General features: G+C 35.8%; 5 protein-coding genes, 1 long non-coding RNA gene and 1 pseudogene across 11 annotated transcripts; 3 read left to right on the top strand and 4 right to left on the bottom strand.

Moving 5' to 3' along the window:
• Nucleotides 1-3,855: 3,855 nt before the first annotated feature.
• Nucleotides 3,856-7,202, top strand: LOC130742385 (cytochrome P450 71A1-like; annotated as a pseudogene).
• An 18,034-nt stretch (nt 7,203-25,236) lies between these two features.
• On the top strand, nt 25,237-27,254 carry LOC130749167 (cytochrome P450 71A1-like). The gene is made up of 2 exons (XM_057602476.1): nt 25,237-26,181; nt 26,339-27,254. The coding sequence occupies exons 1-2, from the start codon at nt 25,287-25,289 to the stop codon at nt 26,950-26,952; spliced, it is 1,509 nt and encodes a 502-aa protein (XP_057458459.1). The 5' UTR covers nt 25,237-25,286; the 3' UTR covers nt 26,953-27,254.
• Nucleotides 27,255-32,355: 5,101 nt separating this feature from the next.
• Nucleotides 32,356-34,477, bottom strand: LOC130748105 (transcription factor bHLH18-like). The gene is made up of 4 exons (XM_057601250.1): nt 34,320-34,477; nt 33,679-34,209; nt 33,070-33,447; nt 32,356-32,935 (listed from the first exon to the last, which is right to left on the bottom strand). The coding sequence occupies exons 1-4, from the start codon at nt 34,368-34,370 to the stop codon at nt 32,846-32,848; spliced, it is 1,050 nt and encodes a 349-aa protein (XP_057457233.1). The 5' UTR covers nt 34,371-34,477; the 3' UTR covers nt 32,356-32,845.
• A 376-nt stretch (nt 34,478-34,853) lies between these two features.
• LOC130743938 (uncharacterized) lies at nt 34,854-36,220 on the bottom strand. Its single transcript, XM_057596149.1, has 2 exons — nt 36,091-36,220; nt 34,854-35,482 (listed from the first exon to the last, which is right to left on the bottom strand). Exons 1-2 carry the CDS (start codon nt 36,218-36,220, stop codon nt 34,854-34,856), a joined length of 759 nt encoding a protein of 252 aa, XP_057452132.1.
• Nucleotides 36,221-54,349: 18,129 nt separating this feature from the next.
• Nucleotides 54,350-55,786, bottom strand: LOC130749454 (uncharacterized). The gene is made up of 3 exons (XR_009022922.1): nt 55,135-55,786; nt 54,842-54,885; nt 54,350-54,757 (listed from the first exon to the last, which is right to left on the bottom strand). It is a non-coding gene; the product is annotated as an uncharacterized LOC130749454 (long non-coding RNA).
• Nucleotides 55,787-57,770: 1,984 nt separating this feature from the next.
• Nucleotides 57,771-60,918, bottom strand: LOC130749162 (uncharacterized). 6 transcript variants are annotated; one of them, XR_009022866.1, is made up of 7 exons: nt 60,335-60,918; nt 59,786-60,237; nt 59,017-59,686; nt 58,875-58,918; nt 58,620-58,751; nt 58,332-58,526; nt 57,771-58,236 (listed from the first exon to the last, which is right to left on the bottom strand). XR_009022866.1 is itself a non-coding variant. In XM_057602466.1 (7 exons), the coding sequence occupies exons 4-7, from the start codon at nt 59,615-59,617 to the stop codon at nt 58,069-58,071; spliced, it is 519 nt and encodes a 172-aa protein (XP_057458449.1). In that variant the 5' UTR covers nt 59,618-59,686; nt 59,786-60,237; nt 60,335-60,475; nt 60,632-60,890; the 3' UTR covers nt 57,771-58,068. The 6 variants fall into 6 exon arrangements, 1 of the variants encoding a protein (XP_057458449.1); XM_057602466.1 differs by lacking the exon at nt 58,875-58,918 and having other exon boundaries at nt 59,594-59,686; nt 60,335-60,475; nt 60,632-60,890; XR_009022864.1 differs by having other exon boundaries at nt 58,875-59,686.
• Nucleotides 60,919-65,541: 4,623 nt separating this feature from the next.
• LOC130743937 (protein FAR1-RELATED SEQUENCE 5-like) lies at nt 65,542-67,785 on the top strand. Its single transcript, XM_057596148.1, has one exon. The coding sequence runs from the start codon at nt 65,542-65,544 to the stop codon at nt 67,783-67,785; it is 2,244 nt and encodes a 747-aa protein (XP_057452131.1).
• Nucleotides 67,786-72,089: the final 4,304 nt, after the last annotated feature.

Below are 72,089 nucleotides of genomic sequence, written 5' to 3'. Positions count from 1 at the left end.
AATCCAATGCAGCCGCATTTCCTACCAATTACATGGTAGATAATCCCTCATATGCGGTTTCTGATTGAACATAACAATCACGGGTTGGTTGCTCCAAATTGAGAAAGCACATCTTATTACAAGATAGATAACCAAAATAAGATCATCTTACATCCATCATACTCACTAAAATATGTACACTTCATTTTTTATAATTCCTCATGATGTCACATCATCTATATAACTTTACTATTTTTTACTCCAACCCAATAGCTCTTAAAAGTTTCTATAGTGGATCTCACCATCAACATCATATTTGTATATTTTATTATTTATCTTCATTTTAATTAATTATATTTGCAACTTATATTAATTGTAAGTGTTTGTAATAAATACAAGTTCACTTTCCAAGTCTAGTGTAGAGTATCTATTCTCACATACTCATCTTTGTCATGTTGGAATTGAATATGTACTTCAATGGTAATAGATACTCATACGAGTACGTATTTAACATTAGATACTATCATTGAAAATGCTCTAAGGGTAAGGCTCCTTAAAACAGCAACTCGCATGCTAATGAAGTTGGAATATCAAGAGCCTATGTCACGCTAGAGTCGTATCAGCATGATTGCTCAATAAGGACACTCAGGACTTGTTTGGTGACCAGGACATGATGGGATAGGACAGGATAATAATCGTATCATGTTGTTATCTGTTGTTTGTTGCGCCAGCAGTATAGATAACATTATTCTGTCTCCTATCCTATCATGTCAATCATGTGTAAAAGTTATCCCGAGGGGGGAGCTAGGATAGAACAGGATAGGATATCAGTTATATATTTTCTTTCAGTATCCTAACTTCAAATTAATTTATTTTAATATTATATAATTTATAATTTATAATAATATTAATTAATAAATATAAAAATATTAATTTAATTAAAATAAAAAATAAATAAAATTATTATTCATAAATAGTAAAATAGACTACTCACAAATATTAATTTATTAATAATAATAGACTAATTTAATATTTTCATCTCCTATTATTTAAAAATTATTTATCTACTTATATAATAATTTAAATATAAAGTATTTTTGTAATAATAATATTTTAATTTGGTTAATTTTTATTGTTTATCACGTGTCACAACTAAGTGAAAACCATTGATTACAGATATTGATTTTTTAATAGGAATAGATTAATTTTCTATTTTCATCTCCTATTATTTAAAATTACTTATAAATTATTCTTAATTTCAAACGTACTTTATATTTAAATTATAAATTTATAATTTAAATATAAAGTACTTTTGAAATAATAATATTCTTAATTTAGTTAACTTTTATTGTTAATTATCACGTGTCACGACTAAATGAAAACCAATTGGTTAACTGCATAATTTTATTTAAAATATATGTTATATTCAAAACAATAAAATAAACTAATTAATAAAATTTAAATTAATTGTATTTATTTTAAAATATAGACTATTCATCAAAATGTAAAGAAATTATATTTAATAGAATGATCAATTTTTAAATGTATTTTTTTATTCAAATATAAATCTGATATTTTTTTTCTTATCATATCTTGTCCTTATCATGTGCACCTCAAACACAGGATATGATAAGAGTCTATCCTGCTCTTATCATATCTTGTTGTTATCCTGTTCACATATCATATCCTATCGTATCTTATTCTGACCACCAAACGGGCCCTCATATCACATACTTCCTATCTTTATTGTTCTACGACACCCATTTCATACAAACTAAAAAGCCATGCCAGGAAAAAGTAATGGTCCTGTTTCATTTATCCATGAGATTGAATGAGAGTACCTAAAATAAGAGAAGTCATTTTCAGAATTTCATTCCGAAGCTTAGCCTCAGTGCGTGCAACTTCAAGTTCTCCCTTATGCTCAATCAACTCTTGTTCTCAATGTTTAAGCTCCGCATGAACTTTGGTAAGCTCTGATGGGAATTTGACAGTTTCAACTGCTTGCCTGTCATTAAAAACTAGTTTTACAATGTGAAGAAAAATAAATACAATGTCAACAATTTAATTGTTCCATGAAGACTGTCTAAGGTAGATAATAAACAGTGAAAGGACTTGCATTCAGCATTTTGAACCTTCCATTGCAAATGTTCAAAACGTATATTTCACTGCCCAAAATCCAGAAGCCTCGTTCAGTATCAAATCTCAGAAGCAAATTTTACACACTAACGGGTATGGAAGTGTTAAGTTGGGAAAGAAGAACACAGGCCTTTGTTCTGGGGTGTGGAAACATGGTGTCCGTGCATGAACCAAATGAAGAGACGGGAAAATAGGCAGCCTTGTTATTTAAAAAGTCAAGGATTTATGATAGATATTCACCTAAGACCAAGTCTAAGCTTAGACTTACTTACTTTTCAGTGTTTTCATAATATTCATTTATTTAACTTAATTGTCCAATAAACATAGCTGGATTGTTGGAACCTAGAGACTTTCACAGTTTTTTAGTTTGTTGGCTCGTGAGGGGCTAGGGAGATCACCATCCATGTCGGGCCAAAAGCATGTCACAAGTTAATTGGATATCATCCAAATCATTCCACCACAAAACTTAAGGTATTGTTTGTGCGAGTTTTTTCACTTATATATTTGCTCAACATTGGCATTTCCATCCAATGTAAGACTTTCTTATTCATACCTGACACTCCAACACTTCCCCTTCAAGTGTAAGTTCACTTTCATTCATAGAGCTAGAGAGATCATCATCCACATTGGACTAAGAGCACATCACAAGTTAAATGGACATCGCACTAGTTTGAATGGAAAATTAAAAGCACTAATTGGAGCTTATTTAGTGCATTTTCTATTGTTCTAGTAGAAAAGTTCAAATAAGCTTTTTATAAGCCCATATCCTAACAGGCTCGATCAACCACTTTTTTTCACCCAAAACCTTAAGGTATTGGGTGTGAGTCCTTTCACTAATATACTACACAATGCTTCCAATTCCATCTAATGTGGACTTTCTTATTCACACTTAGCACACAAACACTCTCCCTTCCACTGTGAATCCACTTTCATATTTTCAATATGGATATGTAAATGTCAACCAGTAGGTAGGCCTCAGTATTTAGACCAAGCAAAAATCTTAAGACCTTTAAAAGATATCTAAGAAATAAGCTATTATCGGGAACATAGTATATGGATCTCATGTGAATAAAGGTTTAATTAAATTATGGGTTAAATAAAATCTGTGTTAGGTAAAATTCATTTGTACAAAATAAAAGTTGAAATTTCAAAAACTATTGATTAACTATAAAATATTTACCTGTGAAACAAGTTTTTAATGTGTTGTTTTAGATGAGTTAGTCGCACAGAATTAAGTTAGAATTAATCGAATTACAGAAACTCAAGGGATTGGTTTACTTTAACTTATCCCATCTGAAAAAGAAGATCTTCTTCTCACACATCCACTTCCACACATTTCAGATTCCTAGTGCAATGGCTAACTTACGAGGTAGATAATCCCTCACATGCACGTTTCTCATCGAACTTAATTACTTGTTTGACCATTTTTTCCCTACAATGGCCAAGAGACGTATATAGTTTTCCATTCCAGTGATTGGTAGACAAGACTCTACACACATGCACACTCTCACACTCATGTGTATACATGATTTATTATAGAGAAATAATATATATTCGCATACTAGTATACTACATATATCCAGCAATAAACAGAGAAAAAAATTAATGTGATATATTATATGATTTGATAATAAAATAGAGATAAAGAGAAAAATGGGATATATGTTTGGTGTTTATTGATTGAATCTGTAATTGTGTAAATCTAAGTATTATTTATTGTATATATATTCTAAGCTGGGGTTTGCAATTTGCATTCTCTTCCTCTTCATAGTTGGTCATAGGCGACATAATGGTGTCACCAATTTTACTTGTTCTATGCCTAACTCTTCCTCTGCTTCTACTGTTCTTCTTCCATAAAAGCAGAACTGTTAAGAATGCATCACCACTTCCACCTGGTCCTAGAGGCCTTCCCATAATCGGAAATCTTCATCAGCTGGATAATTCCGTCCTTTTTCTGCAACTACAGCATCTCTCAAAGATATATGGGCCCCTATTTTCCCTTCAACTTGGTTCAAGGACAGCTATTGTTGTTTCTTCAGCTAAAATTGCCAAGGAAATACTTAAAAACAATGATCTTGTGTTTTCTGATCGACCTAACTTACTTAGCCAACAAAAATTGTCCTATAACGGGTCAGATATTGTGTTTCCTCCATACAATGATTCTTGGAGAGAAATCAGAAAGATTTGTGTTCTCCATATCTTTAGCACCAAGCGGGTCTCAAGCTTTTCCTCCATAAGAAAGTTTGAGGTCAAGCAAATGATCAAAAAGATATCTGAGCAAGCTGCTTCATCGGTTGTTACAAACTTGAGTGAGTTACAGATGTCTCTCTCAAGCACTATAATATGTAGGATTGCCTTTGGGAGGAGGTATGAAGGAACCGACGGGAGTAGGTTCCATGAGATGCTGCATGAGTTTCAGGCCCTGCTAGCCACTCTTTTTGTTTCAGATTACATTCCATTCATGGGTTGAATTGATAAAATCACAGGAAAGCATGCACGTCTGGAACAAATTTTCAAGGAGATGGATAAGTTGTACCAAGATGTAATTGATGAACATATGGATCCCAATAGACAGCAAACAGAGCAAGAGGATATAGTTGATGTCTTACTTCGACTCAAGAAACAGAATTCGCTTTCAATTGATCTCACTTTAAATCACATCAAGGGTATCCTCATGGTATGCATGTTGTCTTGATTCTCTTCTCTTGCATTCTAATCTTAACTGAACTCCTTTTTCAAATTAAATGGTGTGCTTATCTCTCTCTTCATGCCCATTAAATAGATTAAAACTCTCTGAATATTTATGAAGAGATAGAAACAAAGCATATTTATGAAAAGAGAGATAAATGCAAAGTGTCACACATGAGAGGAGCCTAATCCAATGGAGACCCACATACACCCAATTCAAACTGTCACCGAATCCCCTGCTCTTGGGGGATGCCTTCAACACCATATCCTAATTCCTAGAGACCCACAAACACCATGTTTCTCTATCTATCTCTTTTTTTCAATCACAACATATATTATGTATATATAATTATATATCACTTCTCTCTCTTCCCAATATGAATATTTACACTTAATATGGATGTCCAAGAAGCATTTTTTTGTTTGGGAGTTTTTAGGGGAGGGGAAGGCTTTGAGGGGCCCTTTCCTTGATAAGAAGTTCCAAATTACCTAAAACCTCCTAATTTGGGGGAACTAAAATATATAACTAAGAGAGGCTTTTGGAAAGCTTTCACAAATACATTAAACTCTTCCCCCCATTTTAAAATCATCTCAAACAAGGGGAAGGTTTCTCATAAGCCTCCCTCTTCTCTTCTCTTCTCTTCACTTCCCTTCCCTTCTCTTTCCTTCCCTTCCATCCAAAACACAGCTCATAAATACACCCTTGTGAGTTTTTAAGGGAGGGGAGAACAAGGCTTTGAGGAAAAGGGGAGGAAAAAATAAGGGGAAGGAGGTAAGCCTTTCCCTTGTTTTGGGAGTTCTAATTTCGCAAACCCCCCCCGCCCCCTTCCATCCAAAACACAGCTCATAAATACACCCTTGTGAGTTTTTAAGGGAGGGGAGAACAGGGCTTTGAGGAAAAGGGGAGGAAAAAATGAGGGGAAGGAGGTAAGCCTTTCCCTTGTTTTGGGAGTTCTAATTTCGCAAACCCCCCCCCCCCCAATTTGGGGGAACTAAAATAAGCGGGTTTTAGAGGAGCCTTGGAGGGTTTTCATAAATACCCTAAAGCCTTCCCCACCTTATTAAAATCTCCCAAAGAATGGGAGGGTTTCTCATAAGCCTCTCCCTTCCCTTCCCTTCTCTTCCCTCCAAAACGCAACTCACAAACACACCTTGAATCATTAATCCTCTCATTCTTCCAAAGGGCTTTTAGAACTAGGGCAATATAGTCAATTATTTATTTATTTATTATGTAGGAAGAGAAATCCTCTTGATCAGATCCCCTCTAGACTTGAGAGTGCACAAACCCAAAGGAGTGATCTGCAATACAGCTGTTTGTCGCTAGCATACCAAACAAATCGGTCCTATCCGATGAAGGGCTCAATTTCGGTTGTTACTAACTAATTTTTGGCTTTTTGAGTTTCATATTGGGTCGTATTGATTTGATAATGTGCTACAATTGATTTGTTACAGAAATATGGTTTTAAAATACAAATACTAAACTGCTGGTTTTCACTTTTCATAACAGAACATGCTGGTGGCTGCAACGGATACCAATGCAGCCACAATAGTTTGGGCTATGACTGCCCTAATAAAAAACCCAAGAGTGATGAAGAAATTTCAAGAAGAAGTTAGGAAATTTGGAGGAGGTAAAAAAGAACTCTTAGATGAAGATGATGTTCAAAATTTTCCTTATTTGAAGGCAGTGATAAAAGAGACATTGAGATTGCACCTACCAGGCCCACTCCTTGTGCCAAGACAATCAAATAGAAATTGCATTATAGATGGATACCACATTACAGCAAAGGCATTAGTGTATGTGAATGGTTGGGCAATTCAGAGAGATCCAGAATTTTGGAAAGACCCAGAAGAGTTTTATCCTGAGAGATTCTTAGATAGTTCTATAAATTTTCTAGGCCTAGATTTTGAACTGATTCCTTTCGGAGCAGGTCGTAGAATCTGCCCAGGTTTGCCTATGGCCGTTGCATCATTGGAACTTGTCCTAGCTAATCTTATTTATTCCTTTGATTGGGAACTGCCAAATGGGTTGGTGAAGGAAGACATCGATACTGAAATGTTGCCCGGAATTACTCAACACAAGAAGAATCCTCTATGCATATCTGCCAAGTGTGTGAATACCAGATGGATTTGTAGCAAAAATGATTAAGGTTAGCTTATTCATTCTGTTTCTCTGTGTGGATTTTCATTTTCATTTTTTTTTTCTTGTTTTTAACTGTAATTACAAACATGCCTTTTTTCTTGTCTGTATTTGAAGTTTCGTATTGAAAATAGTGAACACAATAAAAATTTTTTACGATTCCTATATGGATAAGAAATGAATTAGGTTAAACTAATAAGTAACTCGTTAGAGTTTCATTGAATTTGTAATTACTAGAAGTTAAGGATACAAACACAACACAAAAGAATGATTTTATGAAAAGAAGGAATCTTGTCACAGAGAGGGGGGAGATATCATGGGGACAAAGGCTTTGTCTCAGTTTATGAGAAAGAAGTTTTGAGATCATATTCAAGTGAGAGGAATATTTGTACATATCTTTCACTTTATTTATAGTTTTCAATTTCATAACACAAAAAAATTCCTACTGAAACAATATCTTCAATTAGTAGGGCAGGTGTGTAACTATATTAGCTTGCTTAGGATATTAATGAATGTCATAAGTATTAAAAGTAAGCCAATGGTATTAGGGACTTACCATTTTTGACAGTGCTTAGCTCTGAATGGTTGCATCCAAATTCTGCAATGCCCACAAGTAACTCACCTCCATTTTTGTTTAATTCATTATTCATTCAATCATAAATTTGTACCCAAAAAAGATTTTCATTTCAATACATTCAGAACATATCACCGGTTTGTTGCTCCAAAATGAGAGGGCACATCTTATGTCAAAATTGATAAACAAAATAGCAATCTAAGTTCAAGCTCCTTACAACGGCAACTCGCATGCAAATGAAGTATGTATATCAAGAGTCTATGTCACACTAGAGTCGTATCAGCATGATTGCTCAATAAAGACACCCATATGACATACTTCCTATTTTTATTGTTCCACAACAACCATTTCATACAAACTAAAAAGCCAAGCTAGAAAAAAGTAATGGTCGTGTCTCATTTATCCATGAGAATGAGTGAGTACCTAAAATAAGAGAAGTCATTCTCAGAATTTCATTCCGAAGCTTAGCCTCAGTACGTGCAACTTCAAGTTCTCCCTTTCTCAATCAAACTCTTTTTCTCAATGCTTATGCTCCACATGAACTTTGGTAAGCTCAGATGGAAATTTCACAGTTTCAACTGCTTGCCTTTCAATATAAACTAATTTTAAAATGTTAGGAAAAATAAATACAATGTTAACAATTTAACTGTTCCATGATGACTGTATAAGGTGGATAATAAACATTGAAAGGGTTGCATTCAGCATTTTGAACCTTCCATAGAAAATGTTCTAAATGTAAATTTCACTGCCCAAAATCCAGAAGCCTCATTCAGTATCAAATCTCATGAGCAAAATTTACAAACTAACGGGTATGGAAGTGGTAAGTTGGGAAAGAAGATCACAGGCCTTTGTTCTGGGGTGTGGAAACATGGTGTCCGTTCGATTGACGCGGGACCTAGAAAGATGGTGTACAAACGCCTACAAGATTAAGGTGTCGTGGTGGCCCGCCACATATGACGTGACTCGCTGAATAGAAGTTGGCTCGCCTGGTGACATGGTCTCCCGCCAATCTCTCCCGCATCCGCCTCTCGTAGCATTTTCACGGATCAAGTTGCTTCCTGGGCGAGTCCCCTAATATGGTGAAGGGACTCAACCAGTCCACAAGACACCGAGCTCGAAGCATGAGAGCACAATGTGTCTTCAAGCCGAAGTCGCCGCCGCATCGTCCTTAGGAGAAGATCCGCCCAACACGCATGCTCCTTCTCTCGCCAGAGTCCACAAGTCCACCAGACTCCGTCCAAGTCATGAGGAGTAGGAGTGTCCTCACTCGCCGCATCGCCATCACCATCTTGCTTTAGCCTGTTTCCTAATCATCAAAGAAAAATCAACCACCAAAGATGTGCTCTTATAAATCTAAGTTAAAACCAATTTTGTCAAAGAATTTTGTGCCTTATAAGAAATTAGTTTGACTTGCTCGCCACTCTCAGCGTAAGGCCGCCACCATTTTGCGGTAGGTCGCTACCCTCATTTTTGGCGGTAGGTCGCGACCCTCTTGCGGTAGGTCGCGACCCTCTTGCGGTAGGTCGCCACCATTTTGCGGTAGGTCGCTACCCTCATTTTTGGCGGTATGTCGCGACCCTTTAGCGGTAGGTCGCCATCCTCTTGCGGTAGGTCGCGACCCTCTTGCGGTAGGTCGCCACCCTTAGCGTGAGGTCGCCACCCTTTTGGTGACTTTTGTGTGTCTAAAAACTGAGTCTTACAGGTCGCCACCCATAGCGTTTGGTCGCCACCCTTTGGCATGAGGTCACCACCCTAGCGGTAGGTCGCCACCCTTGGTGTGATCGTCCCATTTCGGGACTCAAAGTGCTTTGGGTTCCAATGGCCAGTTGGATTACCAAAGCGGTGCTCAGTAGAATGGGCAATTTGTACCCCACACATCGCCAATGAATCCGGTTGTTACGTGGGCTTTTCCGGGGCTAATTTAGTTCATCGTGAAACTTGTTTCACTTTGTAACTAAATCGCGCCATCAGGAGCTTGTCCCACCCAATAACAAACCGCTTATGGAAGAGTCTTCCAAGTTTCACAAAACTTTAATGGTGTGCCTCAATTCGCCCACTCCTTCTCTTTGATCCGATTTGCTCCTCTCTGTCTGAATCAAAACCAGTGAAGACAATATAACTTCTAATATCAACTTCAAAATAAGAAAATTAGGAAATACAACAACTGAGAAGGGAATCAAATGAAAGATGGAGGAAAAGTTTGAAGGAATTGGAAAATTTGTTGGCCAGCGATCTTAACCATAGCAACGCTTTACTCGCCAAACGTCCATGGCCAAAACAAAACGTGCCCACCAGAATTCCGCCGCCGGAGTAAAACGTGCTTGCCAGATTCCAACGCCAACGACATTCTCTCGCCGCCGAACTCCATCGCCAACAACACTTGCTCGCCGCCTACCTTCAAAACGTGCTCGCCAAAGCCAACACGTGCTCGCCAAAGCAAACGTGCTCGCCAGAATTTGCTCACCGCCTAACTTCAACGCCGCCGACACTTGCTCGCCGAACTTCAGCCGCCAAAGCAAAAGCGTGCCCGCCAGAATTCCAACGTCTCGGGATTGGCTCTGCTCCTCATGTATTGTGCTCTGGATAGATTCCTCGCCTTTGTTCTTTTCTTCGTCATTACCGATCTGCTCTCCCTTGCCTACATGCTTCCTCGATCTGAAGCTTCACCTCTGTTGACGTTCTTCATTGTCGGTCTGAACCGTGTTGCTCCGATCTGCCATCGCTGGATGCGCCTTGAAGAACTAACACACTTCTACACGCTGAATCTCGATCTGTCATTCTCTCGTGAACGCACCTTGTTCTTTCCCCTCCGCATTGCCACCGATCTACTCCTCATCAGTCTCTTTGTTGTTCTCGATCTGAAACTTCTCCTTTTATCGCTGTTTTTTTTTCCTCCCTTTTCGAAACCTGATCAGCTTTCTTGATCCGTCATTCTCCCGTCCACTATAGCCACTGAGTTTCATCGATTCCTTTCTTAGTCTCGAATTCGCTCCCACTCCGTCGATTGACAACAGCGATCAAGCTTCCACCACGCTCCGCCTGTGATGCCACAATAATCAACAGATCCGTCCACTCTAAATCGCGAATCCCCTCCTCCCAGTAGCACAGGCGGTTCCGCCTCAGAATGCGTGGCTTGTCTTCGATGCTTCTATTTCCGAACTTCCGCCGCCATTGTTGGCGAACCTTGTGGAAGAAGATGCTGCCGAGAGAACTGTAGTGACATGGATTCTTGAAGGTCAAGGTGCATTGTATTCCTTTTCCAATCCAGAGCCCAAAAAGATCATCCAAGATCCATTTCCGTAATCAAAATCCGTCCCGCGAAATCCACGAAAATCAACGAAAATCTCAAGCAAAATCAGTTGTGCAATCAATCCACGTGATCCGGGAATCAAAAGTTTATCGATCCCCACAGACGGCGCCAAATGTTTCGGGTAAGAACATTGAGAAAGGGTGTAATCCCTAGAGAGAGAAGTGATTGCACTTAAGAGAGAGATCTAGAGAGAGAATAACTGAATTTCATGTGTGTATTCATAAAATGAGCAAAAGTCCCTTACAATTGGTATCTGCTACCTATTTATAGAGGTAGTGTTGGGCCCCCATATGCTAGTGTCCTTAATGGGCCGTGTGGGCCTGGCTGAACGAGGCCCAACCCTACTGGCTTGGGGTCCCGCCACGGGGCGGTCAAAACCCTGGGCGTTGCCCCTCTAGGGGCTCGCCCAGTCCACCGTGCAAGAAGCTGCTGAAGAGACAGGGGAAAATGGGCAGACTAGTTAGTGTTGGAAAATATTATGAAGATAAGGCTGCGCCGTGGACGAACCACTGCCTTGAAAGCAAAAATTCGGACAGACCTCCGATGCAATTCATTGTCGAGTTTGCTCCCCAAGGTTAACACAGCCGCATGTAAGGCACTGTGCATTCAGAACCTAAACATGCTGGAATCTCTACAACAATGCTCAGAATACACAAAAAGAGAAGAACTCACATTTTGTATTTTCTACATCTATCCATCCTATTCTCACTTGTGTCCACATATAAACCAATGGAAATCACCTATATTGCCCCTCACTTGATCAACTATAACCAATCTTATATATAGCCATGAAATAGAATCACCCCTCTCTCTATTCCAACGGCCATCAGCCAAGCCATGATGATCATATTAAAGGTGATTAAAACTCATTGAAAAAGGAGTTTTAAGACCAATAAAACACAAATTCGTAACTGTTAAAAATTGAATTAAGCTAATCAATATATTTGATAGAGTAACGGAAAAAGAGATTAAAGATGAATTTAATTTATTGAATGTCATTATTCCAACAATCCCCCACTAATGACAAGCAAGAAAGTGACAAAATTTCTGAACAAAGAAAGTTAATTTTTGTGCTTAAGTGTTAATGTTCAAAGGATTGAATTAACACGTAGTGAAGTGAGGCAACAATTTTTGTCAAAAGAGTGAACGAATCTTGAACTAATTCGACTTGGTTGGAACCCCCCACTGCACACACATTAACTTTGAAATGTAGAGATTCCGCGATAAAAGATTAAAGTCATTTTCCGAACCTTGGGATACATGTGAGCGTTTTAGAAAGATTGCCCAAGTCTTTCATAGATGGCGGCTTTTACCATCTCACTCACATATTTATTCACATAGATTTTAAATGCGTCTCATAAGCATTTAAGCGCGTCTCACAAAGCACTTTCACACATGTCAACTGTGAATAAATGCGTCTCATAAGCATTTAAGTGCGTCTCACAAAGCACTTTCACACATGTGAATTGTGAATAAACTTCATTTTATAACTTTATTTGAAAGTAAGTCAAGTGCGTCTCATAAGCACTTCATCGTAGATACATCAAGTGCGTCTCAATAGCACCACCACAAATGGCTATGTATTACTTTCAAAAACAACATTACCTCGCGTCATAGGGATGAGAATGTAATGCATAAGAGTAATCATATGGCTTAGTTTGACCAACAAATGGGTATCCACCATATTTTCCTCTTTCTCAAGGCTTAAGCCTCATCCCCCTCGATGTAACCAAGACAATTTTCTTGGTCAATCATTTCGCAGGAAGATCAACAAAACTCTTTTATCTTCTTACATAATCAAGGAAAATCAAACAATTCTTCATCAATTTCTTAACAAGATGTATCACATGTATTTCTCACTATTGCAAGCATCGTCGTTGCCAACTCCAATTGCTTCTTGTGAATCATAGACACAAGCGTAAGCACAAACTGAATCATTCATGAAACTCAAGACATCTCAATCTAATAATCATATTATCATTCAAAATTAAGAATTTATAGACAACAACATCATAAACATAATCAACGAAGTAATATGCCTTAGCACCAATACTATCGCTTTAAAGCGTTAGCCCTAATTACCCCCACAATCCTTAGGGAGATTTAATACAATTTTGTGGGAAATATGTTAGCCAGCACTCAACATATACTTCGCCCACATATCTTCAGGCATGCTAAATTTAAGAAAGAAAACTGTTAGAAGTCCCACATTGGCTAGAGATAGAGCATAGATTGCCTTTATAAGGGTTGTGCAAACCTCAACTCTTGAGCTAGCTTTTGTGGTTGAGTATAGGCCTCCCAATTTCTAATATGGTATCAGAGCCTATCCTAGATCCATTTGTTGTGGAGACCTCCCATTATTGGGCCACCCGTTGTTAATCCCACGTTCCAGTCTGTTCAATCCTGGACGTGAGGGGGTGTGTTAGAAGTCCCACATTGGCTAGAGATAGAGCCAAGATAAGCTTTATAAGGGTAGTGCAAACCTTAACTCTTGAGCTAGCTTTTGGGTTGAGTATAGGCCTCCTAATTTCTAATAAAAACCTTTTGTTCTTTTCTCTTCTATTTTTCCCTTTTGCTATGCCTTATATGTCAAAGTGAATAATATGCAGCGAATTCATGTATGATATCATTTTTTCATCTGCTAAATAAATTCTATGAAGTCATGTTGTCTATTACTCACATACTTTTGTATTTCCGAACTTGTTCACTGACCGTTTTGCAATTGAAGTTGCACCAATTTCCTAGTGAGTTGCATTTCTTTTCCAGTGCATTCTTAATGCACACCGGACCCTTGAACTATACATGATTGTTTGATCCAACATAGCATTGATCAACGGTCTTCACCCAATGAACATTGTCGTGGGAATCTGCAACCAGAAAAAATCAATTTCCCTTGCACCACACCAGCCATAGTGAGCCATAAAATAAAGCAAGTCAAAGACTAATAATTTATGACAAAAGAGGGTTTTTTACCTTGCAGAAAATAACAACCCCAAATTTAAAGGAAAAATGAAATGAATCACTATAAAACACACCCATTGTCACAGGGTTTAAGTATCATAAACATGACGGGATAAATTTCTACATGAAACTCATGATAAAAAGATCATTATAAAACATTTTGAGGAACCGATTAGCGAAATACAAGTAATTTTTCTTTCTTCGAAATATCAGAAAACTCAACAAGATTATCGCTTTCACAATTTCTTGGGACAAATTAAAGTGATACTTATCTTTTTGGCGATTCATTTTCTCTTCCTCTTTTTTCTTGAGCAGCTCCATCAATACAAACAAGAGTAAACCAAATTTAATTTTTGCTTTCAAAATTGTTGGAAAATATTATGAAGATAAGGCTGCGCCATGGACGAACCACTGCCTTGAAAGCAAAAATTCCGGCAGACCTCCGATGCAATCCATTGCCAAGTTTGCTCCCCAAGGTCAACACAGTCGCATGTAAGGCACTGTGCATTCAGAACCTAAACATGATGGAATCTCTACAACAATGCTCAGAATACACAAAAAGAGAAGAACTCACATTTTGTATTTTCTATATCTATCCATCCTATTCTCACTTGTGTCCACATATAAACCAATGGAAATCACCTATATTGCCCCTCACTTGATCAACTATAACCAATCTTATATATAGCCATGAAATAGAATCACCCCTCTCTCTATTCCAACGGCCATCAGCCCAGCCATGATGATCATATTAAAGGTTATTAAAACTCATTGAAAAAGGAGTTTTAAGACCAATAAAACACAAATTCGTGACAGTTAAAAATTGAATTAAGCTAATCAATATTTGATAGAGTAACGGAAAAAGAGATTAAAGATGAATTTAATTTCTTGAATGTCATTATTCCAACAGTTAGTTATAAATTCAAGGACTTACCCGTTCACCAGTGATTTTAGTTATAAATTATAAATGGCTTAATTGCAACTTTGGTCCCTAACATTTACAAAAGCCATGATTTTGGTCACTCACCTAATTTAATTACATAAATCGTCCCTTACCTAACACTCTGTGAGCAACGTTAGTCATTTTGTCAATTTGCTAACGAAAGGAGGCTGAGGTGGATTAATAATCTGACGTGGACGACACTGGGGAGTGAGAGAGAGTCACATGGGGAGCACGTGACCTCCAACAGTCACCTTCTTTCCTTTTTCTCCTATAAAACAGAGGCAGCTCGCGTGTAAGGGTAAGGGTCCTTCTCCAACTACTGCAACTCGCGTGAAAGACGAAGAAGCTTCTCCAACTGCTGCAGGTCCTTGGGTTCGACAGTTATGGGGGGATTTAGCGAAGGTTCATCTGCCTGTTCTAGATCTGGAAGGCGATTCCACAAGACCAAGCCACTGAAGATTCTTTGTGATTGCGGAGTTGAAGCTCTCCTTGTAGCATCAGGGACACCATACAGTCATGGAAGGGTGTTTTATGGCTGTGGATTGTACAAGGGTCCCCATGTGACTCTCTCTCACTCCCCAGTGTTGTCCACGCCAGATTATTAATCCACCTCAGCCTCCTTCCGTTAGCAAATTGACAGAATGACTAAAGTTGCTCACGGAGTGTTAGGTGAGGGACGATTTATGTAATTAAATTAGGTGAGGGACCAAAATTGTGGCTTTTGTAAATGTCAGGGACCAAAGTTGCAATTAAGCCATTATAAATATTCACCGAAGACCAAGTCTGGGCTTAGACTTACATAGTTCTTAGTGTTCTCATAATATTCATTCTATTTGATTTAATTGTCCAATAAACATAGTTGGCTTGTTGGAACCTAGACACTTTCACAGTAATAGTAATGTTTACAAACTTAGCCTAAGAGTACATCACAAGTTAATTAGACATTATCCAAATCATTTCACCACAAAACATTAAGTTATATATTTTCTCAACACTTGCAATTCCATCCAATGTCGGACTTTCTTATTCATACTTGGCATTCCAACACTTCCCCTCCACTTTCATTCATGGAGCTAGGGAGATCACCATCGACATTGGGCTAAGAGCACATCACAAGCTAAATGGACATCATACCCGTATCGATGCAAACAAAAGAGCACTTATTGAAGCTTATTTAGGGAATTTTCTAAGCATGTATCCGAATTCCGAACGGGTTTGTGTGTCCTTTCACTAATATACTAATCAACACTAACACTTGTATATCCATCCAATGTGGAAAATTCATATTCACACTTGGCACTATAACACTCTCCTTCAAGTGTGAATCCAGTTTCATAAATTCAACATGGACATGTAATTGTTAACTAGTAGGTAGGCCTCAGTGTCTGAACCATGCAAAAAACTTAAGACTTTTGAAAAATATTCAAGAAGCAAAGCTACTATCTGAAACAACACAGTATATGGAACCTAATTGAGCAAAGGTTCTAATAAAATCAAAATATGGATACATTACCTGAAAACATAGTATATGAAAGCTCTGAACTCTGAAGTAGGTGAGAAGCAGGGGAAGGACGTTTCCACCGTGTGCGCCTCCGTCAAACGCAATGATCACGGTGAGCTGAGCCATGACACGGTTTTCCGGCGGCGGCAATGGCCTTGCCACTGCGATTTCTCAACTTTCAAGTTGACCGATTTGGAGATTATAGAGGGATTTGGCGGAAAAAATAAAGTGGACTGGAGGGTCTCAACTCTCAATCTTTATACTTTTCTTAAAAGTTAAAACCACAAATTTTATGGGTCCGCATGCTCTCCGGTAAAATTCTCTCAATTTTTCTCCAGTGGACATTTGTGGTTTTGAACCGCCAGAAAAGTTTTCCAACTGCCACAAAATGCTGTTGAAAAAAATTAATAGACTTTGTGGCAGTTGAAAACATTTTCTGTCGGTCCAAAACCGCCACAAATGTTCATTGGAGATGATCCCACCCCCAAATTCTATCCACCAAAGTAATTTAGGACTAGTTTGAATGATATTGTGTGTGTATTAATTGTTGTCCCATCGAGTCAGGTAAGGCCGTTATGGATGGTAAAATTCTTCTTATTAAATATTTAACGCAACTACATTAATTGAGATTCGAACTCGAGACATCTGATTAAACTAAAATAATCATATGTTAGTTGATTTACGCGTTTTGCGGTAATTTAATCATAGTAGATTCTTGTTTAGTTTCCTGTATTTAAAATAGTTTTTAGGAATAACTTTTAAAATCTGTTTTTTTAAGAAGAAAAGAAAAGTCTTTTTGAATTAGATGTTTTATAACATTAAAAAAGCTGTAATTTAAAAACTGAAAACGGAAATAGAAAACATTTTAGAGGTATTTTGAGATTTTAGTTTTAAAATCTAAAAATAAGAAATGTTTTTGAAAATAGTTTTTGGAACTTAATGAACGTGTCACGGTGGTTAAAAGTATATGTTTGAACTTTGTGGTCGAAAGTTTGATCCATATATACAAGACATTCCTTTTGAGAGATATTTAGCTTTTTCCACACCAATGTCGAATAAGATTGCTTCCATAGAGATTACATTTGGTTAAAAAAAGTTTTTGAAAATAAATTATGGCAAAAAAAATTAAGTTTAATAGATGTGCATTATTAGTGTAAAACTATTTTACAATGATAATCCATTATAACATGTCACGTAGGATGAACAGTTACTTTCGTTTTAAATTTTAGGCTTAAATACTATTTTGGTCCTTGAAATTGTAAAAGAAATCAAATCTCATTCTTGTAAAATTTTTGCATCAAATTGGGTCCTTAAAATTGTTTTTTTAATCTAATTAAGTCATTTTGCTCAATTTTGACCGGTCAACGGTTCAGTGACAAGTCTAGTCAACTAAGGATGGTCACGTGGACTTTTTCACATCAATTTTAGTCACTTGAAAAATATTCACCTTGTTCTTCCTTTTGAATTTATGTGATTTGAGTTATGGAGGAAGAGGAAGAAGGTGGAAGAACAGGGACTAAAATTGATTAAAATATTTTTCTAGCAACTAAAATTAATGTCAAAAAGTCCACGTGACCGTCCTTAGCTGACTAGGCTTGCCACTGGGTCGTTGACCGGTCAAAATTGAGTAAAATGACTTAATTATATTAAAAAACAATTTTAGGGACCCAATTTGATGCGAAAATTTTACAATAACCAGATTTGATTCCCTTTACAATTTCAAGGACAAAAAAGCTATTTAAGCCAAAATTTTAATGAAAACAAAAAGTATATTTTCTGATTTTACAAAATTCAATTGGATGACTTTCAAAAAAAATTTACACTTCGCACACATTTTTAATCCAACAAATTTTTAAAAAAATTAAAAACTACAAACAAACAATACATAATTCTCTTATTGACAACAAAACTCTCTTTAGTTTTTACCAAGTATTTTAACGCGTTTGCATTTATTGGTGAACCTAAAATCTCTGTTTAAACTATAATAATATCGTGACATTTGATCTACTTGTTTTGTGGTTAGGCATCAATTCTTTAAAAACTATTTTCGTAAACAGTTTTTAATTTCAGTTTTTAAAACTAGAAAATTAAACCATAATAGCTAAAAGATGTTTTACATTTCTGTTTTAGTTTTCAAATTATAATTTTTTAATGTTAAAAAACATGTCATTTAAATAGTTTGTCTTGAAAAATAGTTTTCAAAAACAGTTTTTAAATAGTTTTCAAAAACGGCAATTAAACATACCTTTATTTTCCTTTCTTCCTCATCCTCTTTCTCAAACCCCTACCTTTTGCAGTGACCGACGACGACAACACACTTCTGACGATGACAACAACAACCCCACTTCAGTTCCTCCTTGTCATCTGTTAGATCCCGCAACAAAAATGTCAATTACTCCTCTCTTCAAGCACATGGTGTGGTCCCTAAGTGGAGTTGGTGCGTTTATATATATATATATATATATATATATATATATATATATATATATAGGTTACATATTGTCATGGTATTCCTAATCCTATCTTACGTCATTGTTGCTTTAGGTCCAGATTTGCCACATGATTTACAATTAAATTTCTTGGTGGTTTTTGTGTCTATTATTGTAATTATATATACCATATGATCAAACTCCATTAAGATGGTCGGTAGAATTTTCTTTATCATTTTTCTATCAAGGATATCTTCTTTGCATACCTTGTCCTATTGATGAGATATGTTACAAGTGTGAAATATACTGTATTACTATTGTTCAACATTTTGAGTTTGACATCTCATACTTTCTTTTCATATTCCCTACACATCAATTGCAATTTGGATTATTTTTTTCTTCATTTCCAGCCGTTTGTATGATAGTTTCAATATGTCTCATGATTCTTTAGTAGGCTTTGACAATAATACTTTAGTCAAAAGTTGAATAATCCACACGTTGATAAACGGCTCATTCGAACGACATCATCTGTTACTTGTTTGAAGATTGTTCAATAAAGCTCTAAATATTGAGTTCTGAAATAGGTAGACATTGACAGCGTCCGTAATTGAAATCAAGCTTTCCAAGTGCATTTATTTTAAATTAAAAAATTAATATTTTTCTGTCTAAAAAAAATATATTATATTTCAAAGATTATATGAAAGTATAAGCTTATTTCAAAAGAATAATGATTCATAGAGATAAGAATAGTAGAAACACCCCAAATACCCATTTTTCCTGTGGATTTGGCCAAATAATACACTTAACTACTATTCCTATGTCTATGAAAATATAAGCGGCTATATATTTCATATATATATATAGGCTTAACTATGTTGGAGGTCCCTCTAAAATAGGGGTCCTTTGGTTAAGGCCCCTACAAAATTTTTTGGGTGGAATAAGCCCCTAATGTGAAAATAATATATAGTAAAAAGCCCCTACCGTCAGGTTCCGTTTAATTCTTGCTGATTGTACAAACGACACTGACGTGGATTTTCTTGTGTGCAAACGGCGCTGACGTGGATTTTCTTGTGCTGTCCCTCTCGCCGTCGCAAGCGCTCTTCCTCTAGCTCGTTTGCGTGTCGTGAAACTGGAATTGAGATTTTAGGGTTCAGTATATTTGGGAATTTTGGGTTTTTTACCTTTTTTTCAACCCTCATTTACTTACGTGGTACCCTCTTTAATTGAATTATTTACACGCAAGAAAATCTACGTCATCGCCGTTTGCACAATCAGCAAGAATTAAATGAAACTTGACGGTAGGGGCTTTTTACTATATATTATTTTCACATTAGGGGCTTATTCCACCCAAAAAATTTTGTTAGAAGGAGTAAGTTAGCATGCAACACCTTTTCATTGAGACAAAATCTGCCCTTCACTTATTCTATTAAGAAATAGTTAAGTTCTGGGTTTTTAGTAATTTTGCTTGCACATACTCAAATTTTCTCTCTCTTATTTTTTACCCTTCTTTACTTTTCTCCTTCTTCTCCTTCACCATCAAACCTCTATCTTCTCCGTGTAATTTCTTGTGTTCTTTTTATTCTTTTGTTTTGTCCCATTGAAACCCCAACTGTAACCATTTCTTTCAAGTTTCAACCATTCCATCAGACAGCCACTGGTTTCCCACCATGAATTTAGTGCTACTCAACCTCCACCTTGAAATGAATGACAATATTCTCCAAAAGCTTCCACGGGCCAGTAGTCCAACGAAACAGTACCCATTACAGACTCTATTTATACTGGGCATTCGGTTAGCTCGTTCAATATTTTCTCTCAATTATTCAATTAGGGGTGGAGGAAAGAATGCAAACTCAAGTATCTGGTACCGTTTGATTGTTTAATTGGGTTGAATTTAATCCAAATTGAGTCAATCACTTCTTACAATTTCCACGAGAGTTTTTAGTTTCCATTTTACCTACCTCCTTCATGCAAGTAAATTAAGTGTTGTGCAAGATGAAACGATTGATTGTTCTTGTCCCATTCCTTTTAGGGAAGAAAATCATCATTCTATTGTTCTCTTATTTTTCTCAAAGTAATGGCAAAGCAAGAAAGAGATAGTATATACCAATTTAAATTCATTCACTCAAAATATTTTTGAAACCTCGGCTTAACCTCTGCATCTCCATGTAAAAAGTATTTTTGATACACACATAGTCACGTTGTTCTCCAACATTATATATATAACACTAGAGCATATATATATTTTTTAAAAAAATTAATTCATTCACATTTTATCTATTTTATTTCCATGCATTCACTTTCTCTCTTTTTTTTTTCTTTTCCTACAATATCATTCATCATCATTTTCTATCTTTTATTTTTGTCTCTCTCTCTCGAAATGCAAGTGTTTTTATGACATCAACCTAACATTAATCTTTTCTAAAACTCACGCAGTCACGCTCCCTTCCACGGAGAGAAGAAGAGCAAATTCAATTTTTATTCTGTTAATTCAAATGTATTCAGGACTGTTTACAACACAATGAGCCCGACTGTATAACAATGAGTCCATGACATTGACATTTTAATTGTGAACGCTAAAAATCAAGTCAAAAAAACACTGCACGATGGCAATAGTCGGTGCGCCATGAAATCTTTGGTCCAACATAATCTTGTGGGGCATCGGTGCTTGATTTTTTCTTTTGACAAGTCATTCTGCTAAGGTGATATTTTTTCTTAATTTTGCTGTGATTTAAGAGAAATTTGAAATTAGATATCTAATTCTTAGACAACAAAAGTCAATAATGTATGCGTGATATTTTGTTGCTTTATATAATGTATTCATAATCTGCAAATATAGAAAAGCTATAACTGCTTTGCAGAGATTAGTTCTGCGGATATATTAGCTAAACATTATTCTCACATTTGTTGAGATGATTTTTTTTATATCTGTTGATTTGCAAATAAATTTAGAATTAAGTAGACGTGTGGGTAAGTTGAGAGAAAGAAATGTGACGATTTTTAAATCAATTCCTTGAAGAAGAGATTATGTTTCTCAATGCAGGTTCCTAAAACACTTTAAAAATCTCCTAACGATTTCTATTAAGAAGTTTGTGTTGATAACAAAGCTACCGAACTGAGGTAGGGGGAAAATATGGATAAATAAAGCATAAACGGCTGAAATTTGAATAAATGAAGTGCTAGAAAGGTAAATGGCTGAAATGTTGTAAATGAATTTAAAGACTGAAAAGTAAAGAAATGAAAGAAAAAGACAAAGGTAAATGTAGGAAAGTTGTATTTTTAATTGATTAATGAGTTATGTTTGTACAAACAACCACTCTTCTATTTATAGAAACAGATCCTGATAACTTACAACCGTTAACGAACACTTGCCATTACCCACATTCTCGGATATTTACAAACATTTACAATCGTGCAGTATTAACGGTTGTTTCACTTGGTCATCCTAGAAGCTTAATTTAAGCTGATCTTCCTTGCATCGACTAGTTCCTGAGCAGTTGTAACTGCCCTCCTTATTTTGCAAGGATTGATCGCTTAGTATTTTAAGCATGTGGTGACCTTCTGGAAGCTTGTAAATATCTTCATTGTGCATTAAGGTCCCCGCACCTTTCCTCAAATATTGTCCAAATTTAGACCCTTGGTCGTTTCACTGTGCATCATCGGCCAACCTTACTTACTCGGCTTACATCTTGCAACGGCTAATTTGCCACGTCAATTAGGCGAAATGCTTCAGCTGCTTTACTAGTTGTTACAGATTTTTTGGTGCAAACAATACCTCAACAACAATAATAAAGGAAAAGATATAGAAGAAAAAAAATATACAAAGAAAGAAGAGAGGAGATACGAAAAAAGATTAACAATAAGAAAACCTTCTAAAACCCTTTACAAACTCCAATACTTAAATATAATCCTAATTAACCTAGTGAGGACTCTCTTACTTCTAACTATTATAACTTTACTAATCAAATAAAAGTAAGCTCAAACATGTCCAACTCAAATAATAAAAATAAACACAGCCAAACAGTGCCAAATAAAAATAGGAACAACATCCACAACAGTCGACAAGTGTTCACGAACTGAACTAGAGATGACCAAGTTCAGAACACCTAAGAGAGAATTCTAAACTTTAGACTTAGAAATCAATGCGAGAAAAAAAAGGAACTCTTCTCAGTTTCTAAGTTTGTATTAAAATGAATCTGTTGTCATACATTTGGAACTCTTAAACTATCACATAACCCACATCATCATATGACTACAAGTGTTTTGGTGTGTGGATCATGTACTGGATTCATTCAACTGTAAAAATGCTCTTAAATACAATTGGTCATCAAAAGAATAAGCCGCATTTCCATTGAGTTCGCTCGCAATAATGAGATTTTATCATTCAATGATGAAACAATGATGAAATATTTCATTCCAGTCCCATAAGCAACAGGGTAGGCCCAACACCTTATACCGGCCTGGTCGCAGGGGCAGCCCCACTATTATTTTGCCAACTATCTTGAAGCCTACCAACATCATATCCACTTTCCACACATTGCTGATAAAGACCTAAAAGACCATAGTCACATGCACGTTTCCGATTGAACTTCATCAATAATCAATAATAGAGACAAAAGACCCACCCCCACCCCCCCCCCCCCCCCCAATTCACACGTATATATACAAATTTTATTATATTAACAAAGATTCATGTATATCTAACAGGTGTAACCACCGCTGATATGGTAAGATTGATCGGTTATAATTATATATGTAATATTTAATATGGTAGGTGTTAAGAAATCACTTATGTCTATATGTACTTAAATTTAAGTTTTTTAATTAAAAAGTGGGTGGAATAAGCTATGATTGAACTTTAAGGACTCGTTTAGTGGTCATATAAGATAAAAGTGGGATATGATAGAGAGTTGGATATGAATATGAATAAGATATGATAAGAGTAGATAAACTTTCATCCTATCATGTGTTTGAGGTGCCCAGGATAATAACATTAGAAAAATATATCAAATTTCATTTCAAAAAAAAAGAAAAATGTATTAAATTTTTCTTTGAATAAAAAATACATTTAAATTGATTCATTAAATTATCATTTTTTTTCTTGATGGAATCTTTAAATTATCATTTTAAAAAGTGATTATTCTATTAATTTAATTTTTTTTACATTTTTATAAATGAGCATATATATGTTTTAAAATAACTATCAGTAAATTAATTTTATTGATTAACTTGTTTTTTTTAAGGGAGCCTATTTTAATTAAAATTATGTAGTCAGTCAATTGTTTTTCACTTAGTTTTGACAAGTGATAAGAAATTAAAAATAGAGGTTAACTAAATTAAATAAATATTATTAAAAATATGAATTTCTCCAAAGTACTTTATGTTGAAATTATTATATAAGTAGAGAAATTATTTTAATAATTGATGATAATAGGAAAGTAGTCTACTACTGTTAATAAATTAATGTTTATAAGTGAGTAGCCTATTTTACTATTTAATGAATAATTATTTATTCTTTTTTACTTTAATTAAAAATAATTTTTTTCTATTTATTAATTAATATCATTATATATTGAAATAAATTAATTTGGGGTTCCGAAACCGAAAGAGAATATATAAGTGTTATCCTATCATGTCAGGATAAGTTCTATCTTAACTCCCACCTCATGATAACTTTTACAAATGATGGATAAGATAGAATAAGAGACATAATAATGTAATTTTATCCTGCTGACGCAACAAACAACAAGATATGATTACAATCATATCATGTCCTTCCTTATCCTGTCCACCAAACTGACCCTAAACGACTATATCATATATAAAAGGTTCTAATACCATGTCAAGCAACCACTTATCCCAAAAATTGAAGCTCTGATATAAGAGTCACATGAATAATTTTATATATTCGAACAATATAATCTCATATAGAGAAAAAATTAGGTATTTTATGTGTATGTACTTTTAGTAGTACATATATCATTGTTGTTTAAAGAAATACTAACAACACACTCTCTTTTTTATTGGCAAATGTTAGTGGTCAATTATTAGTAAATTAGTTCATTCGCTAGGATTCGAACCTTGGCCCTTCACCCTGCAAATCCTTTTATTTTCCTTGACTCACCAAGTGAGCTACCCTTTGCCCCCACTATAAATTTAATGGTAATGTATCGTCAGTGTTAATATTTCTTTACACAAACATTCAATGATAGGTTGCCAAAACAAAAAATAAATTTTTAATTTAATTAAAAAAAATCATAAATGCATTAACGTCTATGTAAAAATAGCTGTAAGGCCTTGTAACCATTAAAATCTATTACTATTGATTAGTTTTCGAAATGTAAGAACACATTTAATTGGAGAAGAGAAAAATGATGATGTACTGACGATGTAAAGTTTTTTTACACCGTCAAACAATCAGATTTCAAGCATGTGTCACGTTAATTAATAAAATTGAATAAAAAGATAGATTTTCATTTTCTCACATTCTTAAAACATATTTATTTTTCCCAAAATTAATTGTGTTGGAACATGGGCACTCCTTTGACTAACTATTATATATTCTAAGTTGATATTTGCTTTATGTAAATCGTTCTCCTCCTCTTCATAATTGGTAATAGGCGACATTACAATGGTGTCACCGTTTGTACTCGTTCTATGCCTAACTCTTCTGCTTCTATTTTTCTTCAACCACAAACACAGAACCATCAAGAAATCACCACCTCGCCCACCAGGTCCAAGAGGCTTACCCATAATTGGTAATCTTCATCAATTGGACAATTCTGTTCTTTTTCTGCAACTCCGGCAATTCTCAAAGATCTATGGCCCATTATTTTCCCTTCAATTCGGTTTAAGACCAGCTATTGTTGTTTCTTCAGCTAAAATTGCCAAGGAAGTACTCAAAACCAATGACCTTGTGTTCTCTGATCGACCCAACTTACCATCCCAACAGAAATTATGCTATAAAGGATATGATATGGTATTCCAACCATACAATGATTCTTGGAGAGAAATCAGAAAAATCTGTGTTGTCCACATCCTCAGCAACAAGCGAGTCTCAACCTTTGCCTCCACAAGAAAGTTTGAGGTCAAGCAAATGATAAAAAAGATATCAGAGCAAGCTTCTTCATCGGTTGTTACAAACTTGAGTGAACTACTCATATCTCTGTCAAGCACTATAATATGCAGGATTGCCTTTGGGAGAAGGTATGAGGATGAAGGAACAGAGAAAAGCAAGTTCCATGATATGCTGAACGAGTTTCAGGCCCTGCTGGCTACTTTCTTTGTTTCAGATTATATTCCTTTCACGGGTTGGATCGATAAACTAACCGGATTGAACGCCCGTTTGGACAAAAATTTCAAGGAGATGGATCAGTTCTACCAAGATGTCATTGATGAACACATGGATCCCAATAGACAGAAACCAGAGGAAGAGGATATAGTTGATGTGTTGCTTCGACTCAAGAAACAGGATACGCTTTCAATTGATCTCACTACGAATCACATCAAGGGGATCCTCATGGAATGTTGTTTAATTCTATCCTCACCTTTAATTTTCCTTATAGTTGAACTCCTTTTTGATGTCCAAGAAACATTTTCCTTAGGGCGTTGGGTCACATTTCTTATATCGTATTCACCTCGCTCTTTCTTAATTAACTCGCACTTGATTTTTATTACAGGACATGCTTGTAGCTGCAACAGATACCACTGCAGCTACAGTAGTTTGGGCTATGACTGCCTTAATTAAAAACCCAAGAGTTATGAAGAAACTTCAAGAAGAAGTTAGGAATTTTGGAGGAGGCATAAAAAAATTCCTAGACGAAGAAGATGTTCAAGAGTTTCCTTATCTGAAGGTAGTGATAAAAGAGACACTGAGATTGCACCTACCAGCCCCACTCCTTGTGCCAAGACAATCAAATGAAAATTGCCTTATAGATGGCTACCACATTCTAGCAAAGACAATGGTGTATGTGAATGCTTGGGCAATTCATAGAGATCCACAGATTTGGAAAGACCCAGAAGAATTTTATCCAGAGAGATTTTTAGATAGTTCTATAAATTTTCAAGGGTTAGATTTTGAACTGATTCCTTTCGGAGCGGGTCGTAGAATGTGCCCAGGTTCGGCTATGGCGCTTGCATCCGTGGAACTTATCCTTGCTAATCTTATGTATTCTTTTGATTGGGAACTGCCACATGGGTTGGTCAAAGAAGACATCGATACTGAAATATTGCCAGGAATCACTCAACACAAGAAGCATCCTCTCTGCCTTTATGCCAGATGTGTGAATACCACATAGATTTGTAAGAAAAATAATTAAGGTCAGGTTATTACTCATTGTCTTGTTTGTGTTGAACTTTTAATTTCCTAGTTTTTGTTGTTTATAGTTGAAATTGGAAATAACCACCAGATGTTCCCGATCCCCTCTTTAACAATGAGGCTAGAGGTATGATTTTTCTCATGGGGATTAAGTACATTTTGTGGCTAACCAATTATCATTTAGTGCAAGTATCTTCAACGATAGAGTTAATCAGTACAATCAACAATAAGTACACATGTCTAAGGAAGAAATTAAAAAACAAATGTACCATATTATTTCCATTCTGTTGTCTATTTTTTTAAAGTTTTGTACTGAAAATAATTAATGAATCCAATAAAAATTGCTTTTACGATTCCTATATATAAAATTTTCATAATAAAAATATATTGTAACTAATTAAAAAAAATAAGAAAGGAAAATGAAAACTATGCCTGGTTGTTGATGAGATTTAAATATTTTCATGTGTATTTACATCCCAATTTTCTCCTATTAAGTTGATATGCTAATTATTATTATTATTGAAAATAGAAGATAAATTTTATTTGAGATGTTATCAACCAATACATGAAGATTAGAGTATAAAGTTATCTTTGTGAGTGATTATACATAAAAATTTAATCAAGGGAATTAGTGTTCTAATCTTTACAAAAAACTATGATTATATGTGAAATTAGGATTCTAAAACTAATTAAATTATCTCCGAATTAGTGTAATTATTTTTACAACATCTGAAAACAAAATAATTAACATTTGGACTCTCAATAATCCTTAAATAATTACACTTTAAGGACCCCTGGGCCTTGATTGAATCACCTAAGTGTGACCACCCAAGTACACTTGACACTTGATGAAGATGGCCATTAGCCTCACTTGCCACTCATCCTTCTTAGCCCTCTCTCTATAAATCCACTCTACATTTAGTTTTGAAGACTTGCAGCCCCTCACTCTCGAACTCTCTGGCCTTATGTTCACGAGAGAAGCTTTGATCTCTCCCAAGCAACTCTTAACTTGTTCTTCATCTTTCTAATTTGTTCTTCACACAATTTCCTTCAATTCACCCAAAAATCTTTAGAATCATGCTTGTGGGTGAATAAGAAGCGATTCTGGAAAGTTTTGAGAAGATTCTGGGTTGGTTTGATTGATTTCTGGGTTCATGTCTATTCTTCATTGCCACCATGGCTTTGAAGATTCCGGCGATAACCTAGACTTTCAACATGCCTTTCTCTCTTGTCCGTCCTCGTTTGCCACGTCGAGACCACTCACGTGCTCATTGAGGAGAAGCGAACATTGTGCCACCCTCAACTTACCTCCTGCGATGACGGCCGTCGCGAGCTCCGCTGCCATCTTCATCATCTCCGACAAGCAAGTTCTGGAATTTTCCATACACACACACACACACACACACACACACACACACACACACACATATATATATATATATATATATATATTAAGGACAGCTCAATTCCTGAGAAGAAGCTACACTTGATACATTAAATCCTATCGTCTAGCTCAAAGTGAAAAATGGTAAGAAAGCAGAAGGATCGTCTAAGGAAAGAAGCCTATCGAATGAAGAATAAAGTATGTTCGTAGGCTCTGCTTTCCAGCCACCCTTTTCAGACAATCATTTGTGAAGAGCAGGTGCTGGATATTTTACAAAATCAACCATGTGTGCATTTTAGAACATTGATATAAATGGAGCGAAGTAGCTGGTTACCTCCGAAGTTTCCCTCAGGATAGCCAGAGCCCATTGCTCTTTACATTCATTATAAGAACTGTGAAATTCTAGTTCCCTTAGGACAAATGTCCTATGCGATGTCGGGACAATCGATTAGAACAACAGGTTACTTAACAGCAGAATAAACTCAAACATAAAGAAACAAGACACAAGAATTGGTAACCCAGTTCAGTGAAAAAGACTTTCACCTACGTCTGGAGGGCTTTCCCCAAAGAAAGGAAATCCATTATCTCAAGATTCAGGAACTACAAACACTCATGAACACAACAAGTTCATAGTTCTTTTCCTAATCTACCCAGTGTATTTCTACTTAGTATCTCAACCTACGTATGAGAGCCTCTCTCACTTTCTCTCAATCACTGCCACAGTGATTGGTAACAACAAATAACAAGAGTGTTTGAACAACCAAACTCAACACAGAACACAGTCTTGCCTTATAGAATCAGAGAGCAAGACTAGTTCACAATTAACAAGAACAAAGCACAACTCACAAACCTAAAACACTTGATCTTCAATCTTAGCTTCCGTCTCTTCAAGTTTTAGGTCTTTGTTCTTTATATACTTCAGCAGAGGCGACACTAGGGTTAGTTGGGCTGAAGAACATGATTGATATACACAAACTCAAACGCAATCTTCCAAGATATGATTTGCGTAACAACCAAGTAAAAGATAGAAACAAATCCTCAATCATAGATTTATCCCAAGAATAAACAACCCGCAAACAACTCCCTTCAATCAGTTACTTGAACCTCAAGTAACAGTAAAACAAATCTTTAAACAGATAACAAAGGGACCCACTTTGCACCCCAGTCAGTGGATGGATGTCCTGGCTTCACAGAATCAGATGTCACGACATCTGCTTCGACATCAGGTTGTTTTTAACAAAATGCAAGACAACAAAGAAACAACAAACTGTTTCAATAACTTTGCTAGTGTCTCGTGTAGAGTCCAACAAAGCAATTCATCACAGTCGCTTGTATTCATGGCTTAATGAGCTAAAGGAAATCATGTGTGGGAATCGATATACATGCAAAAATTACTTCATGGAGTAAGTTAATTACTTAAGAGATTTCTGTCCATCTACTATGGTAATTGAGAAGTTATTGAAAAATCCCTCAGATCAAAAACAAGGGGGAGCTAGATGGAAATCTCAGATCTGGTGTTGGTGGGCATTTGATGGTTGTTAAAGGTTATAGATATGGGTGTGGGTGTTGGTGGGGGTATTGGCTAGGGTGGTTCGGTGGGTGTTGAGTTATGTCATGGTGGAGAGATGGTGATTGGGATGAGGATGAAGAAGGATGGAAAATGATGAAGAAGGATGAAGAACTTGGGTGAATAAGAAGAAGAAGAACCTGGGTGGATGAGAAAAAAGGAGATTGATGATGGTGATTATTAGCATTAGTTTAATACTCTCTCCGTTCCAAAATTATTGTTGTTTTAGTTTTTTACATATTTTTCAAAATGGTTGATGTTTTAGGATTTCAAGACTATTTATCACATCTTCTTCCATATATACCCTCATTTAATATTATATCTCTCACCTACCACCTCAAATTCTCACCAATCATAAGTCTTATCAATTACTTAATCAATAACTATCATTCTCTCTTTTGAATAAAACTCAACTTTAAATAGAGGTGTGTTAGCCAATTTCATATCAATTAATGAGCTCTTAAACTGTGTGCATTTCCTGAAACAACAACCATTTTGGAATGGAGGGAGTATTAATTATATTATTAATTATTTTATTAATTTTTATTAATTATTTATTATTTTGTAATAATTATTTATCTGATTTGGAATTTAAATAAATTAAAGAAAAAAGAAAATACACATAGGCAAAATGGAGCATGTAAGCATTATGTGTTGATCATGCTGGCGACAGAGACTAAAACCAAACAATTTCATAAACGTTAGAGACGTCCTCCCACAATTACTCTGACGAAGAACTAAAACAAAAAATGGTGTAAATGATAGCAACCAAAAACGTAATTAAGCCTAATTTCTATATCAGGCTAGACCTAATTTATACTTATATCTAAGCAGTGAAGGAGATGATTCAATAAGAGCTAATAATTGTGTTATACCATACTCAGTGACGGATGCAGAAATTTAATGTTGTGAGGGCAATATATATATATATATATATATATATATATATATATATATATTCGTAAAAAAATTTAACACATATTATTAGAAGTGAGACATTTTTTACTAAAGGAGACACAAGTGAGGACATTTTTTATAAAGGGACCATAAAAAACCACAAACTTTTACTACTCAAGTGACAGCATTTAGCAATGTGGAATACAAGTGAGACATTTTTTTTACCAAAGGTGCCATATAAAAGACATACTTTTATACTTAATTTTTTTTTTCTAGTGATTTTTTACAAAATCAAGTGAGGGCACTTGCCCTCATAGTCACCTACCTACATCCGTACCTGACTATACTATTAACTTGGGTGGGGTGGGGGTGAGAATAGGTTGTGCCTAGGTAGGCTTTGCTTAAATAGGCCTAGCCTGTTTAAAAATTTATATGCCTGAGCCTGCCCTGTGACCTGTCAAAGGCTTTGTTTTGAGCCTGGTCTGCCCTGCCCGAAAGTCTGGCTTGGCCTGGTAGCCTATTTAAAAGCTCGTTTCACAACAAGAGTTTTACATTTTCTAAAAAACTTATATATAAAGAAGCTATCAAACTTATAAGCTGACGGGTTAAAACATACTAATTTGTTTTTTCAACAATCAAACTTATAATATTATAAGCTACTAGGTAAAGATGAAACTAAACGAGATTATATTGGTTTCTTAGAGTTATAGTGCAAATTTAAAATCACACTTCATATAATGGTATTTAAATACTTCATATAACTATTTCTAAATATATTTATAACTTTTAATCATTATATAAGTCAATTTGGTTAAATGTATAAAAATGTCAATAAGTATATAATATTAAGATATTATGAAAAATTTCTGATCATATATAAGTAATCATTTCTAATAAGTATATAAGTCAATTTGATTAAATTTATACTAATCATATTTACAATGTACTAACAAAATACTAATCATATTTACTTAAATAGGCTAGCCTATAAGGCTTACAAGACTTGTTGAATGGCATGAGATTGACCTTTTTAACTAAATAGGTTTTTTAAAAAACCTAAGCCTTGCCTATTTACCAATTTGACCTGACCTGGCCTAGACATGTGGTAGGTTAGGCCATAGGCGCCTACGAACGACCTGACCTATTCTCACCCCTAGGTGGGTAGCTCACATGGTTGAGCTAAGGATAATTGCTAGTGAAGGGTTAGAGTTCGAACCTTGAGGAGGGATAATTTGTACTAATTTACTTACAACATTTTCCTATTAAAAAAAGAGTTTAATGGATATGCACTGTCAGTGTAAAACTGTTTTACACTGACAACCAATCACAGCGTGCCACGTACGTGGAATAATAACTTTCACCTTAAATTTTAATTAAAAGAAGAATATATTTGCTGATGTGGCGGAATTTAATTGGGTGACTGTAAATTTTTTTTAAACAAACTTTACACTAACTGTGCACACATTAAATTCAAAAAAAAATTATACTATTAACTTATTTTATTCATAATGGTGATAGAAAATTGAAGAGTAAAAATTAATATAAAAGACAACGGATATATTAGGAATGAGATAGAAAATTTTAAAGTGAGAACATGATTTGTTTTCTTTAATGCATGTCCAAAGACCTTAAGTGACAAATACCCCAAGGAAGTGGTGAATTCTACCATACCCTCATTGTATGGTACATGACTGACGCGACTTGACGTGTACCAATAGGAAACTGACATCTAATAGTGTATTTGAATTTTTTATTCATTTTAAAACATATATGGTAAAAAGAAGATACACTGACTTAAATGTTATTGGTCCACGTCACATCTTGTATCATGCCCCAACTAAGTGTTGAGGTATCCTAGCAAGCACCCAAGGAAGTTAGTCTTATAGTTGCCGGCGATAAAATATTAAAAAACCAAAAACAAGAGAGTATTTTACTATACTCTGTTTATTACTCGATGTGGCTACTTTCTTTTATTGAATTCATAATGTAATGCATTAAAGTGAGGGCTGTCTAATGACAAGACGATTAACTGAATGAATGCAACATGAATTGCAGGAGTTCCACTCGAAGCTTTCTAGCCAGTTCCTTCACGCTCATCCTGAACTCCTCATCCATCTGCATTTGCAACAGGTTCAACAAAATTATACATGTATATAGTTACAAACTTGGAAGATATATAGGAGCAAAGTGACAATAGGCTAATAAAATAAGACATCGATACTTCTTAGCAGAAGTAGTAAATTGTATACCTCAGCTATGATGGTTATGTCCAATTTGGAGGTCCCGAAAAGCAAGGCACTGCTATTGATCACAGATAGATGAAGATTATCTATCTCTTTGAGTATGTTCATCAACACCCCCTCCTGTTTATCACAGTGAATTCGGATCAACACTTTGTTCTCTGACACCCTTGCCTCAACTTCAGGCTGTGAGACATTATTATTTGCGGTGCCTGAATTTGAGGATGTGTTTGAGACATCATCGTCCACCACAGAGGACTCAGATTTCTCAACATACACCACAGACTCTGCGCTTTTCCTTTTGATTTGCTCTTCCTGAAGCTTCACCTGCTCTTGGAGCTGTTTCATATACTGTATAGCGTCCCCCAGCACAGAAGCCTTATCAATCTGCATAATATACATACCCTTCAATAATCAGTACAAAAAGGAAATGTATCCACTTAATTAACTAATAAGCAGAGAAAAAACTCTGTTCCGGAGGGTTAGCTCAAGTTGTAAGAGTTAGGGCGATGAAGGGTAAAGCCCTGAGGAACTAACTTACTAACATTACTAACAACTAACATTTGCCTATAAAAAGAAGAAGAAAAAAAAGCAGAGAAAGAATTCTGAATTTGAAACCTTTTTGAGGCCCGGAATCAGAACTGAAAGAGCTATGAACTGCTGGCTAATCTTTTCTCTCCTCTTTCTCTCAGCCATTATGTGATCGTGAGCTTGGTGAGGAGATCTGACCCTCTCCCTCTCATGTACTTTGCGTTTTGGTTCCTTCTTTTGACAATTCAAGGACCTCTTTGAGGGAAAATTAGACCTGTTCTCATGCTGATTCACATTCACATTCACAGCATTGTCTTTTGACTTCAAGGTCGAATCAAAGTTCAAAATTGGTGCTTCGTTCTCATTGTTAAATGAAAGAATATAGAAGGGAGAAGCACCATTCTGCAGTGGGAAGTTCGCGGTGTCAGCCGTCTTAAGTGCCTTGGAAGGCTTCTCGAAGCTGTTTTCATCATCCCCTGAGGAGAAAGAGTGGTTGCTATCGTTAGAGAAAGATGTTTGCAAGTTCAGCTCTTGTAGTGGAGTAGGGTCTTCAGATAGGAAACTCTCATCTAACCAGATTGTGTCGGGTTCATTGAGGAAATCGCAATCCTCTAGTTCCTGGGAAAACAGAGGAAAAAGGGAACTCAGTTACTAGAGTTAGTTTTGCTTTGTTCACAAATTAAAATATGCATGCAGTTGAAAACAAACATGAAACGTGTTGAATTTACCAAGTCACACAACCAACTAGTCCATGATTCTTCCTCTGATGGTGACATCATTCAGCTAGCAAGCTGCAATATCTATTTCAGTGACTAGTGAGAATGCTTAGGACCAATGAACTTGAAACAAAAGAAAGTTCAGGCAATTGGTTTAGACACTTTTTTTATTTGATTTTATCACAAAAAAGTCAATGGCCAAGATCTGATACAGAGTGTAGGATCATTAAATTTTGATATCATTGGGATTCTTGATTCATAGCAGTAGCATTAAGAAAACTTAACTACTTATTAAAAAACATTAGAAGAGATCATCAACAGCGCTGCAACCATAAAATATAACCAGGCTCGGATCTTCAGGAACCTTTGCAGGAAATTTGTTATTTAGAAAAAAATGATTTCAAGGGCTACGAAAGTTTATTATTTTAGTCGTAAGTCTGTGACCCGTATCTTTCCTCATACAGTTGTTTTTTTTTAAATGGAAATTGTATTAAAAAGAGAGATCAAGTAGGCACCAAGGCTCGTACATCATCCTGAACCAAGGATTCAACCTTTGTGGGGAACTTCCTCAATCCACACGGTTTGACCAAATGCCTCCGAATGGCGACCAAGGTAATCCGCCACCTTATTTCCAGAACGTTTAACAAAAGATACATCAAAATAAGCAAAACCAGGGGCTAAAAGCCTACAATCTGTCAAAATCAAAAATAAATAAGAGCATCCTACTTCCTTCTTATGCCAAGCTTGATAGAGGCTTAAGCAATCAGTTTCCATGCATACTCGCCAGAAGCCTAAGTCCATAGCCAACCCAATAGACCATTTGAAGGCGCTTGCTTCAGCCAAGAGAGGGGAAAAATCTGCCATTAGAGGAGCTGTAGCAGCTGCCATAATCTCGCCCTCAGTGTTTCGACCCACACACGCATACCCACTCGCTGCATTGTTCCGCCAAGATGCATCAAAATTCATTTTGATGATGTCCGTTCCAGGTGGTGACCAAGTCGACGTCATGGGTGGTCTAGTAGCCGGAGGCACCAGCAAGGATGCTTCGCGCGCTAGCAGCAACTCGAGGCGCGGAGCCGCTCTATGAAAGATGAGAGCATTCCGAGCCTCCCAGAATATGTAGCATAAAGTGCAGAATTGTGCCAAGGTCTGGGAATCTACAACCTTTGAAAAACCTGCATGAAATCATGGAAATCAACCTCAGCATCCAAACGCAAACCCAGTGGGGATGTGAACCACCATTGTCGAACCCGAGAACATAACAACAGCACATGTCCCGTCGTCTCCGGCGCTTCTCCGCGGAAAGGGCAAACTTCATCCACGTTCATGTCGCGAGCCCGCAAGAAACTCCGCATAGGAAGGATCTTCAGCCAGCCGCACCACACAACTTCCAAACATCGTGGAAGGGTCGGGGCTTTCCATAGCACCTTCCAGAACGATGTTGGAAGCTCATGAGAAGAAGAAGTAGAAGAAGAAGAAGAAGAAGAAGAAGAAGAAGAAGAAGACGCCTGGCCAGCTATCACCTTGCTCCTTGCTACCGCATGACCTAATTTTGTGTTGTATTTGTCGTTGACTGTATGAGGCCATTAAATGGTGTCCGCTGTAGGAGCCGTAGAGAGGAAGCTTTAAAATCCCAACCGCAGTAGTAGGCCAAAACAGGAAGTCTATCATGTCACGGTTCCATCGTTGTTGTCCAGGCATAAATAAATCAGAAACCCGTTTGCTTCCATGCTCTTGGGAAACATCATCTTTGTATATCAACGGGCATCCAGGAGGAAGCCACCTCTCTGTATCCGCTTCCAAAAGCCTGCGAGTTTGTTCAAGCTAGACCACGCATAGCTTGGTCTTCCACCCTTTTTCGCTTCCCACAATGATGAATGAGAAAAATACACTGCCTTGTACACTTGGGACATTAGGAGACCAGGATTGCGATGAATACGCCACCAATTTTTACCCACTAAAGCTAAGTTGAAAGCTTTAAAGTCTCTGAAGCCTAGGCCTCCATCCAGCTTGGACCTACAAAGCTTGTCCCATCTCATCTAATGAAGGCCTCGCTTAGAAGCATCCCCACTCCAGAAAAAGCGGCTTATCATGCCATCAATCTCTTTGTACAGACCATCAAGCAGGATAAAGCAAGACATGACATATGAGGGGATAGCCTGAGCCGCGGCTTTAATAAGCACCTTACGCCCAGCTCGCGATAAGGAACGTTCCTTTTATCCCTTGAGCTTTTTCCAAACCCGTTATTTAACAAAACATAAAATTTGGTTTTTCGACTTGCCAATGATCGTTGGGAGGCCCAAGTATTTCTTATAAATCTCAACCGCCTTTACACCAATAAACTGTTTAAGTTCATCAAATCTATTTGCAGGCACATTTCGTCTACAAGCGAGCATGGGTTTCTCAAGATTCACCACTAGACCAGAAGCTTGTTCATAGGTCACAAGGATATTTTTAATACATTCCGCCTGTTGTTGCTCAGCACGTGCAAAGATGATACTGTCATCTACAAACAAAAGATGTGAGATCACAGGGGCAGTGCGCGCAATTTTTATGCCGCTAAGAGATGAGTTTGCAACCTCTTTCTCTATTAAAGCGGAGAAAACCTACCCACATAATATAAATAAGTATGGGGATAGAGGGTCTCCATGTCTCAAGCCCCTTCCTGACCCAAAGGCGGGTTGGAGGTTACCATTCAACATGATTTGAAACTCTACCGTCGACACACACCCCATAATAAAAGACACCCAAGAAGATGGGAAACCCATCTTCGTCATTACACTTGCCAAAAAAGGTCATTCAATTCTGTCATAAGCTTTAGACATGTCAAGATTTAGAGCCATCACGCCATTACGGCCACAAATCTTGCTTTTCATATAGCGAAAGCATTCAAACGCTATCAGTGCGTTGTTAGTGATCAAACGACCTGGGACAAACGCACTTTGAGCCATACTAATGATGTCAGGAAGAACCAATTTTAGCCTATTGGCAATTGTTTTTGTAATGATCTTAAAAAGAACATTACATAAACTTATCGGACGAAACTGGTTCGCATGCACAGGTTTTTTAACTTTTGGAATTAAAACTAACAAAGTTTCATTGATATTACTTGGTGACACCTGACCATGCAGCACCTGCAAGCAGAAGTGAGCTACGTCATCACCAATTATTGGCCAATTTTTTTGGTAAAACAGAGCGGGCATCCCGTCCAACCCAGGGGCTTTTGTCGGATGCATTTGGAAGAGAGCGTCTTCCACCTCCTCCCTAGAAAAAGGGGCTGTCAGAGTTGCAATATGAGCCTCATTTAACCTGCTTGACACCAAGTCGGTCACCACACCAACATTCATTAGATTTGTTGAGGTAAAAAGCTCCTCAAAATAATTCGATAGCACTGTACCAATATCCATATCCTCTACCCAACTCCTCCTGTCATCATCCACCAATTTCTCTATCATATTTATTTTTTTCCTTTGAGATGCTTTTTGGTGGAAGAAATGTGTGTTCCTATCACCATGTTTTAGCCAGTTGGCTCTAGATCTTTGTGCCCACATGACCTCTTCTTTCCTCAATAAGTCCTCCAGAACCTGTTCTGTCTCTTTTGTCCTGTGCACATCCTCATCTATCTGACATTCCCTCTCCAATTTCTACAAAAGCACCTGGGCCTCTGAGATTGTTTTCGGTATGTCTCCAAACTTGTGTCCCCCCCAGCTGTCAAGGGCCTGTCCCATCTCTCCAATTTTTCCTATCAAGTCATGGCCAACCCCCTCCTAGACGTCAGATACCAAAGCTTCACACTCTGGCATATCTTGGAGCCACATTTCTTCGAATTGGTAACGATGCTCCCTTCTTGTCTCATGCCTCCTGTTGAAACTACAATAAACCCTGATCGGGTTGTGGTTCGACTTAAATTTGGGTAGATGAGTAACATGTGTAATTGGCCACAGGTGATGCCAATTGTCATTGACCAAAGCATAGTCCAAACGCTCTTGAATGGTATGAGAATCGTGTCTCTTGTTCGACCAAGTGAATCTGTATCCCGAAAAGCCCACCTCGATTAGGCCATTATCAACACAAGGTCTTGTCGCCTCCTCTAAACAGATCATGTTTACTGGTTCACCTCCCAAATTGTCAAAAGGGCTGAGAAGGTCGTTAAAATCTCCCACACACATCCAAGTTATATTCACCTCGGGTTTTAGACGCGCTATTAAAGCCCACATTTCTTTTTTTCCTAGCTTCCTCTGGAAAACCATAAATAGCTAATACCTGCATTTGTTCCTCAGCCACAGAGGGGTTAATAAACAATAAAATGTGATTAAGGGAGAAGTTTAATACCTGAATATCAAAATCTTCGCCCCACGCCAAGCAAAAGCCACATGCTCTGGAATGACCCTCCCTTGAGCAATCCACAGGGAAGTGGTGCACCTCCGCTCTGTCCCATCCAATAAAGCCTGCAAGTCTGCCACCTAGCGATCTTGTTATCTCCCCTGTTCGTAGACTGACTCAAAGGTTGAAGACACGAACCCAGAAAGTAGCCCTTATCAATGGAACCTGTGAGGGAATGGAGCTCATGTCAAACACTGCCATGATCACAACGAAGCGGTTGACATACCACATCCCTCCTTGAATAGCAAAGTTCCTCTCCCTCTTATTGGCGAAGCAATAGAGGAAGAGATTTGGAGAGACCTCTCTGATTTCCACATGATTATGTGATCCCCAAAGCCTGTTGAGCACACTTCTGAACACATGGGTTTGGAGCGCCGCCGGGCATACCAGACGCCCCACCGCCCATACCCCAGCCTCCAGTGTCGGGTTAGCCGCCACCGGCCCAACGTCGATGTCCTCCGCCTCTGATCCACTCAGCGGTAGTGAAGCCTTTCTATTTTCCGACATGGTTGTAGTTTATTTCTAATTTTGATGCTTTTGGATGATTAAGATAAGGTATTCACATTAGAATTTTCTTTTCAATCTCATTTTCACTCACTTTACCTTTTTATCTCTCTTTACATTTCTTATCACATCACATATCATATTACTTTTTTTTTCTTTACTCTTCTTATCACACTATTGGTGTTAGTGAATTCTTTTTTGTCCTTGCAGGTTTTAATCTGTTTGCGGCATGGTGGCGGTCTCTCCCAACAAATGACCTCCTGGGATTCGGGGGATATATAACTGAAAATGGAGATGAGAAACCATACAGAAAGATTTCACTCTCATTTTTTCGCAGTCTATAGGCGTTAAAACTAGAAAGAGGATGAATATTGATAAATACTAGACCGTTAGGATATTTGGTCGACCAACTCCACATTACTGCGCAAAAAATCCTCGTCGGAAGACTAAGCACCTGCAAGTATGAGTTAGTCACCCCCAAAGAATACGTCTATATATATTCATTCTGCCAACACACCAATCAATGTCAAGTGTCGTACGTTGTCCAAAATCAGCCCCCGTAATGTAATAACGTAATCCTTGTCTTCCTCCATCGATATAATAGTGTGATATATACTCTCTACGGGAGACTCAACTATATAAGGTTTTCTCATGCTTAATAAGATCATATCATTTACTGAGAAATCCTTATGTATAACTGTGTTCAACCTACCTACCTTGTTTGAGGGTTTTTTTCATGAATGAATACATTTTTACCCTTTTATAATCCATGAAAAATCCTCCCCAAACAATGTAATTAGATCTTCTCATTTCCTCTAGCTTGCAAGTCGCAAGTCACTAAGGGCCTCCGTCCATGGCACTCTTGCGAGTTTCACTGGTCTGTCCTGATTGCAACGATGTCCCTCTCTTACACATCACAATATTTTCCACCATACACCTATGTCTCGCATCATCCTGTGGTAATAATGTTTAATTGAAAATTTGTGTGATGTCGATTGTGCTAATTGATTTTTTCTTATTTATTTTAGCATCGATAAAAAGTGGGTAGAACCTATCTGCATCAGTTTTTTTTGTCTAAGTTATTCATAGAATTATTTAACATCCTAGTGGACCAATGTGGTTATTTATAAAAATTAAATTAAAAAGATGTGAAATTTTTAAATCACTTATATGAAATATTACTTGTCTATACACCTAGAATGAGGTTAAATAACTTCATGAGGTAATTTAGACAACCCACAAATCAATCAAGGTTGAAACATTTCTCTCTCTATGCACTAACAATGAGTTTCATTTTCTTCCTTGTTTCTCTCTTCTCTCAATCTACTATAGCAAACAGAACATTAATTCAAAAACAATATCTTCCTCAAATGTCAATTACTCTCACAGTACTGTAAGATGTGATTAATTTCACCACAAACACAATTTGTGTGAGGGGGACAATATTATTTATAATAGAAAAAATATAAAATATGCTAAGAAATATTCTAAAGAATAATAAAAGATTCAACCTCCCTTTCAATGGCAAGTCTCCTTTGATAGACATACTTACACTTGAGAACATTTTCTTCAGAATGGAAGGAGACATTGTCAAGAGGGGCAGGAGGAACATTCTTTGGAATATGCCTTCCAGCAAACTTCTTTCTCTCCGCATGCACGATGTCTGGGACATCCGCTTCAACATCTGAGTTAGACTCAGAGACAATAACAGGGGTCTTCTTCTTCTTCTCCTTTTTCTCACTCTTGCTTTTCTCAGCCTTTGCTTTGCCTTTCCCTTTCACATCCTTCTATTTGGACTTAGGGGTAGCAGGAGAAGGCTTGGTCTTCTTCTGAGAGACAGAGGGGACTTCACTAGTAGAGGTCCTTCGTTTTCTTTTCAAGCGGGCATCAACACTTTCTGAAAAAATTGCAGACAAAGAAACTTCAGCATCATCAGAATCATCGCCTTCAGAGATGTTCTGAATAGGAACCTGCATTGGTTCATCATAGGGGTTTTCTTAAGAGGAAACATGCTCTTGATCACCCTTCTTTGAAGATGAAGGAGATGTAGCAGTTTCAGAGGGAACAACATCTTCTACGATCACTTTCTCAACATCAGGGTTTTCTGGAATTGGGGTTTCTTGTGGAACATTGGTGTCTTGAGGGGCAGATGCTTCAGCATCGGGCTCAACATCACGATCGGAACCCATGGGGGTTTCTTCCTCATTGATGCTTGCAGGAGCATCATGAAAGGGTTCTTCATCATCAGAGGGAACATCTTCAAGAACCACACGCGAGGAACTATCACCATGAGATTTTGATTTGTACTGCTTTCTTGATGGTGTTCTCGCCTTCTTCCTTGTTTGAGAAAGGGATTTCACATTCTTGGATGGAGTGGACTTTGAAGACCCACTTTTTCAAACCCATAAACTTTACACCATACTTGTTGGTGACAGCCTTTGCATCAGCAGAATCAACCTTTCATGAGGATTGAGACATGTTGAAAAAGACAGGAACTGAACCAGACAAACAGAGAACAATTGAGAGAGAAATAAGGATTTTAGAAAACAAAAACACAAGCGGTTGTGAAGTGAAGACAATTTGCATGTTGGGGGTAGTTATAGGGCAGTTGCTTGATGATGCAATGTTCTCTCTGCTGACATCACAATAGCAGTTAATCTTGATTAAAGAAAAACTAGCCGTTAGCAACTGCTCATGCGTTGATTGCTACAAATCTTCACTTAAGCAAATCCCAAGACTTCCTCTCAATTTTATCAAATGTGCTTACATCAAGGGGTTTTGTGAAAATATCAGCCAATTGCTTTTCAGTTGTCACATGCTCCAAATTGATGATTTTTTCCTCCACCAAATCCCTAATAAAGTGATGCTTAATGTCAATGTGTTTTGTTCTGCTGTGCTGGATTGGGTTCTTTGAGATATTAATTGCACTGAGATTGTCGTAGTACAATGTCATGACATTCTGTTCAACATCATACTCCTTGAGCATTTATTTCATCCAAACCAACTGAGTATAACTACTTCCTGCTGCAATATACTCAGCCTCTACAGTGGACAAGAATACACAATTTTGCTTCTTACTGAATCAGGAGATAAGATTATTTCCTAGGAAGAAACAACCTCCAGATGTGCTTTTCCTATCATCAGCACTACCTGCCCAATCTGCATCACAATAACGTACCAAAGAAGAGTTAGTATCATGAGTGTAGAGGATACCATAGTCACTTGTACCATTAATGTATTTGATAATCCTCTTCACTTGTAGCAGATGGCTTGTCTTGGGAGCAGCTTGGTATCTGGTACATACACCAACAACAAACATTATATCTGGCCTGCTTGCAGTCAGATACAATAGGATCCCAATCATACTCTTGTACAGGCTTTGATCAACATCCTCTCCTTTGTCATCCTTGGTTAACTTCACATGAGTTGCAGCTGGAGTTCTTTTATAGCCTGAGTTCTCAAGACCAAACTTCTTGACTATTCCTCTGGCATATTTACTCTGAGTGATGAACATAGAATCCTCCATTTGTTTCACCTGCAAACCTAAGAAATGGTTCAGTTCATCAACTAAACTCATTTCAAACTCAGATTTCATTTGTTGAACGAAATGTTCCACCATCGTGTTCGACATCCCTCCAAAAACAATATCATCCACATAAATTTGTGCAATCATGAGCTTTTCTTTATCATTTTTCACAAACAGAGTCTTATCAATTCCTCCTTTGCAATAGTCATTGCTGACAAGAAATTCAGTGAGCCTCTCATACCAAGCCCTTGGTGCTTGTTTCAAACCATACAATGCCTTCCTCAACTTGTATACATGATCAGGAAAATGAGGATCAATGAACCCTTTAGGCTGTTCAACATAAACTTCCTCATTCAAGTATCCATTAAGAAAAGCACTATTTACATCCATCTGGTATAATCTGAATTTCTTCAAGCAAGCCACTCCTAACAAGAGTCTGATAGATTCCAGTCTGGCCACTGGAGCAAAAGTCTCATCAAAATCAACTCCTACTATTTGAGTATAGCCTTGAGCTACTAACCTAGCTTTGTTTCTCGTGACTACCCCATGTTCATCAAATTTGTTTTTGAAGATTCACTTAGTGCCAATTATATTTGCATCCTCAGGTCTTGACACCAAATCCCATACTTCATTTCTCCTTAAATGTTCTAGTTCTTCTTGCATTGCATTAATCCAGTATTCATCAGTTAATGCCTCATTTACATTCTTGGGTTCCAACTTGGATATGAAGCAAGCATGAGCAATGAGATTTCTGGACCTAGTAGTGACACCTTCATGAAGATCACCAATGATACTTTCTTGTGGATGTATCTTCTGGATTCTAATTGAAGGAGCTTTATTAGAAGTGATCAACTTGTCCTCCTCCTCCCTAGGTGCACTTGTCTCAGGTACGATGTCCTGGTCATCGGCTAGAACATCTGCATTTTCAGTAACATCATCATCTTCCACAAACATGCTAGCCAACAACTTAGTTTTTGTCAAAGGTTTTTTTTGGCTATGCTAGCCAACAACTTTGGGGGGCTGTGGACCGCTAAGGATTTAAGCTGGGTGGTTCAGTCGAGCTAACCACTTGACCTCGCATCAACTGTGGCCAACATCTCTGCGATTCACATTTGTGTTAAGTTCAAATGCTATCTATATTGTTTATCATATTTTGAATGATAATAATTTCAAGGATATAAGTATAACAGTTAAAATATTTATGTGAATTATATTTCGGAAAATATCACGTATGGTTCACACCCTCTACTGTCTGAAGAAAAATGCACAAGAGTAGAAAGGTCAAAGCTGCAAGACAGATTATACTAGACCGTCTGCCAAGAAAGACTACACTAACTAAATGTATCCATCGTCTATCTCTTATTGATCAATGAAAGCATTGTCTAGAGAATGATCGCCATCTTAAATTAGAAAATATCTAACACTCTTGGAAAGAAAGCCAAGTGCTAAAGGATCACGTGATACTCTACAAAACACATTAATAAGGATCTTCTATGCATACCTTGCTCTGACCACCAAGCCAAGAAATATATATATATATATATATGTGTCTGTGTGAATGTTAAAGGTTATCTCAGGAAAATTATGGATAACATCATCGAAATTGTTGATGAGGGTCAAAATTGACATGCATTGTCAAGTGATGACCCGGGATTTAAGGCTATTTTCCTAGTTTATTTGCATGCATTTTACTATAACATTTAAGATATTTTAGTCATTTTAGGACACTTTAGGCTTATTTCATGCATTTTAATATTTTTATTTAGTTTTAGTATTTTTCTACATTTTATATTATTTTTCTAGATTTTATTAGGATTTAAATTAGCTTTATATTCTATTTAATTATTATTAGGATTTATTTACTTTAATTTAGGATTAGATAATTTTATTTTAAGGTGTTATCTTATTTTTATCTTTTATCTATTTTTATTTGCTTTATTCTAGGAGAAGATAGAGAAAATTTGGAATTAAAATAGAATTATGGAGGCTCGAATCATGCGATGTGCAAGTGCACGAGTTTACCATGCACCTGCGCTGGGATCGTGACACGTGTCAGTGGCTGGAAGAAAATGCACCAGATGCACGCGGGTGCACCGTGTTACGGTGTACCTGACCGCACAGGATCATATGTTCATCAGAAAAAGACAAAAACGCACAGGCTTCGAAAAATCAATATAAAATCAGTTTTTAACCTATTTTTTTGTGTTCCTTTTCATCTTTTTTTTCTCCTAAACCAAATAAAAAACATTTGGGAGACTTGGAGGCAATTTCTTGGTGGAGAGGAAGGCTAGGCCCTTGAGGGCCGGTGTCAGGGCCATGGAGGAGGTGACAGCTTCTCCGGATGTCCATGGCTCCGTTCTATTTTGGGTTTTGCTTTTCTCTTTACCTATTTTATTGTTTTGACTTTCTTTTGGTATTTGGAGTGACTTATTTGATTTTCTCTCTTATTCAATATACTTTTATGCAATTATAAGTATGGATTTTCAATATTTGGTGTTTCTCTCTATGATTAATGCTTCAATTGGTTAATTGGTGTTCTAAAGAGTTTATATTAATTCATAAATAGATTGAGAAATTGATATGGGTTAATGTAGGCTTAGTTCATAAAAGGGGAAAAATTCCTATGTCTTAGGTTATTAATTCTCTTTGCGCGTTCATGTATCTTTTACCAATTTGATGATTTTTAGGATTTACATGACAATTGAGAAGTTGGTGTAAATTTAGTTTATGAGAGGAACCACCCTTGCATCAGTCATCTTAAGAAAGACATGTCTTAGGTAGGGTTAAGGTTTTCTAGGTGACAATAGGAGACATTAATTCTTAGGTATGAATATCATGAGTTGGAAAAGAGATCTATACCGAGTGACAAGTCGGGATACTCACCTCTCTAGTATAGGATTATCTAGTAGGAACTATTAGGATTTCTTGAGTGACAGTCAGAGATTCTATCCGCTAGGACATGAGCTTCTTAGGTTAGGAACAGAGCTTGAGAATGTCTTATCGAGTAGGTATGTGCTATAATGCTCATTTTATGATCACTAGGGCTTAAGGAATTAAGGCTAGGTTCTTAATTGGTAGATTCACTTAGCTAAGAAATTAGTGGGTGAATAGCTCTTATCGGCATCTTAAATGTTAATTTCATCTTATAAGAGTATATTGGTTGATAATAAGTAGTAAATCAAGTGAACTCATTTTCCAAATACACTTTCTTCTTTGTTTGCCTCCATGAAACTTCTTTTATCGCTTTAAATATATTTTCTCTTTTATTTACATAAAATCACATTTTACTTGTTAAATCGATCATCCAACATCTAGCTAGTGAGATTAATACGTAGCAACACAATCCCTGTGGAGACGACAAAACCCGATACTATACTACGATTGAGTCTTGAAAGGGATTTGATAGTAGTTAGTGGAGGAAAACCTCTTCATTAAATATCCTTTCATCATCAAGTACTCCGGTCCTAACGTCACTTTTGTTGGATGAGATTGCTTGATGATGGAAGTCTATATGGTGATGAATGACAAAATCAAGAAAGCTCTTACGGAACACAATAGATAACAGGTACTATAGTTAAGGTTGTCAATCTTTAGAGATTACTTAATTTATAATCTCGTAACGTAAGAGATTACCTCATGCAAAAATAATATTTTTAAAGCCATAGTAATGATGAAGTCACACTCATGGTACTAAAAGTTATCCAAATCATCCAACAATGACAATTAAAGTCATTCATAAAATTAGTGAATATTCAAATCTATGGTACGTAAGTCATAACAAATTAAAAAAACATCAACACAAATTATGATAAAAGTAAAACAAGAACAAATACGTCACTAGAAGTTATGTGAGTGGAATGAACAGTTGCTGTGCATGCAAGAATGAGAATTGATTTTGTTGGAAACCCTAAATTGATGAGTCAAATGTATGAATTGCTCTTGTACTACTCATTTTTTGATATTTGAGACCAAGTAAGCTAATCTCGTAATCTCGTGGTAATCTCGCGATATTACAAGAGATTAAGAGATATCTCTAGAGATCACCCGAGACATGAAAAAAAGGTTATTACCCCCTGCTGATCTCATTTTTGGTACCTGATATCGTAATCTCGTAAGAGATTAAGAGATATCTCTAGAGATTGATAACCATGACTACATTTATTATATTTCTGACGAACCCTTACATGTTTGTACAATAACTATCCTTATATTTTTTTGTATATCGGAAAGATAAATTGCACCCGCCAACAATTGATCCCTTAACCTCCCCATACCCAACTCATATGTCCTCTAGCTCCTATCACTTGAGCTATCCTACGAGTACAACTATCCTTATATTTTAACTAGATGTAACATATTCTTTTTTGCATAGTACACTTTTGACCAGATTTTGCTATGGACCTTTCCTATTGATTTACCATTTGAATATTTGTTTAGATTTTCCTATGAACTTTTCCTATGGATTTACCTATAGAATTTCCTACAAATTTTCCTATGTGCTTCTCCTACGGATTTACCTATAAAATTTTCCTTACAGATTTTCCTATTGAGTTTTCCTATGAATTTACCAACCGAATAAATTACCCACGGATGTATTTTCAATAAATAAAAATACACAGGAAAATCCAGAGAAAATAGCTTTCCCGCAAATTTTTAGTTAAATTCTACAGAAAATGAAAATGAGATTAATTTCTATGCACTGACAGTGTAAAAAATTTTACACGGTCATTTAATCACAATCTTCCATTTTTTATTTTAAATATTATTAAATTTAATTAAAATTAATTATAAGCTAGCAAAATGAAGGGATGTGATTGAATGGTAGTGTAAAACTTATCTACACTGTCAGTGTATAGAAATTAATCTCAAAGTAGATTTGTAAAGAATCTTTCTCAAGCAAATGACAAATCTAAACATGTAAAATTTATGGTGAATAAAAAAGTTGTAGGAAAGAAAGGGAACGGAAGAAAGAATATAGTGATCTATCAAAATTAGGCTCTAATAAGTACGGTATGAATTAAGTAAGTCTCTCAATAGAGAGTGAGTTTCATGCACTTCCTATGAGAGTGTGATTATCATAAGTTAACCTAATTATTTAATTAAATTCAAATACTCTTTCAATTTTAAGGTTTATTCTTTGTTTAAAATTTGAAATGAAAAACTTTTACTATTCATATTTTATTTATTTATTATTATTATTTCTAGTATAAATTTAAATTTCTTTTAAATCAATTTTTTTTTTCGATTAAATAATTTTACTAAATTAGTTCAAAACTTTATTTTTAGTTAAATTTTATAATATATATCCATCTTTTCATTTCATTTTTTAATATTATATTTTTTATCTTTTGATCATTATATAATAATTCTTACTTTATTTTATATGATCCTTATCATCACATCCATGATAGAATTAAAATTTTAATTATCATACCGCACTTCAAATTTATAACAATTTTCATATAGGCCATGTTTATCGGGAGATTAATGTGCAATCTGATTTTTTTGCCAAATCGGGGTGTGATCAGGAAGAGGCATTATGAGTGAATTGTTCAGAGTAATTAAGGGCATTTGTTGGACCTGCATTGTCATACTCTTTGGATCCTTGTGCTTTCTGTGCGTGGTGAAGTGTTGCAGCTGAGGGTGAAGTAAATGCTACACAGGGTATTCAAAGTGTTATTAAGTTAAAGATTGCTGGTTTACTACTGTTTCTGGCTTCAACGTTGCTGTCTTGGGAGAAAATGTGCTGCTATCCTGTTGGTGTTGTCTATGATGGTTGCTATTGATAAATTGATGGGCTGGGTGTTGCGTATTGACATTGTGCAGATGCTAGCTTTAGTACTATGAAATTGTCTTGTGGCTGCCATCTAATGGTTGATAATGGATGATGTATTAATGTGGGGATCACAAAATTGGTGTCATATATGAATGTGGTACTATTTTTCTTTGCAAAACAAGGTTTTAATGAGGCTCATCCATAAGAATTTACTAAACCAATTTGTGAGGGAGATCTCTTTGGGTGGTGTTTGTTCTGTTGCCATCCATGTTTGCCGTACTATGTACTTGGTCATGAGTCTTTACCTCTCATGATATTTTTTTTTAATAATATTTCATTTTCAAAAAAAAAAACAATTTTCATATAATATTAAATTAAAAATTAAAACAATTTATATTTATATATTAAAATTTAAAATCATTAATTTAGAAAACTTAATTTAAAATCTAAATAATAAATTTATTTTATTTAAATTATTAGTTAAAAACTATGTATAATTTTATGTTATAGTTTTAAAATGAAATACCCAAAATTAATATTTAGATATTAAAGTACAAATTTAAAAACTATATAATTCTAAATTAAATATTATAAGTTAATATTTAATATTAATTAATAACTTTTTTGAATTTTATCCTATCATATCCTATATACTATTTTCAAAACCAAAAAGTGGCAACTCTTTTAAGTGTCAGTCCCTCATTCTTTGTCTTTCTTCATAAGCTTTCTCTCTCATACTATAATTAGTAGGTAGATGATGTTATATTTATATTTTTTAATTTTTGTAATAATTTAAATACTACATAATTCTATATTTTTGTAAATAATTGATGTATTAATATTGCATTTATATTTATAGTTATTAATGACATTAGAATAATAAACAAAAGTCAATTGATTTTTTTAAAAAATAACTACTGTATTAATTTGACAGTTAATGACATTAGAATAATTAATAAAAATCAATTATGACTTTTCTACCTTTAAAATGTATGCTGACAAAGTCTTTCTTTTTAATGGTTATGGTTATTTTTTATGTAACAAAAAAAAATTGAATGTAATCTTATGTTCAAAATGATATCAAATATGGCATACCAAAATTGATATCAAATAATTTTAAATGATTGATTTGAAACTTAATTCAAAAAATTTGTATTTTATGTTTTCGTATATACATTTGGAAGATTAAAATGACTTTAGTATATCGATTCAAAACATATTAAATTAGAAAAAAAAGGAATTAGAATGTAATCAGGATTGGAAATTAAAGAAAAAGCTTAAATTTAGAGAATGGAGAGTATTTAAATTTAAATAATTAAACTTTACTTATAAGAATTACACTCCCATAGGTAGTGTGCGAAACCCACTCTCCATTTAGAGAATAGAGAGTATTGGAGATAGCATCAATGACAAAATATTGAGAGTCTCGTTTATCTTAAAATACTTGTGTTTTTGCCCGTGCGCTGCACGGCGAAGTTTATTATTATATTTGAGACATCAATCAATTTTTTATTTTAATTATAAACAATTTAAGATATAAAAAATGAAAGAACAATCATAATAAAGATGTAAATATTCAAAAAACATAAATTCGGACACATATAATATTTATACTCATACACCGATTCTCATACACCGATTTAAATAATATATATAAAAATTTTTAATAATGTGTTAATTTTTTTTCTGTTTTTTATTTATTTAAGTCTGGTTACATGAACCCCTCTGCTAGGGTTTCTGGGCAATGTTCCCCTGGGACGGCGGTGGCGATTCAGGAGGGCTCGTCGGCGGTTCGCGGTGATGGCAATGTTGACGGCGAGGTGGAAGGCGGCGAGAAGGACGGTGATGCAGACGGTGGGTCCGGTGGAAGAAACGGTGGTGGGAGGAAGTGTTTCTCTGTTTTCATTGACGGAATCGATGAGAAGGCTGATTATCTCCTTCTTCGCAACTTGTGTTCAAAGTTTGGTAAGGTTCTCAATCTCTTTGTTCAGAGACAAAGAAAGATTGGGCGACTTTTCCGTTTCGGTTTTGTTCGGTATGAGCTTCGTGACCAGGCGGAGAAGGCGATTCTGGGTATCAATGGCGTTTTGATGGGGAATGCTTCTCTGTCGGCTGCCATGGCCAGATCCCCACGGGGTAGTGGGTCTTCTCCTTGTTCTTCTGGCGTGGAGGTCCAGAACGCTTCGGCTCAGGGGAAGCGTTGTTCTGCTCCAGTTCAACAACGGGTGGCTGGTTCTTTTCCCCCTTTTCCCAATTCATGGCGTGATGTTGTAGTGGGGCTTAGGAAGGGCAGAGTTGCGCCTTCTTTTTCTGAGGATGAGGTTAGGATGCTTGATGGAGTTGGATATTCGTTTGAAGAGGGGACGAGAGTTCCGGTTCAGTTCCTATTTTCAGAGATTGCAAGGGCGGTTTTTGGTGGGGATAGCATCGTGAGAGGAGCAGAAGAGAGAGGTGGTGAAGTCAGCGGCTGTTTAGCTCTAGGTTCGGCTAGGATGGAGTGGCGTAGCAGAGACGGCTTAGTCGATGTTGTGGCGGCGGTAGCAGAGGTTGTGCAGGGAGGTGAAGACGCGTTTGATTCTCGGTTTGATTGAGGGGGTTTTGGGTGAACGGCTTGTCTTTTCTTCTCAAAGGGTCCTCGGTTGGGTGTTGGCACCGGGACCTTATCTTGTCTGTTGCTCCATCTCTTCTGTCGGTGTCTGTGGGTGTTAGGAATGCTTTGAGGACTTTTACTCCTTTGAGTTTGTGTCTTGCAGGTTTGAGTCGTGGTTCTGGGTTGTTGGAGAGCTCTAAGTCCTTGGATTTGGTCGCCTCTGGTTCTTGTGCAGTTGCTACTGTTGTTTCTCCGATGCAGGCGGGCTCAGTGGTTATGTCAGTGTCCTCTCCTTGCCCAGCTTTGGGTTCTTTTGATGGGGGGTCGGGTGTCGTTGGTTCTGCGCTTGAGGAGGGATGTGTCGTACAGCAGCAAGTTCAGCTACCTCGTAGACGTGGGCGTCCCAAAAAGGTTCCTCCTCCCTACCAGAGTAATCCGATTTTGGGCTGCGAGGAGCAGCGGGGTGATTTAGAGGAAGTTGGCGCTTCTCCTGGTAGTGGTGGACCTTACTTCACGCGCTCGAAAAAGACGTGGTTGCTTGGCAAAGTATTGGGGTTAGAGTTCGAGGGAAGCGACATAGAGGCTATCCGTGGTTTGGAGAAGGTCTATGAGGATCATTTTAAGACTTGAGTCACGCTTGTATATCCTGGTTATGTCTGTGAAAGAGTTAGGATGTTCTTTGTGGCCTATGCTCTTGTTTTTTTGCCTGTTTAGTTCCTGTTCGGTTTAGCGGGCTTCTTTTTGTTCGTCGAAGTGCCTTGTTATTAGTGGGTGATCTTCGCCCCCTGAGGGTCCTGTCCTTAGGGGTTTTTTGTGATAATCTATTTATATACTTTTACCTTTCAAAAAAAAAATAATATAAAAAATTTGAAAAAAAAAGAAATTAGTCAAAATCACCAATTTCTGCACATGTGACATATAAATGAATTTTGCCTTGAAGATTAAAATACATATATTTCACTTTATTAGATTCTAGACTTACAAAGTGAATCCAAAATACATAGATATATATAATTGCTCCTAAATTTCTCTTAGAATTATTAACAGTGCACTTAAATTATTTAAAAATAAATTTTCCATGTAGCAAAAAAATTATTCGAAAATGAACCTTTAACATGAAAGTGATTTCAAGTAGAATGTTTTTACCCGTGCACGGTAGATTTTACTCTTATTATTAGGCATGTACCAATACAACGATTCAAAACAAAATTGATATACTAAAATCAATATTTGCAAACGTTTTAGCTACTATAATAAAAGACTAAAAAAAATGAGCATTCAACAAACCAAAACCACAACGAATATCACACAACCGGCAAATTTCACACAACTTTTATATATATTTACTCCTAAAATTATTTAAAAAAATATGAAAATTATATATATTAACTTTTATGTCAAAGTATTTTCTTTCAAAATGTGTGCCATAATTTTACATTCACATTAGTTAAAATTGTATATACTTATTCATAAAATTATTTAATTTATTTTTATATTTTATTTAACATTAGTTATAATCTTATATTTTTATTAATGTCAGTTTACCAATTTTAAACAATCAATAAAAAAAATATTATTACTAAAATTTATTAGAAAATTAATTCTAATTTTAGGAAATTTGCTATTATTAAAAAATAATAGCTTTGAAGTGTGAATTTATTCTAAGAATAAAAAATTTAATGTAGTTGATTGTAAAATGTTCATTCCCGTGCGCTGCACGACGGAGTTTGATATTGTATTAGACACATCAACTAACGGAGTCCTTATAAAGGGAAAAATGAATTTGATAGAAAGTCATGAGATTGAGATAAATTATAAAGCGACATAATGAAGCTCAAAGGATAATTTACATATATTCGTTTAAAGTAGTCATTGTACAATGGATTTAGCTCTTATTATTTAGGCATGTATCGATACAATGATCCATAACAAAATTGATATACTAAAACCAATATTTGTTAATTTTTTAACTGATAAAATAAAAATACTAAATAAAGATGAGCATTCAACAAAATAAAACCAAAATGAATTTCATATAACCTGCAAAGTTTCGCACAACTTCTATAGAAAATCATTTAAAAATTATGAAAAATATACTTAAATCAAGTGAAAATTTATTCTATTATATGATTTAAAATATTTTATTTTTGTCAACAAAAAAATTAATTTCTTCTTAAAAAGTTTTCATTATCTGCAAAAACCAAATATTTTCAAGTTTGCATTATCTGCTCGAACTATAGGCAGAGGAAACGATAGACAGGTTTAGTTATTTTAAAACATTAAATTAAATTAAATTTTTTAATCAACTCATTTTATAAAATAATTTTCAGGAACAATAAAAATAAGTCTCTTTTTTTTCAAAAGAAATCTAACTCCAATATAAAATTTAAATAACGAATCAACCTTTAATTGGGAACTACTTAAGCTAAATCAATTAAATTAAACCATGTGGGAATTCCAAACGTATACTAATGGATAACCACCCCCATTGAAATGCATTTATGTAGTCGAAGATTAAAGGGTAGTGAAAAATTCAATGGAAAAATTCAATAGAGAAGTTATTGGAAACCCAAAAGATATGAGTAAAGATTCAATGAAAAAATTAAATTGTTTGTAAAGAAAGATACATAGTGGGACAATTCGAAATTTTATAATAGCAACATAATTATATTGTTATAATTTGCTTCTATTTTTGGAAAAAATAACACTGTCATATCAAATAGATATGATAAGCTTTGGAAAGAAGTTATAATTTTTTTTTTTGAAAGTGAAAGAAGTTATAAATTGAAAATAAAGAAACATAAATATTTTAATTAACGTCTAAATAGAAGCAGGAAAAAAAAAGAACAATTACGTATACTCATTTATTTAAAAAAAAAAACAATAACTAATCAAATAACAAAAAACTTAAATTTCATAAAAAAAACTTCTTTAGAAACAAAAAATTGTTATGATTTTCTCCAATTATTGGGGAACTTAAAAAAACATGTCATAGCAAATCATATAATAAATAATGATTTTGTTTTATAAAACATGGCAAAGAGAAATTGAAAATACATAGAAGGAACTTTTTCTTTTTTAATTTCAAAAAAAAAAAAGATAACCTACATGTTACCGTAAAAATAGGAAAAAATTGAAAGATAGAACGTAGGAAAAATATCAAATAAACAACTATTTGTAAAAAGTTTATTCAAGAACAGATTTGGAAATATAACTCTAAAACATATCTAATGAATTTAAAAAAAACATATCTAATGAAAATAATACTGATTGACAACTGTAACCATTGCATCAAACAAAAGGATGAACATAATATCAGTTGAAACATTCATTACATCCAGGTACACAGCTCATAGAGCAACTTGAAATAGAAAACAAAGAAAAGAAGAAAAACTAAATCAAGGATCTTAAAAGGGTAACCACGGCTCAAAGAACCAACAAAATACATCAAAAAAATAAAAGCAATATCAATAACAATACATTTTCTCCTTGACAATCTTCAATGGCTTCTTGCTTGCTAAATCAGTTGCAATGGCTTCAGCGTCAATAGAGATGAGACATTTAGAAGGAGGAGAATCATGATCCTCGGCTTGAAGGGAGTCCTGAGAGTTGCCATTGACTGGGACAACAACTTTCATATTTCCATCAACTTCAACTTCCTTTTCCTAAGTCTGAAAACATTAGGGAAAAAATTTAATAAGTATATAATGTCTAGCAAAAATTAAGTAAATTGAAAACATAAGTAATCATAGGACCTGCTCATTTTCGGATTTTGAGATGACATCCCTGCTATTTTAATCTGATTAAAAGCAAGAGGGAAAAACACAAAATCTAATTAGTAAAAATAGAACACACCGGAACAACACTTTCAAAAAAAACTCATCTTTTGTGACATTGTTTCCCAACAAAACAAATATGAAACTAATATACATCAATCCTTATAGGTAGAAACCTATAGGAGATGGAATGAAGGAACTTCTGCAGTAAAAAAAAATACACTACGGTAAAGAAATGAGAATGGAAAATAAGAAACGTCAAAATTGAATACCTATAAGAAATCACTCCTGCATATAATTCCACCGCGACGGTTCCGTTGGAAGGGTAGGATGTGTCAATTGTTGAATCATCATCCACTTTGAAAGCCATTGCAAAATTTCAAACAACAGAGATTAGGAAAAGGAAGACGGGGTGGCAAGAGGACTGATGAGCAGATGAGAACTAATAAGGGTCTTATATAGAATTATCCAGCCAGTGCAACATTTGTACTTCTTCAGGGTTTAAGAAAATGTAAATATAATTTGGGGTTTTTAATAATTGGGCAGTAGGGTCTGTTAGTGGGAATGAACATCGTTTATTGGACAATAAGGGGGCAGATCCAATTGAAAGAAAAAGAATACAAACAGTCTAGGAAAAAAATTGAAACAGGGGAATAAAGGGAAATCCATTATGTATTTTAGGAATTTGGCAACGGAACTGGTAGTGGGAATGAACAAATGTTACTGGACAGTGAGGGCGGCAAATTAAATTAAATTGAAAAAATAAGAACACAAACCGTCTGGGAGTATTATTGAAACAATGGGGTAGAGGGAAATAAATAGATTGGGGATGAGAGCCGCATGTTTAAATCAAATGGAGGAAAAAGGTTGTTTAAATCGATTGGAAATTGGGAGAAATTAAAGGGGAAGGTTGATGGGAGAGAGAAAACAGAGAAGGAGAAATTGTGCAGTTAGAGAATGAAAAAGGAGAAGCAACGAATTTAATGGGAAGGATCATGAGAGAGAGAAATCAGAGGAGGAGAAATTGAATTCAGTATATCTCCGTAAGATTTGATTGAAAAAAATGATTTAAAAATTGGGTAATTGGGATGTCTATTTGAAGGGAGAAGAGAAAGGAATTAATGAGGGGAGATAGTGGGAAAAAAATTGAATTGGGGAAAGGGATGATGGGAATGGAGCTACGTTTAATGCTGAGTGTGTTGTTAGCCTTGGAGATAGAGAAACGTACTGAATGAGGGAGTGGTTTATTTATCATGTGAAAAAATAAAGAATACTGAAAGGTTTGGAGAGAAGGAGAAAATCACTTCTTATTGAGAAAAAAGATCCAAATATATTATTATAGGAAACTATATAAGATGAATTTATTTATTATCATTCATTATAATTAAAGTACAGATAAATATTTATTAGTAAAAAATAGCCATATGAAAGGTTTCATCGTGAATGGGGGAGCAATTAAGAAAAAACAAATAGTGGGATTAAATGTGAAGATAATCACACGCATAAAATAATAGAGGAGGGATAGTGGGAGAGAGAAATGGATAAATGAATGAATAAAAACTAACAAAATAATAGGGGAGAGATAGTGGGAGGTTGGGAGGAGAAAAAGAGAAAACGCATTGATGATAGAGGGGATGAGAGAGTTTGAATGGAATAAAATATAATAAAATAATGAGTGGGGGAATAAAATATTATAATTTATTCAGGTTTGGGGAATAAAATATTCCCAAATATTTGAGGAGCTGACACATCAGCTAATCACTTCTTAGAGTGATTCTGTTTTAATATAAGTATTGATTGACTAGATTTTTCACCCGTGTGTTGCACGGGGGAGCATATATCAATCAATTCATACTTTATAAACAAATAAATAAGTATAAATCAGTGCAATAATATGACGACGACTTTTAAAAAGACATAAATTTACACCAATTGACCAAAATATTTAAACGGTTGCCATGAATAGAAGAGCATACACCTGTATAGATTAAATCATGCACTGGTATTCTATTGAATAAACCATCAAATAAGAACAACTCCATTATGAAAAGAATTTGAGGTTCTACACAGTTTCGCAATGAATGATATAAAAAATTGATAATAAATCAGCAAAATGATGTCTAGTTGATCCAATCTATTCCTCAAGGAAAACTCCTCTATATTTTCTTGGACCTGGCATTGTAAATGGAAAGGAATTAATTACTCCAGCTTACAATTAAAAATCAAAGACATAAATCACATTATATATTGTATAATAACATGAAATTCGATTTAAAAAAAGCATTTAACTTACTGAAGACGAAGATAGATAGACGTATTCAATCTACTACAGCAATTTAACAATTAAGTTTAAACCTGCAACTATAAATATTAAAATAATAATAAATTAGTTGCCTTCTAGATTTAAAAACAAAAATAGGATAAAGAGGAGGAAAAAACTGACTTACCAATGTCCAACAATAAAATTCATTTTACCCTTCCATGTTAAAATTATCATCAATATTATCTGGGGGATTATCAATCTTATAAACAATAATTATCAACTTAGAGTATTAATTCATTATGGAGAGTTTCAATCTAACAAACTATATAAAATTGTAATTTATTTTTGGAGATCATGAACCGATAAAGAAGTGAACAATAAATAAGATCAAAAGGGAAAAATGTAACGAAAAAACTGTTATGGACATAGTAAGCAACAAAACTTAGATATTAAAAAAAAATAGGCGTCTAGAAGGTATTTAATTAAAAAAATAGAATTTAAAAAGATATAGATATAAAATTTCAGTTAAGTTCATCATTCTATTTTTTTAGTTAAACATGCGTATTCTGTTCAATGGATAAGGGTTATGAATAACATTTTTTTGCAAAAAACAATTAATAATAATACAAACAGGGGAAAATGGAATTTGAGACTCAAAATAACTTCTTTCATTCAATTCATTTTCGTTCGGACCAAAAGACAACAAAACAGAGACCTGAATAAACCAATCTGCCATCCCAAAACATACTAATAATAGGCAGATTGAACATTAAGATTGAAATGAAACTGAAAAAACAGAAAACACAACACTGACAAACTAACTAACATCCAGGACTACAAAACAACACACTTAACAGCTTGAAAAGACAACCACAATAACAAAACATCAAAACAGCCAACACAACACAAAACAGTCTTCAGATCTTCTCCTTTTTCATAGCTTTCAGGGGTTTCTTGCCAGCAACTGAGACTCCAACAACTTCGGCATCAGGGGGGATGGACACTTGGAAGGAGGGGAAATCTGGCTTGCAACAGATACATCCACTTCAGGCTCTTTAGCAGTTTTAGCAACTTGGATAGCTTCAGCCGATTCAACACCAACACTCTTCATCTACAATAAAAAGAGACATGATAACGATGCCATTATTTTGCTGTATATAAAGCCAGGTAAAAATTAAATAGAAAACATAAATATCTTTTATAAACCTTTTCCTTAGACTTCAAATACGTTTTAGTAGATTTCTTAGTTGAACTAATGCAAGCAAGAGGAACAACAGTAGCTCGAGGAGATTGCTCGCCACTGGAACCATCAGAATCAGCAGACTTATTGATGTCCAATTCACCAACAGGTTCAATCTCTTTTAGGGTCATATCAAGTTTTGCAGACTTATCTCCAACAATCTAAAATAGAATACATAAATATCAATTCACAAAAGAGAACTTAATAATAAACATAAATTTAAGAAGAATATTTATAACTTGTAAAAAATTTACTTTAACTTTTGGAGTTGGATCAGAACGGACATGAGAGATTCGCTGAGTATCCGAACTCAAGTCAACAGCAGGAGAATTAGACGTCTCCACAGCATTGGAATTTTCAGCGTTAACAAACTCGACATTAAGATCCTAAATTTATTTCAAAAATTAAATTAACAATCATTGAAACAATTACATCAATTTCTATAAGGAACATTCCATCTGTTGGATGAGTTAATGTTTGAGAGCAGTAAGAAAGACAACACTTCATACATAAACTAACGCTCCAAACCACAATCAGCTCCACCATGCAATAACTGATACACATAAGAGGAAAAATACCAAGTAATTAAGAAAAGCAAGAAAAGGAAAAAATTATAACCACATTGCTAGTCAAAGTACACTGCAATTGTACCATTGCGAATATCTAAAGTTCCGTAATCGCTGACCTAGTTATCTCTACCAAGTAAAATCACTTGGGAGCGTAATCTAGTATTGAAAACCTGAAGTCTTGGACATATTAGAAGTTGCAGTGTGCCATCAAAAGGTATTAGAAGTTGCAGTGAATAAACTAACAAAAATCAGAACTTCAAAAATTAAAAAAAAAATCACACAGTAAATAAAATTCAGTAACATGAACATTGTTTGGAAAATCTGGATATCAAGAACTTCTGCTATTCCTCAGCTCCAATGTTGATTAATCTCTCATTTGCTTTTGGTCCTACTTCAACAACCAAATCATATATGTAAGATAAGAGAATTAATTCTGACATGGAGTCATGGAGTACCACGACTACAGGATGAAGTAAATATAATAGTTAGATTAACATGAACATATTTGTATTCCAAGGAGCTGGAGAAATCATAACAAAACCCAATGCACAGCAGGTCTCACATATGTATTTCAAGTTCTATAAACCTAAAACCAAACTGAAAGAAAACCAAAATTTAAAATGGAAATAGAAACAGTTTCTATTTCTATGTTGGCTTACCTCTCCAATCAACTTATTCCTCATAACCTTTATCTAAAACTGGAATCTTCAAGGTCATCCCTAGGAAGCTCTGGGCGAGCATGGAGAAGTTACCTGTTATTAAAACCCAAATCAATAATGATGATAAGAAAAAGCTAGTAATATGAATGGTGGGAGAAACGACCTATAATGAAAATAGAGGTTGAAATTTACCTTGCTCCGCCGCTCACCGTCGACAACTCTAGTGAGCTCGTATCTGATGAAAGATGAAGAAGGAAGAGGAGAAAAGGATGGGGCGGCTGGGGTTGGGTCTTGAGGAGGTCAGACAAAGGAGGAGGAGGAGTTATTGGCGTGGGTAAGGTGGGCGACGGAGGAGATGAATAAAGCTGGTTGAAGAAGGAATTTATCATCGTCATGGTAGATGTGAAGATGAAGAAGAGAGAGGTTTCTAAATCCTCTGGGATTGCAAATGAAACACTAAACCCTAAAACTAATTGTTGGAGAAAGATGGGTGGGAAGAGGGAGAAGTGCAGGAGAATGCGATGGTGAGTGAGACAGTGGAGAGAAGATATAAGAAAGGGATCTATTTCCAAACTAATCCCAGGAGTCGTGCGTGCGATTGATGTTCTTCGGCGATGTCACTGTCAATCTCGTGAATTCCACAACTGATTCAATGCAACAATCCAAAACGACACCAGATTAGTGCATTCTAGTCCAGGAAACAAAATCAAAATCAAAGGAGTGATAAACTAATAATGTTACCACGGGTGGTGCTGATGATGAGATCGGAGGCAGTGGAGAGAACCGATTCACGGAGGAGGATGAAGACGATGGAGTTGCTTCAGGCTGGGAGCGGAGGAGGAGGTCGGAGAAGGAGAACGCAAGTTCCCTGGTGTGGTAGAGCTTTGGCGAGAAAGGAGGGAGCTATGGTCAGATGAGCTTTCCTCTAAATATAGTGGGCAGATTAGATGAAAACACAATTTTGATTTTGAAGTTCCAAAACATATGCTTTCAATTTCAAAGCACCACCTTTCAAAAAGAAAAAATTCAAAGCAATACCATGGGAGCTGTGCAGACTGCAGATAATTGGCCAGTATAGACGGTGGAGATGAATATAGAAGAAGGGTATAGATGGACTTAATGCTATGCATAATGGTATGCACATTGGAAATATAAAAAATTTGAATTTCAAATTCAAAAATTCTGAAAGGAGAAGAGGAAAGAGTAGGTTTCGAAAAAAATGGAAAATGGAAAATTAAAGAGGGAGAGGAAATCAAACAGACACCGGCATTAAAGAGGAGGTTGGGGGAGAGAAAGAGAAAACACATTCATGAGATAGTGGGAGAGAGAGGGTGTATGGAATAAAATCTAATCTAATAAAATAATGAGAGGGAAATAAAATATTGCAGTTTATTCAGGGTGGAGAATAAAATATTGCCAAATATTTAAGGAGCTGACACATCAGCTAATCACTTATTGGAGTGATTTTGTTTTAATATAAGTATTGATGATAAGTATTGATGAAGGAAGATAGTGGGAGAGAGAATGGTGAGTGGAGCTTGATAAAAAAACAGAAAAAGAAAGAAATGCCACGTGTACAGTAAAAATGAGAGAAGAGCTTGTAGAATGCCATGTGGAATTCCACTAAGGGGAAATCTTCCATACGGCATCTCTCTGAGGAGGTACCGGTCCACCAAAAAAAAAAGGACTGAAACTACAATTATTTTTTTTTCGGCGCCATTAGTGTAAATGCGCCAGGGGCCTAGGTCAAACTTCAAGATTTGTTTCCACTTTCAGTCCCTTTTCCTCTTTAATTTCATATCCAGCGCTTAAAATATGGTATATTTCAATAGCTAGTCCTCTAAAATAGATCTGGGCTTCATCACCGTGTTCTTCATCATCATCATCATCATCAATACTTCCTCATATGCCAGAACCATCATTTTCACTATCTCCGTCATCAATTTTCATGCGGGAAGCCCATACAGCTGCACCAGTAGTCTGTTGCTTGGAGGCCCGCGAACTTCATTTTTCCGGCGACATTCACAATCTGAAAACGTGTTCTTTTCCACGGTCTGGTCTCAGATTGCCACGCCGGCGGATCCACCACCTTTGATCGGATGCATCACCTTTGTTCCTCTATAAAAATCCCACATCATCGTGGGTGGTCCATTCATCTCCGGCGGAACTCCGGCGTGGTGCCGCCACACATTCGTCTTCTCCGGCTAATAAATCTGGAAATTTTCCAGATCTGGATATTTCCCAGATTTTGACATTTTTCCCAAAATTGTTGTCTTAGTTTTACCTGCATAATTCGTTAAAGATGGATAAAGATTAATACCACCTTTCTTTTGAGACTTTTACCATGACCTCAGTGATAACTGAGGTTTTCCATTTGATTAAATGACAATTACGGTACACTTAAATCAACGTAATGATGAATAGTTTAGTTTTTCATCTGATCCTATTAACTAACTGTTAGGAGTACAATAGTTGCGATAGTCATCTTTTATTATCTCCTTTTGAAGGAATTATTATTAGGTTGCCCTATCCATTAGTTATTATATAGTGAGTTAAATTATGTTGATGAACATCTTAACCAAACGTTGGTGATTCTAATATCTCGTATAAACTGATGTTATCTATTATTATAATGGCCTACCTAACATAATGTTACTACTTATATAATCTTGAATCAAACTGGGGTTAGTTAATATATGGTTCGATTAAACGAGTGTTGGTTGTCGACAGATGTCGGAAGTACTACCCTTGGTGGAGGGACTATTGAACATCTAGGTTAAACCACAACTATCTAATTCAATGACATGTTAACCCATTATTAGTTGTTACAACGAAGAAGATGACATTAAAGGTAGTTAAAATTTAGTCTTTATTAGATGAGAGTTTGTTATTCTAATGACCCATGCTAACTAAATGTTGCTTAGTCATGCTCTAGCAAATCATATAGTAGGGTTAGTTGTTCTAATGATCCACTTAACCTAACATTAGTTATTTGATGGACAATTAAAGGTAGATGAAATTTAGTCTACGATGGAGGAGAGTTAGTTATTCTAATGACCCATCTAACTAAATGTTACTTAGCCATGCTCTAGCCTTTCATATAATAGGGTTAGTTGTACCAATGATCCACCTAACCTAACATTAGTTATTTGTTGACAACGTAACTTGATGACTACATATAAAATACTCCCAATTGCATAACCAAGTTTGTTGTTAAAATTATCAACTAAACTAACATTAGTTGACTTAATGACAATGTAACGTGAATACTATCTTAGTTAAACTCTCAGTTGTCTATGCTCGAGGTTGAACAAAATACAGTACTGTACAAAATAAGGTAACCAATTACAATTGTATATGATCTTAAGCTAGGGTTAACTCAACTATATTATCGGCTACAGAAGATTATGTTTTAAGATCAAATCAGCAAAATAAAAAATAAAAAAAACATTAGGTAACTACTGGGCCGTCAACCACGTTAACAAAAAACGGCCTATATGTTTTTCTGTCAATAAAGGCCTACAGGATAAAAAAAATTAACATTTTAAAGGTAAGGCCCACCAGAAACGCAATGAAGAATTAGTCCAGAAAATAAAGGGAGGGGTTCTTTAGTGGTTTAAGCAAAGCTACAAGAATATTGACCAAAAAAAAAAGAAAGGATACAAGCACAATTCCGTCTTTAGACAAAATAATTCAGCCAATTCATCTTTCTTCACAACAATGCATATTCTGCTAGTCATTTCATCATTTATCTGTGGTTCCTGCATAATTCGTTAAAGATGGATAAAGATTAATACCACCTTTCTTTTGAGACTTTTACCATGACCTCAGTGATAACTGAGGTCTTCCATTTGATTAAATGACAATTACGGTACACTTAAATCAACGTAATGATGAATAGTTTAGTTTTTCATCTGATCCTATTAACTAACTGTTAGGAGTACAATAGTTGCGATAGTCATCTTTTATTATCTCCTTTTGAAGGAATTATTATTAGGTTGCCTTATCCATTAGTTATTATATAGTGAGTTAAATTATGTTGATGAACATCTTAACCAAACGTTGGTGATTCTAATATCTCGTATAAACTGATGTTATCTATTATTATAATGGCCTACCTAACATAATGTTACTACTTATATAATCTTGAATCAAACTGGGGTTAGTTAATATATGGTTCGATTAAACGAGTGTTGGTTGTCGACAGATGTCAGAAGTACTACCCTTGGTGGAGGGACTATTGAACATCTAGGTTAAACCACAACTATCTAATTCAATGACATGTTAACCCATTATTAGTTGTTACAACGAAGAAGATGACATTAAAGGTAGTTAAAATTTAGTCTTTATTAGATGAGAGTTTGTTATTCTAATGACCCATGCTAACTAAATGTTGCTTAGTCATGCTCTAGCAAATCATATAGTAGGGTTAGTTGTTCCAATGATCCAATTAACCTAACATTAGTTATTTGATGGACAATTAAAGGTAGATGAAATTTAGTCTACGATGGAGGAGAGTTAGTTATTCTAATGACCCTTCTAACTAAATGTTACTTAGCCATGCTCTAGCCTTTCATATAATAGGGTTAGTTGTACCAATGATCCACCTAACCTAACATTAGTTATTTGTTGACAACGTAACTTGATGACTACATATAAAATACTCCCAATTGCATAACCAAGTTTGTTGTTAAAATTATCAACTAAACTAACATTAGTTGACTTAATGACAATGTAACGTGAATACTATCTTAGTTAAACTCTCAGTTGTCTATGCTCGAGGTTGAACAAAATACAGTACTGTACAAAATAAGGTAACCAATTACAATTGTATATGATCTTAAGCTAGGGTTAACTCAACTATATTATCGGCTACAGAAGATTATGTTTTTAAGATCAAATCAGCAAAATAAAAAAATAAAAAAAACATTAGGTAACTACTGGGCCGTCAACCACGTTAACAAAAAACGGCCTATATGTTTTTCTGTCAATAAAGGCCTACAGGATAAAAAAAATTAACATTTTAAAGGTAAGGCCCACCAGAAACGCAATGAAGAATTAGTCCAGAAAATAAAGGGAGGGGTTCTTTAGTGGTTTAAGCAAAGCTACAAGAATATTGACCAAAAAAAAAAAAAGAAAGGATACAAGCACAATTCCGTTCATAAATAGTCATTTCATCTATATCTGTGCTTCATCTCCACACGCCATTGATAAGCAACAAGAAGAGTTGTAACAGTCTTGTAGACCAGTTCAATGTTTATTTTTTAGCGTTTCCCTTGCATAGCTAAAGCACGAAAACTAGGTGTATTCCTTGTCGAGCAGATCCAAACCCTATCTTGTCTTCCACAATCGAATAAGATCATCCCTGTTGCATTGTGAGGCCTTCAAATCTGTTACGGTTTACTATTGTTGGCGCGGTTATATTGATTTATCTGGCTACCCGTGTGCTGTTAACGGATTTGTGAAGAAATTTGTTTGTGAGTATACTCCTTGAGATCGACTTCATCTCCTTTGAGTTGTGTGCGTTATTGTTATCTTTGGTTTCATGCATTTAATTTTATTTTATGGAAGTTAAAAACTATAGTGATGCGGCCGGAGTTTCTACTCTGTCAAAGGTCCTCTAAGTAAGTAATAAATTTGATATATATATATATATATATATATATATATATATATATATCTCTTGTGTAGGTCTGAGTTGATCCAATGAGCGACAACATGGAGGTTGACTCGAATTTTGGCCTGGATGAGGACTCGCAGAGTTCACCATCTAATGACTCGTGGTCAGCAAATGAGGAGGTATGCATTGACCGGTGTATTATGTACTTGTAACATACTTTAACCATGGCTGCGCACTCTAAGAATCTCCTTCTTGATTGTTTGTAGAACATATATGAATATGATTTGGGGCCCTTGAAAATTATTTTAACGGTGATGACGGTCAATCTATGAATGAAGACGACAATGACTACGAGGACGGTCAATCTATGAATGAAGACGACAATGACTACGCTGATGGACAAAACAACAATTCAGCTTATCAATTTGAGGGTGAGGGCCTTGGTGACCACGACGATTATGATCTTCATGAGACTGAGCTTGACTCCGGTGAAAGGTCGACAAGCGATCTCGATGGCGAAGAAAACAGCTCTATTTGTGATGAGGACGAAGGTTCGCCTGACACAGCTAACCCAGCTGACAATACAGATGATGTAGCGGGGGTAAATTATAACGAAATGCATGGCAAAATACCCGTCAATCCTGTCAGAATTGATTCAAAGGATGACTTTCTCCTTCTGGATCTAATGACCATGAGACTGGAGGAAATCATGAGGTTTTCATTTTTGAGCTTGGAGCTGGCGTTCGAGTTCTACTGTTGGTTTGGAAGATTGTCCGGATTCTCTATTCGTAAAGACACCAAACGCTGGACCAAGAAAGGAGAGGTACGCCAACAAACTTTTGTGTGTCATAGGGAAGGCTTTCGCAAGAATAGTGATGTGAAGCGGACAGCTGAGGCTAGGAGTAATTATAGGTGTGGATGCAAAGCTAAATTACGGGTCCATATTCAGGGTTACTCAAAACGGTGGTACATCAGCTTGTTTGTACACGCTCATAACCACGACGTGCTCCAAAGAAGCCATGCACAAATGTTGGCTGCACACCGGCAAATGCACGAAGCGGATATCTTGAGTTTGAAAACTCATTTGAGTTCGGGTCTAACAACAGCCGACGTCTACAATTCACATGCTGCACAGGTTGGGGGGTATAACAACACGCAATACAGCTTGAAAGATCTGCAGAACCAAGTTGGGAAGCAACGACGAGCACATGTTTCAGATGGACGCAGGGCATTAGATTATCTAGCCTCGTTAGGTATCAAAGACCCATCTATGTTTGTGCGGCACACGGAGGACGCTGATAAAAATCTGGAACATTTGTTTTGGTGTGACGGGATAGGTCGGATGAACTACAGCGTGTTTGGGGATGTTTTAGCATTTGATGCCACATATAAAAAAAACAAATATCGGCGTCCCCTCGTCATATTTTCATGTGTCAATCACCATAATCAAACAACCGTTGTTGGTGGTGCTGTAATTGGCAACGAGAATGAAGAAACATATGTGTGGTTGCTAGAGCAGTTGTTGGAGGCAATGGACAAGAAGAGTCCAACAGCAGTTATCACAGATGGAGATAAGGCAATGAAGAATGCCATTCGGAGGGTCTTTCCCAATGCCACTCACCGACTCTGTGCGTGGCACTTGATGTGTAATGCAACCGATAATATCAAAATTCCTGACTTCCTCCCTAAGTTTAAGACTTGTATGTTCGGTGATTTTCAAATAGGTGATTTTAAAAGAAAGTGGGAATCATTGGTTGAAGAATTTAATTTACATGAACATCCGTGGATTATTGACATGTATGCCAGAAGGCATACTTGGGCTGCGGCCTACTTTCGTGGTAAGTTTTTTGCCGGGTTTAGGACTACATCTCGGTGTGAAGGGTTCAACGCCCAACTTGGGAAGTTTGTCAAGAGAAGATACAACTTGAAAGAGTTTCTACAGCACTTTCATTGTTGTCTCGAATACATGCGACATAGAGAAGTTGAAGCTGATTTTCGTTCAGGCTATGGAGACCCGGGTTTGAAAGCTCCACCCCTTTTTCAAAGTATTGAGCTTTCAGCCTCACGTATTTTGACCCGCCATTTATTCTTCCGATTCCGTCCCACCATTGTATCTGCCGCTGACATGATAATTTCTAATTGCAAAGATACCCTTGGCATGTCCATGTACACGGTTAAGCGGTCCCAGGAATCTAGTAGGGAGTGGCTTGTTTCATACTATACGGCTACATTTGAATTCCGATGCTCATGCATGAGAATGGAAAGCATTGGTTTAGCTTGTGCCCACATCATTGCTGTGTTGGTTGATCTCAATATACATAACATTCCCAAGTCACTTGTGCTTGAAAGGTGGAGTCAAGGTGCAAAGGATCATTTATGTGAAACGCCGGGGTCATCCCCGTCGCTTTTCCGAGATTCCGCGGTCCTTGCCAGGTATGTTTGTATGCTCGAAGCCTGTAGGAAAATGTGTACACTTGCTTGTCCGCTTATTGATGACTTTCGCCAGACATGGGAGATTGTTGGAGGTCACACTCAACACTTGGAGAATAAAAACAATCCCTCAGTTCCATAAGGTGTCACTGGAACTCCATCTGCTAACGCAGGTCTAACGACTCACCGGCGCAGGGGTCGTCCCCGTGGACCGTCAACTTCTCGATTGAGGGCAAAGCGACCCTTGAAGTGTAGCGCATGCAAAGTGATTGGCCACAATCGCTTAACTTGCCCATTGGTTAAAGGAACGTCGACCGATGGAACCTCCATGGGAGGGGATCATGAATTTGATGACTTTGAAGGTGTTATTTTTTTAATACCTATGATTTTTAGTGATCATTTCCATGATTAACAAAAAAACAAAAAAACCATATAAATCTTACTTAATTTGTTTCATGTTGCAGCCTACTAGGACGCCACGGACGGGTAGGGCCATATGCTGAGCATTCGGTATCGTTGGATGTCTGAGACTAAGTGCTATGGCAACTGTTTAACGTGATGTAATGTTTTAATCCATTATTTGTTGCCTTTGTATTATTGTAATGCATTATTAAGGAGTTTCAGTTGCATTAGCACAAATTCTTTACCGAATATCGCATCATAACTTATGGATATTACTCCCCTCCGTCCCCATATATAAGTCACTTTTTGAGATTTTTTTAATCCCAAAATATAAGTTAATTTATATTACCAATGTAGTATTTAATGCATTTTTCCAAACTTACCCTTATATTTAATATGAAAGACATAATGTAATCTTGAAAAAAAAATTAATTTCAAGAGAGAAGTTGATGTGTAATCTAGGAAACTCAATAAAACATTTTACAAATTCAATACTAGTAACTTCTTTTCTTAATCCTAGAGAATTACGTAAAAGTGACTTTTAAACGAGGACGGAGGGAGTATTCGACTATGAATTCGCTGTCGTCTCAAATTCGCTCCCGTGTAGTTCTTGAAACTCGGCGTGCCAGCTAAAAGGAGTTGTCTCGAAAAAATCGAGGTGCCAACTTTATGTCACGCAATTATCATCGACAGGTTTCAGATTGGTGTCACACACTTACGAGATGTTTCAGCTTTATGTCACGCTTCATTGTGTCCTTCGGCGCGATAGCACACACTCTGAGATGTTCTCAACTGTTGGTCCTTCATTAGCTTTATGTCTCACAATTATCTAGGTCACCTTATGATGTCAGGCACGTTCTTCCATTCCATAAGGAAGCTTCATGGAATCCGTCTTTATCCTAATAAGACAACCCGGCTTTCATGCCCAAATACTGTAAATAATCGTGGCTTACTTACTACCATTCCTTACAACAAAGATCGCATATTTAGAAAACAATAACTATGATTAGTTGTTTTTGGAAGCAAAAAATATGATTAATGTATTACATTACGAAAATAGCATACTTTCCATTATATTTAAGTTTTCACATTTTCTCTTTATAATTAATGATATTTTTTTATACAGCGGAAGTATAATTAATGATGGAGTGAACAAATTTATAGAATTGAGACAACTAATTTGAGGGTATTGTGTATATTGTTTTAATAGTTTAAAGTAAAACGTCTTATATTTCCTTAAGATATTAAAAACTAGGTAAGCCAATATCACATTAAATTTACTACTAACCGTTTATGGTTAAAAATGTGATGATGGCCAAAAAAAGAATAATGGCTTTGCTTTTTTAACTGTACCCTTAGATGTGGATGTTTTGATCCTTTTTTATCTATTATATCCTTACTAGTAAATGAAAATTAAATTCTCATTACATCAATTCAAAGTCTTGGGTAGTAACTGTAAATTAAATTTCATGAAAGTACCGATAAGATATTCCAAAGTTATATAGAAAAAGGTGTTAATATTAAATTATGTCAGAAGAAATAGATGGAATTGGCGGGAGTTTATAATTTTTTTATTCTAATATGGAGGGAAGAATGATAAATGTTTTTTTCATATGAGAGAATAGAAAAAAAAGGGTAAAGTTAATTATCCACTATCTTGTTTAGATAGCTTTATAACTTCATTGAGAGGATAGAATTGGAAAAAAGACTCCAATAACCCACTATCTAGGATGAATGGATGACACTTAAAAAATAAAGGAAGAAGAGTAACAGACAAAGCTAAACCAGTTGCGTTAATTTTTTTTAATTGTCACATTAAAGTTGAGAGGATAGGCCTGTTTGGGATAGCGTTTTGAGCCTCAAACGCGCGTTGAGTTTATGTAGACGTGATTCTAAAGTTTCCTTTAATTGTTTGGATATGCGTTTTTGGAAACGCATGAACGCTAATCCACCCCAAAACAACGTTTAATTGGAAGCCAGAAATTTGAGCTTCTACGTCAGCGTTCTCCCGTTTGTCTCACCAACTCAGATCTACTTTCATTCTTTATTTATTTCTTGCTCTGTTTATTCGTTTGTTTCTCTGTTAATAAATTGGAGAGGAAGATTGAATCATCAAAATGCAATATTCACTGTAAAATTGGTCAGATCGCTGTGTCAACCCCTCTCACTCTCTCGATCTGGCTTTGTCCTCTCTTCTCCTTCCCCTGTTTTCTGTTTCTTTGTGAGCGTTGCAGGGTCTTCTTCCTCTGTAGTTCAGTTTTTCTTTCAATCTTCTAGATATTTCTTAGGATAAGTTATTATTATTAATATCTTTTTTTTGTCACTATTATTAATATCTTTTACATTTTTTTTGACGTTAAATATCTTTTACATTGGAACTTGGAAGCAAACCAATGTGGTGGTGGACGTGGGCTTCAGCCCTCAATATTATAAAAAAAAAAAGTCGTAGTAACACAAGGAAAGATTATCCCTTTAATTCAACCTTTTCATGGTATTTTCAAAAACAAAACAAAAACATTGGTGTCTTTAATTTTAACGATTTTTTTAATTATAGTCCCAAACGTGAATTTGATAAATTGGATCCAAACAATTTCATTTTTTTAGTATCACGTTTGTTACAAATCATCCAAACATAAATCACGTTTACTCAAACACAATTTTACTCAAAATCATTTTAACAAAATCATGTTAATTCAAGCACCACGTTTCTAACGGGATGCCAAACGGGAACCATGTCAAAGGCCCTTTTTTTTAAGAAAGGTGAATTCTAGTCCACCTGAAAAAGAAGATACAAATACAGGGAAAGAAAAACAGGCAAAGGGACTAACATGATAAAATCCAATGCATAAAGGATAAAAATATAGAAGACATAAGGGAAAGAAAAACAGAAACTACAACTACAGATACACATCACGCTTAGAGCATAGGAAAATACAAAAGTAACACAACAGCTTTAAGAGCGCACTCAGAGGGAAAACAACGCCAGCATCTTGATTCCACTACTAATACACCAGAACCGTATTTGCAGGAGGATAATAAGATGAGACCCTTCAAGGAAGGGGGAGGGAGAACTTCTGACATAGGCTGAAGCAGAGTGCGTTCGTAGCCCTGTTCTGCAAGACTATCGGCGATAGTATAAGCTGCCCTAAAAATGTGAAAGACACAAAAAATTTCCACTTCAGCCATAAAATGTCCAGGTATCTTTATGCGACATAATCTCTATCCCAGAAAATGAAAATGACCACTTAAGTAAGACATCCATGTCTAAGTAATCTAAATATTGTATACGAAATGAAAATGACCACATTTGCCAAGAGATGCACGCAGCAACCCAATATTGTGGTTGAAGGAAATTTAGTTAAGGGGCAGATTGTTTCGCCTAGAATATATTAGCTTTGTGTATCATCTTTGTAGTCCAAAGCAGATTGTGTCGCCCAGAATATATTAGCTTTTTCTTTCATCTTTGTAGTCCAAAGCTCGTTGTGATTACCCCGAAACATTTCAATTGCGATTTCCATCCGCATAGCACTTTCATTAATCTACTAATGCAAAACAAAGAGGTCAGGAGAAGTTAAAGCAAAATAGCTATTTTGATTGGCAAGCAACCAATCATGTATGATGTTGCTAACCTCGGCAGGGATATTGGATCTAAAGTTATGTTCCATACCCATCCAATCCAACACGCGAAGCGCGGAGTCATAACTGGAAATATGAGCATAAATTCAAACGATAATTAGATGAACACTGACAAGGTCAGGTGACAAGGTCAGGTAAACAAAACAAGTCAAAAAAAAAAAAAAAACCTTTCTCCGGATGGGGGAATCGGACTACCACAAATAACTTTCCAATCGTCATTTTGAAATGCGTTTTCTAAACCAGTGACCACTGCAGAATCCTGCGCGGGAAGAAGTTGGCCAACGACCAAACACTGCAAAGTGCAAACAAGATGTAAATACAGACGTTATTGTGTAAATTTTCACTGAAATAGTCGTAAAGGATACCAAGTTCCTCATCATCTCATTTCTGGGCTCTATCTTGTTCTTT

This window comes from Lotus japonicus, chromosome 3 (assembly GCF_012489685.1).
Source record: "Lotus japonicus ecotype B-129 chromosome 3, LjGifu_v1.2".
Taxonomy (NCBI): domain Eukaryota; kingdom Viridiplantae; phylum Streptophyta; class Magnoliopsida; order Fabales; family Fabaceae; genus Lotus; species Lotus japonicus.
Note: the sequence above shows the minus strand (reverse complement) of the source record. Positions and strands in the feature narration are given on the sequence as shown.

Excerpts from the sequence above, each read along its gene's own strand:
- LOC130748105 (XM_057601250.1), bottom strand. The coding sequence starts at position 34,370 with ATGATGTCACCATCAGAGGAAGAATCATGGACTAGTTGGTTGTGTGAC. Across the intron at positions 33,448-33,678 it reads TGATTCCGGGCCTCAAAAAG|ATTGATAAGGCTTCTGTGCT; the intron begins GTTTCAAATTCA and ends TATATTATGCAG. Across the intron at positions 32,936-33,069 it reads ACATAACCATCATAGCTGAG|ATGGATGAGGAGTTCAGGAT; the intron begins GTATACAATTTA and ends TTGCAAATGCAG.
- LOC130743938 (XM_057596149.1), bottom strand. The coding sequence starts at position 36,220 with ATGTCCCAAGTGTACAAGGCAGTGTATTTTTCTCATTCATCATTGTGG. Across the intron at positions 35,483-36,090 it reads TTGGAAGCGGATACAGAGAG|GTTTTTCAAAGGTTGTAGAT; the intron begins GTGGCTTCCTCC and ends GATTTCATGCAG.
- LOC130749162 (XM_057602466.1), bottom strand. The coding sequence starts at position 59,617 with ATGAGGAATAAGTTGATTGGAGAG. Across the intron at positions 58,752-59,593 it reads GGAATAAGTTGATTGGAGAG|GATCTTAATGTCGAGTTTGT; the intron begins GTAAGCCAACAT and ends AAATAAATTTAG. Across the intron at positions 58,527-58,619 it reads ATCCAACTCCAAAAGTTAAA|ATTGTTGGAGATAAGTCTGC; the intron begins GTAAATTTTTTA and ends ATTCTATTTTAG.
- LOC130743937 (XM_057596148.1), top strand. The coding sequence starts at position 65,542 with ATGAATGAAGACGACAATGACTACGAGGACGGTCAATCTATGAATGAA.
- LOC130749167 (XM_057602476.1), top strand. The coding sequence starts at position 25,287 with ATGGTGTCACCGTTTGTACTCGTTCTATGCCTAACTCTTCTGCTTCTA. Across the intron at positions 26,182-26,338 it reads CAAGGGGATCCTCATGGAAT|TGCTTGTAGCTGCAACAGAT; the intron begins GTTGTTTAATTC and ends TATTACAGGACA.